The following is a 72,089-nucleotide window of genomic DNA, read 5'->3' as shown; positions in this document are numbered from 1 at the left end:
CCTCTCCTTTGCATATTAAGACAAGCCAAGAAGCAAGAGGGCACAGACATTTGCCTCTGCTCTCCAATGAATTTCCCACATTGGAAGCAAGGCAATGGCAACAATGGGTACATGTCTTCATGACACCTGAGCAAGCATTTTTCTGTTTTGTTCTTGCTCACACCATGCAAATATGAGCTGAGATCACCAGCTATTCTCCTATAATTTTGGCAGGAAAGCGGTAAAGGGGGAGTAACTGCTGCTCGCCTAGCAGTGAATTATGGGTTTTTGTCTCATAATTTATGCTATCCTGAGAGGAAACTCAAGAAAAATTAATTTACACAGCCTAAAAAAAAGACTGCTAAGGAGCCCCTGTCATGGGTCATGTACTGATTTCATTTACACGGGTGTAAATCCTACATACCATGACCAAAATCAGAGGCATTAGGAAAGGCTTATAAGTGAAAGAGGACTTTGATTCACAGCTCCTAAACACTAGCAGCAAACACCCTTGAAAGCCCAGGAGATTGTTATTTTCAGTATGGGAGCAAGGAAAAGGAATAGCACAAAGTGAACAGGTGAACCCCTGAAGGGAAATAAAAGGAACCATGTTCAATGAGAAGAATCAATGATGTATTAGAGTGACCTTTTGAGGCAGGAGACAAAACCACTTCTGTTGTGTTCCTTTCTTCGCTGGCCAGGGAACCTAGGAGATATCCAGAAGTATTCAGAGAATTCAGTGTTGACTAAGCCCCATGAGATGGGCCACAGTGCCAGCCTTCCTCTTGACTCACAGCAAAACATTTTCTGCCTGCTCTCAAGGGCACCTGAGGACCTTGCTCATAGATGCCACCTGGTTGCTGTGCCACAGGCAGCACACAGCAGGCACAGCATGCTGGCTCTTCTCACTTACAGGGTGTTGGGATAGAGACCTCTGGAGGGGTCCTGTCTTCTCTTGGGCTGTAAATCTTGCATTACCTTGGTGCAGAACAAGATGGGCTGAGTCGCCATTAAAAGGTATTTTTTCACCCCATTCAGTTTATTTTTCACCAGCCAGGTAAAAAATGCACCTCTCCTTCCTGGAGTCTTGAGCTGATTATTTCCTTCTGTCAGTGCCTTGTCTCCATTTTATCAGCAGAGCAAGAGACTTTGGTCCAGGCAGACATCATTTTGAGAAGACAGCCCCTAGCATTAGATGGTAACGACATTTCAAAAACTAATGGAGAATTTTGCTTCATTAAGTAGCCCATAAAACTGGGAATAATTGAGCACCAGGGGGAAGACACCATAATTAGTCAACATTATAAATGCCTGGTTTCACAAAGGAGCACATAAAGGTTTTAATACAGCTCTACCTGCTGATCTGCTGGCAGATATCCCTGGATGTGAACTACTCTCACTTGAACAGGATCTTCATTCCTTTCAATACCACAGTAGCAAAACTCTTTGAATTAGAAAAGTTCTATCCTGGGTCTCAGTGATAATGCTGAACTTATTAAACTGCAGTGTAAGAAAGCCTTAGCCAAGCTGCTGTTGTACTCTGCCAAGCTCCACCTCTACCAAGGTGCCTCTCAAGGTACAGAAACTTTTACAGAAAGCCATACTTTGGACCTCCTGCCTCAAGATACTCCAAAAAATCCAAAAATTTATACCATTCAATTTAATTCCCTTAGACTGAAAACTGAAACACTGCAAAATAGAATCAACCCACATCTAAGAATATTATGCAGATATATTTCAGCCTGCAAACTCTTTCAGTGGTCCTGTAGACAGCTCTGCTTGATGCTTTCAGCAACAATGCTAAGGGAGGGACATATATTTAGTTAGGAATAATCTTCTTTGCCTTTTGGTGTCAGACAAATGACAAAGCTTTGCTTTACTCTACTAATAATTTAATAATAAAAATGTATAAGTCCTAGTCTGCCCTACCAGAACAGATGTACACGTACGTAGTTCCATCGAATGCAACATAAAATAGCTTTTTTGAAACAACTGCAATATCTATTATACTTTTATGGCCCACACTCAGTACTTAAATAAACAAAGCAAAAAATAATTACTGTTCATAATTTATTCTCTATGTTTTCAAACTCTGTGGTAGTCTTGCTGGGCTACCACGTCTTTAGAATGATTCTTTTGTAAGCTGGAATGCTCTATCTGTTGGCACCCCTGCTTTCTTTCAAGCATCTAATGCAAAATAATAATGACCTTATGAACACAAATAACATTTACAGCATCAGAGAAATAGTTATAAAGCAGTTAAAGGAAAATACAGACATTTATTTTCCAGGCATGTTAGTGCTTTCTTATTCTTCTCTTCATTCTGTAAATTAACATTTTTTTTCAGATAAAAAAGACAAATTCATAAATTACTGCATTTGGCAGTGGAATGCAGCAATGGTGGCAAGGCACAGCTGGAGAGTTTGAAATGTGGCAGCTTTCTTCGAGGCCATCATTTTCCTGCTCCTTTGGGAATCACTGCTAAATGTGGCTACTGCTAATGTAATGAATATGAATCCATGTAAATCTCCGATGTGGAGCTGGGATCTGTCCCCTTGTGGGTAAAAAGGAATTTTTTTCTATGCAGATTTTTTGAGTGCCTATGTGTGCATAACTCTGACCTTACTTCAGCAGCTCACCTGCTCTTAGGTACCCAGGTACTGTCGACCTTCTCATTTTTCATTCTGCAGAAAACTAACAATATGCACTCCCTCGCTTTTGAGGATCCCTGGCAGAATAATACACCACCTGTTCAGCCCCCCTTCCCACTCCCCCCTCTTTACTAATTAAGCTCTGAAAGTGTTTCCAAACAAAATTGGATTTCTTTTCTTCTGCTCCCCTCTCCTTCATTCCCTGACTGCACCTTTGTAAACATTTTTGATTGGGCGTGAAAGGCACAGAAACAGCCACAAATAAGGGGACCTGTCACTTTTGCCAAAGCCATTAGTGCTGCATGGAGAAAACTGGCTGGGCTCATGCTGAGTGCCTGTGACATGCCCAGGGATGGAGAGAAGAAGATAGGGCCCTTAACCAGTGTCCAGAGGAGTCTCAGAAATTTGGGGGTGCACAGGATCTTCCTGGCTCCTTTTCTGCCCTGCAAGGGCTACTGGCTGACTGATTCATTTAAAAAGTAGAGCATTTAAATAGCTGACAGATATTTTCCAAGGAGGGGGTGGCTGAGCGAGGTGTGCATATTCTGAGTTTGTTTCCACCATGGAACAGGCAGTTGGAATTTTAATCTATGTAACTTTAGTCTCTGTGGTCGTACAGTGCCTCACACAATGGGTCTTTGTGCGCTGCCAGAGTACTACTGCAATACATACCATAAATAATAATTGTAATAACAGTTACAAAGCTAAGATTTTTTTAAAGGTCTCTAGGGCTGGAAGTCTTTTCTGGGCAATTGGCATTTTTGAAAATCAGGTCACCTAGTTAGGCTGCTTATTCTGAATGCAGAGTCTTATTTCACCATTCATTTTCTTTAAAACATAAGCCTCCAACTTGGCTCATGTAGATAAATATTAAGTGAGGGGGAAGCAAAGGAAACACTTGTCAAAATAAACCAAGAATAATTATTGGATTCCATTCACAAGTTTTTGGAGAGGAAAGATCAGGCCAACCATCAAATAACAGCTTCAGCCAAGATCTACAAGTAGAGGGCCATTGTTCTGCTTGACAGTTCTTCACTAGGTGATTAACAAGCCTGGCTGATGACCCTTTGGGCTCAGATATACAGTTGGGGTATCACACATCAGCTGAGCTATCAGCACACTTCCTATGTACATGGCCATGCAAATATAAAATTCTGTGACTTGGCTTCACCCTCTTCACTGGGACTAATCAAAGCCATGTTGACTTACATTTGCTGTCACTTAAACCATTCATATAGATACCACAAGCTCAATTGTGGCACTGAAAGACAACATTGGCAGCTATTTCAAGCAACAGATTGCTTGCAACTGGGATTCATAGAACCAAAAAGAGTTAGTCAGACAGTCTGGGTGCCATCCACCTTCTAAAATGCAAGTCTTGAGGTCAGAGGAATTGCACTTGAAAAGTGAGTATTTTTCTCTCTGGATCATGAAGGCAACCACCTCAGAAAGATAACTAGACTGGAAAAAAATATTTTTATCTGGTATGAGTCCTGTCCTCTGTGCCTGAGCTCTTAGACAACTACTCTGTCTTCTAACCTGAAATTTCCAGCATGGACTTCTGTATATGGGTTAATATACAGCATTAGAGCAGCACATAAAAAAGTGTCATGGATGTCCTTTGCTTCAGTCCAAAAAGAAAGCGCATACTGGGTTCAAACTCCTCCAAGGAACTCCACCTCTCTTTTTTCTGGACAGGACAGAATTTAACTACTGAGCAAAGAAGAGGTCATGCAAAGGCAGTCTATTACAGTCATCTCCTCTAACATATTTCACAAGAAATTTTATAGCCTAGCTCTGCTGCATTTCCAAACACACTAAATCACAATTCTGCCACATCGTGATTCAGAAACCAATGCAATCAATTTCAGCTAATTATGCATCCAGCTTGTAAAGGAGGTGTACAGAGCTCACGTCACCACGTATGGCTGAACCACTAGTGGAAAGCAGGGTTTTGGCAAGGATATTTTGTGTATGATAACATGGTTTTATATTGGCAGCTTTCCAGTTTTAAATCCATGAAAAAGTGCAAACAAAGTTTCAAAGCAGAATTTGGTTTTAATAATTGTGTACCTACTTCTGCTTCCACTGAAATTAATAGCAACCTGCCACTGACTTCAGTGGAAGAAGGTCTGAGGTCTTCATTCCATAGAAACTCCAGCAGTAAAATCCAAGAAATTAATTTTAGCTATTAGATTTTGGAAGGCTGACAACAGCTGCATGAAGAACTGAACCTGAATCTCCCAGGGAGACACGTAACACTTAAATCATGAAGCTATTCCCTTTGATATGCATGCTGTATTATAAAATTAATCTTTTGTAGCAATTAATTAGAGCAGTTATGAGGAAAGTCATGCAGTCTGAGACTCACATTTATTGCTCAGTGTGGCCTTGTTTGTTTAGTCAGATTCCCTTAAGCCATTAATAGAGCTTTATGTTAATTTCCTTAATGCTTCTGATCAGCATGTTCAGAGTTACAACTCCACTAGGGTTTCACAGATTATCCCAACATACAGTACGAGTAAACAATAGAAGCTACTTCCCTCCATGTGTCATTCTCCAAGGATACCCTAACGAGATTACATCTATGCCAATCCAAAATGTTAACATGAAGTAAATGGAACTCCTTGGGCTGTGACAACTTTCTGACACATTCAGCCCTGAAGAGGTTAAAAATAAAAAGCTGCCTGGGTTTCTCGTTGAAATTGTGAATAAGTAAAGGAAGCAAGTACATTCTTCAGCCAGATTTCTTTTCTCTGAAGGTATTTATCTGGAAATGCTTGAAAAGCTGGGTAAAGCACAATCCCAATTTTCTTGAAAGGAAGTGAGATAAGAGTAAATCTTGAAAATGCCAGACGTAAATGCCGAACTGGAATTTGTTCAAATGCCTTTCATGTCTAATGCATAAAGCCTGGTTATTCCATCAGTCGCTTTGAATCAACCCTAGGTACTTAAACATGTGAAAAACCCTAAGCTCATGTAGGAGATTTTATGTATGTAACTTAACAACTGGCCCAAATCTCTCACTGGTTTCAGATTTCAGTAGTGATATGGAAACAGCCAGGCACTTGTCTCAGGATGCCAGAGAATAATCACTACATTTGTTACACTTTCCTAAAGAAGTCATCTAATGGAAAAGTTACACCCTACTGTGCTAAAAATAAATCATTGCACCCCTTAAACACAATCAAACAAACAAAAATCCCCAGTCCAAAATGAGTGGCGACCTCTACAGTGGCTGCTTAATGCACTTGGTTATGTATGTTTTCTTCTTCAGACTCTAGAGCAGCCTCTCACAGCTGCAAGACTGGAGTAATGATTCTTGTGTCCTTCATTTGCAGCCATAACTTCTAAAAATGGCAGTCTGTGGCTGTTTCAAAAAGCAGGAAGCCCTTGGAGCAGCATGGGCATGGCTGTTTGAAGGCTGCAAATCTCACATACAGAGACCAGGTACTCCATCCCACAGGAGGCAGAAGCTGCTGGTATGGACAACAGATCAGACTGTGGCAGGCCAAGCCCTCTGAAGTACAGCACACACAGGGTCATGGATCCCAGCATGGACCGAGTGACCTTCTCACCTAAGGAGCCAGCCCCTAGATCTATTTGTCTCTCCCCTTCTCCTCAAAACCTGCAAGTCACCCACATCTGCACAATCTCATTGTCCTCTGACACAGATTTGTCACAGATAGTTACAGTGTGGGCATGTCAGCATTACTCGTGAAAAGAGTTTTTATCCTGAAATATCTCTTCTACACTGAGCATAGGACTAGCTCTTTTAACAGTTTTCTGTCTTGGCCCTGATCAGAAAAACCAATCATAAGTCTGTGTCTCCATTTATATGCTGCCTTCTCTTCCTATTTACAATGGTGAGTTGGATTTTTTTCATCAATGTAAAAATCTTTTTTTGCAGCCTCATTTAATTTTTCTTCCTTTTTTTCCTGCAAACCTGAGCTTCCTACTTAAGATCAAGCCTTATCCTCTGCAGATATCCACATTCACTGTATTTCAAAGGCACTGCCTTCCGATCAACTTTTAGAAATAGTCTGCACTAAAAAAAATAATTGTGGGATGCAGAAGCTACTATTGAGTAGTTCATTGAACTCTGAGATCTTTGATCTAGAGATGAACCTGAAGAAAAAAGATGAGGCATATATTCAGAAAGAAATGGATATGTTCATGTCAGTGGTATATCAGTTTCTAATCAATATTAAACCTCTAACTGCCAAGATCAATAACAGCTGCAAGGTCATAGCTGTCGCATAGTTTCTCAAACATATCAGCTAATAATGATTTTTGCTTTGTGCTTTTTATGACTGGTGGATGAGGAATCTCTACTTTCATCTTTAATATTTTCAATATTGAAATTCATATTATGCCCTCATGATCTGGTATCAGGACCTGAATAAGCTTACCCTCTAGCTTAACAGACGATAAACACTGCACAAAGATCCTCCACTCTTTCCAAAATGTACTTCTGGAATGTTGAGGTAATTTGGAGTCAGAGACTTTTCAGCACTGCTGTGGGCAATAGCTTTTGGGTTGTCTGCCAGCATCCAAAACAACGCTGCAACAGCTCAGCATGATACTCAAATGGGAATTGTTCTCTATTACATTGCTTGCTGTACCTTAGAGAATAGCTGGCAAATTGTCACTGCCCAGAGATCCTCAGGAATATGAGAGCTGCATGTTCTGATGGTATTTGATTGAATCACCTACTTGGGAATACTTTTCACCAGTGGTTTTTCATGAGGGGATGTTCACTCCCACCACCTCACAGACAAGGGAAGAAGTTGCATTTTCTGGTGAAGTTGTAGCTTTGTTATAGTTGCAAAGGTAAAGAAGTGAATAGGGTCTAAGCAAAAGCATAATATAATTTATGAGATTAGTAGTTGTGGTAGGGAAAAAAATCGACATATTTTTGGGTACATATTTTTTCAAATATGAAGTTTAACTGGATAATTGTAATTGTTAGACTGTCTGAGAGGAAAAACTTCATTGGAAAAAAGATGGATTACAAAGCATCAAGTTTTTAATCTGTAGAAAGCTGGACTATCTACCCAGGAAATTCTAAGTGCTCTTTAGGTATAATATTAATGGTCTGTTATTGTAATTATTAGTGTTCCTTTCCTTTTTAGCTCTAATATTTCTTGAAGTCTCAGTATAGGAACATGGAGTTCTCCACGTGCACCCTAAGGGAGAAGTGACAGGGGATTTTGTAGTGCCCCTGAACCAGAAAAGGAAATTAATTTTATGCATTTCTTTCCTGTCTCCTCTCTAATTCCAATAATAGTGTGGCTGTGTCAATTCACTGTGTACAGCTGACATTAACACAGGAGCCTGTGAAAAAGCCCCATACAGTAAGAGCTCTTTGCCAGAGCTCTTTATTCTGCTGTGTCCTAACATGAAGGAAGGGCAGATTTTGTTTCAATTAATCACACTAAAATGTGGATTTTTACAATGAGCATTTTTCTCTAGGGAATAATACTTTATTATGCACAGTGCTTAACTCATATACACATGGTAGGAGCTATGATGCTTGTTTCAATTGTTTCAATTAATAAATATATTACAGGATGATCAAATAACGAATGTGTTACAGACACAATCATCCCCAAAAGCAAGCAAGTTATTAAAAAATGAAGAGCTCAGTTTTTAATGCAATCCCCTCTCCTCCTCTCTTATCTGTGAGTTTGTGTGAAAACCAAAGGTTACAGGAATGTCTGTAAGACAATGTTTTTGTTCAGTTTCACAAGTGTTTTGCTTTGTTGGCATTCAGTGGTTTTTACAAGAGAAAATAATGAAAGCACATAAAACCTGTAACCATCCCCAGTGGGACAGAAGTCAAACAAGAGAAAGCTGATGGCTTTGAGCTGACTGAGCCACAATAGACAGGTCTTAACATAGCAAAGGATTCCACAGACTGTGTTAAGGACTGTCAAACCTACCTCACTAACACCAATTAACTGGGAGATATGGGGATCTTAGAGTTTGGATCAAAGCCTTTCTTGTCCAGATGAAAGATCACATCAGCTTTGAAAGAAAGCTAAAGATGTCTATGGGAAAAAAAAAAATCCCTCTTCCATTCAGCTTGTTTTTCAGTGCATTTTGAATTGCTTTGTCAAGAAGCAGAAAATAACATCCCAGCTGGAAAATGTGTCAGATGTTTCATTTAAAAACAACATGAAGTCAGGAAGGTGGTAACCAGCTTAGAGGGACTGTTTGATCCTTTCCCAAGACTATGTTGCTTTTGAGGAAAAGCAGTATTAAATCATTCTCTCTAATCAGTTCTTGATTTAAAAACAAGCAATCTTTAAAAAAAAACCACAAACAAAACCAACTAACTGTGCTCTCCTGCTTCATACAAGGATATCATGTCATCAGCACATAGTGCATGATACAGCAAACCACATGCAGGAATAGTGACCTCACTATGCTGTTACTTACTAAAAAGGTTACAGTGGTTATCAACCAAATTGGCTTAATAGTGTTCCATAAAAAGTTATGTGAACAGTAAATTCAAGTATATTTGATGCATTAGTGGAGCAGAAAAGCTTACTGGAAAACAGCATCTGACACCATGTTCATTGCCTCATTCATTTTAGAGAGTAGAGATGGGCTGATAGCTTTAGAGATTAATACACACAAGTGCTGCATTGCTAGCAAGGAGCAGACATTTTAGTGAACATAAAAGAAATGCAGTCAAACCTACTACAGACTGTTTTGGGGACAGAAAGTGCACAGTTAGTGTCACATTTTGCCAGGGTAGAGGTGAATGTAGACTCATCCTCTGCTTGTCACAATTTCTCTCATATGCTTGTGTTTTAACTCTGAGAACACAGCCAAGAGACATGCCAGCTCCTTTGTTATACAATTGGATCAGCAGGCTCAAGTTATTTCAGCATTTTCTGGGAAGGATTTTTAGGCAAGCTTCTATAGAGCATTTAAAAATGCAAGATGTCAAGATTAAACTGCTGGAGCAAACTGAATGGATCCAAGACCAGGCATTGACATAAGAAGGTTTTATAGCTTAGGAAAAGGTACCCAACAGCTGTAGTCTGCTAGAATAAATTCTGCTGTGCTGTACAACCTACATTATCTTCAGAAATAGTTTTGCCTGTGTCTTCTGACTCTGGACAATATTTAGACTTTCTGTAGAAATATATTTACCACAAAGATGGGTTTATACAAAGCTAAGAAAAAGAAGTACTCCAAGTTTTGGAGAAGTATGGATTGAATTCAGGGTCCTTTTCTCAGTTTCTTCTCTCTGAGAGGAACAGAAGGACAGAATTCCCTCTCAGACTTGGAATTCACCTGTGTGCAGCAATCTTGTTTAGACAGACATCAATATGTCAAAGGCACATGCTGAACGCTGAAGAATGGAAAGCACAAAATGTATCAAAACTACAAGACCTAGATGGCTCCTTTGACCTGTGTGAGAATTAAATACCTGGATCAGAACAAAATTCTGATTTGTGCAGAACAAAATTCTGATTTTCTACTAACTTTGAAAAGAAACAAGCTTTCAGGTACTGTGAGCACTTGCTTGTACAGTGTTAGTGCTGCTCATTTTTGCTTTGATTTAAAACCAGAAGAACAGAAGCAAAAATATTCCAGCCTTTTAAATACCAACAAAATGTGTGAATTGTCTTATAAATTAAAAAAAATCCATTAAAAAACAGTCTTGGAAATAATCATATAAATATTCTGCTGTAAACAAACTGAGGAAAATAAATTTATAAAATTAGGGGAGAAAGGCAGCAGAAAACAATAAGCATTCATTGCCTTCAGAAACCAAAGTGGATAAATAGGTTTAGTCATGTTTGTCCCAAGAGAGTCTCAAAGCATGCATTTTTTTTCAATGTAAAGTGCAAAGAATTGCATTGCATTTTGAATTCCATTTTAAAACTAATTAAAGGTTTGATTGTGCTACTTTTTCTGTGTTGGAATGCATTTCAATACATACTCAGCTTAAGGCATGTGCTCAAGGAGAACTATACAAGCACTCAACATCATTAGCTATGATTTCATGTGCTTTGCTGGATCTGGGCTGTAATGTATAGAGCAGAGTACTCATCTTGCAAGTGAGTTACAAAAAATAATGTAATCTAGGCAATTAATGAAATGGATTTACTCCAAATGTAGGTTGCTATATTTCAGAGCAGCCTCCTTCTCATTTAATATAAATATTGAGGCTATTTAAGTCAGACATGCAGTGTTGCATGGAAGATTTCAGATTTTGCTCACAGAGGCCCCAGAATAGCATCATAAAAATATATTTAGAGGCCAGCTTGACTAATGGGGATATTTAAAATCTGTTTTGATATTCTTTCCTGTCCATGCTATATTTTTATTTGCTACTATATTTTAGGTTAATGTCATTTGCAATAACAGTTTACTAAGTATTTTGATTGCAAACAAAGATCTGAAAAAGCAAAGTGACAATTTTGATTTCAGTTTACCAGGAAAGCTTCCTTTCCTCATATTTCCCAGTCATATGCCTAAAAATCTCTCTTAAATAAATATCTCATGCCCCCATGTGGTTAAATGGAAACACTACTGAATAAATCCTTCGGCATGGCTTTTCTCTTTCCCTCTGTTTGCAAAGAGCAGTGTGTGCCCTATGGAAGAAGGTGGCCAAACTGTGTAAGAGCATAATTTAGATATTATACCGATAATGAACATCTACAAATAAACAAAATATAGAAAATTCTGAGCTGTTTTAGGGACTACCATAGACTAACTAATGATAGACTGTATTAAAATCTTACTAAAAATGCCTCACCTGAAATTGCAGCATGTATTGCATTGACCAGTGCTTGGAGGGCACCACCTACAACCCACTTCTTAATGTCTAGGTATCTTAGGTTTTTTTATCTATAGTTCAATTAAAATATGCCCTGAAAATAACAGCTTCTGTTCTAAATCAGTAGACTCAGTGTCAAGGAGGTGGATGTGTGAACTTTTTCTCAAAGCAAATGTCCAATCTTAGGAGTCTTGGAAAAGCAGATATCAAAATAGATTTCTTAATATACTTCTTCACATCCCAGACCCAAGAGAAAGAATGATTATCATGTGTCACATCCAGCACTTTGTTGTTTACAACAAAAAGAAACAAAGGAGTCTCCACATGTAACTGGTCCTATGACACTACAATGGTAATTTTCTAGATTAGAATTAGTGGTAATTCTGTATTTGTAAGAAAACACCTTTTCAATAATTCATATTCATCTGAAATCACAGTCCTGCAGACATGTCTATTATACACCCATGATTCTGCATGTGGAGATAGGTTCGGTTCCTTTTGGCCACAGACATGCTTTTTGATGTGCCAGAGAATCACTGAAAGTTGTACTGAAAGATGTTATTAGAGACACCGAGTTTTTCTAAATGCCAAGGTAAGTACTTCCATCAAAATCAAAAGCTTCTGGGTATCCCCTACCTCTCTGTTCAAACACTTAACTCTCCTAAGCAGCTCCCCAGAACTGTTGCCAAGTTTGTGATGCCTTCTTCTCTATCCGTACTCAGGGTACAATGGGTAGATTGGCCAACTGTGCTGATTGTTAAATGCTTCTATTCATTTATGTGCTCTAAGTAATTGGCACCATTACCTGTGGAGCAGAATATGGCTGTGATGCTACAGCAGACAAGCATATGACACTTCAATTACCTGCCTACTGTGCCCATCCTCTTTTGCTGTGACTATCTCCCTTCTACACTCATAACTAATCAAATTAATGGTTACGTCCATCTGTTCTGGACCAAAACCCATGGCATGGTGCTAGGGTGGGATCAAGCCCAAGAACTGTTTCTTCCTCAGTCCTGGCATCCACCTGTGGCGATCCACACTGACCTCTCCTCAGCCTTCCATTATGGTGACATCCTGTGCAAGGGGTGGGATGAGCTTTAATTGAGAAATTAATATACAGCAGGAGGGCAAGAAAGAGAAAGGAAAATATGTGGAAGTAGGAGTCTTACAGCTGTTTGTCACACAGAGATGTGAAATTGGCAGTCATTATGCTCTCCTGCATCTAGACAAATAGTTGCTAAATTAAACAATTTTTAGAGATAGAGAGGCAGAAAAGGAGCTTCCTTCATCTGTCCAGCCTGTCAGCCTGCTCCTAAAGAACAATTTTAATTTTTGCTTCAAAAATAAATGCAAGAGTATAAGGGGCTATATGATAGGACTAGGTGACCATTACCAACTTCTCCAATGATGTACTGTCGTAAACAGGAAAATAAGAACCTCACTACTGTAAAAAATTACAGGGCTGTAATTCCACCAGGGGATTGTGGTGAAATCATAAACTATAAGAGCAGAGCTCAAGTGGCCTTATACAGTCACCACAATGCAGCAATGGAATTATAGCCCTATAACTCAAAATGTACTTAGTTCTTATACTCAAGAGCAAGGAACTAAGCTTTGGGTCAACATCCTGCACAGACTGTCCAGATTTGCTCTTCTCCTCCTGTGCTTTCTCCCTCTGATTCTTTTGCTGCCCTGGCACCACACACAGCTCTCATTCTTCCTAGCACTTCCTTTACAATGCAGCAACCACCACCACAACTCCTTTGCTTTCGAGACTAAAACTCCTTGGTTTTGTCTTTTTAGAAAATCTGTGCAAGGTTCAGGGAACTGAGTAGCAAAATGAACTGACTTGGCATTTGATAAGGATTTTGAGGAATTTTGATTTTTGAAATTTGAGCATTTGTGTATTCTATTAAAAGCTTCTGATGCCCAAGCTGATATGTCAAGAATTTAAGAGTGACACTTCCAGGCAATTGTCTCCCCACCCCAGAAATGCTGGACACCACTGATAACTCCTAGAAGGACCAATAAATGGCTTTTACTCGTAAAGGTTTAGACAATGCTCTCAGGCACATGGTGTGAATCTTAGTGCAACCTCCACAGGGCCAGGAGCTGGACTCCGTGATCCTGATGTGTCCCTTCCAACTCATCAGATTATTTAATGAATTATGGACCCCTGTGTAACAGTTTTAAAGCATTCTCCTTCAAAACAGAGTGAGGTTGAACACAGCTGTTTCAGTAGACACGGGCCCCAAACTAGCACAGCAATTAAACCTGAGTAATCCTGGTGTTTTCCTCTAGATCCTTTTATTTGAAAATGGCATGTCCCATCCTGTATTCAGGTTCTAGATTTGTCTTCTCAGTGCTTTTTTCCCCCTTATTTATTTCTTCAAGGGCTTTCCTCATTCAAATTCCCTGAGGTATCACAGATGAGCAGTAAAACATCCAGCACTGGCTTGCCCCTTACCATTCCCAGTCTTCCTCCAGAAACTTTCTGAGTCACATCATAAGGACCAGATCTTCACAAGAATCTGTCCTCTGTATTTCAGATGACACAATTAAAAAAAAATTGTTAAGAAGGAGAGAAAGTAGGGGAGAAAAGTGACTTTCTTCTTTTTTTTCACAGGACCATTAAGAATTTCAGTGCTAAAGCAGCCAAATTGTCCAGCAATAACAGTACAAGTGTCAAAGAAAGCTGCACAGAATCAGCAATAATTGGGCCACTGTCTGCACTGTTAATCTTGTCTCTTTTCCATCAAGTTGTACCTCCCTTCCCCAGCCCTATTTCAACCAGCTGAGAAGGCCCTGACCCTCTTCCTGGGAGGTGGCTCTGGCAGGAAGCTTGCTCCAATAAGCTGGACCTGCTTCTCCAGCTTTGTCAGAAGAGTGCTTGTAGTCTTTTTCTTACTCCACAAAACCAAAACATAGGTGTTCTCTCTTAATATTTTTCCTCTCCTAAATTGTTTACATTTTTCCCTAGAGTGAAAAATCAGTCCCTGCAACCTCCAATTCAACTAATATATAATTTAATCTTCAAACTCCTATGTTTATATACAAGACACAGGGGAACTATTAAAAGAGTATAATATTTCTGAGGAAAAAACATTCTGAAAAAGGGGAGAACAAGGAATGAAGGTATTTGTGTCTATTACTAGCACATGTTCCAAACTGAAAAGTGAAGGGAAAACATGGAATAATGAATCTATTAGGAGTCCCTTGGTTAATAGTTAACTTGAATAAAATCTACTAATGATTTTTTAAAGTCCTGAAGGAGTTTTTAAGGCATAATTTAATGTTATATTTTTTGCACATGCGCTTTCCATTGCTGCTTGTGGACTCTATCTTTAATCAGATTTCTTGTTCTTGTAAGACTTTATGAAGTCTTTCTTGATTTGCAGCCAACCAAAGCACTTTTAATAATGTATGGTAAAAGGGTTAAATTTTTAATAGACAAGAATGGGCAAGAGTGCTACAAGCTAGAGTAGATTGGTAAGTATAGTATTACACTCTGCAGAGTAGTTAGTAAAAAGGAGGATATTTATACCTCAAATGTTATTGAAAACATGTTTATTTTATTACTAATGCAAATGTATAATTGAAGAACCTGTCTAATCTGGAATTATTGTTCATACCTTATTTACCCAGAAGACAAAGTAATTTTCAGCTTGTTACCATAACAGCTCAAGCATCTCATTGTCTCTCATGCTGTCCTGCTGCTCCAAAAGCTCAAGGAAAAAAAAAATTAAAATGTAAAATTACACATCTATAGTCTGTATTCATGGAATCAAGGGGGGAAATATCCTCTAACAGTCGTGATTAATTCATAGGGGTTAACCTAAAAATGAGATTACTTGTACCTTAATTTTTTTTGTATTCATTTGTCCTTAGTTTACTATCACCCAGCTAAAGGAAAGCTCAGAAATACATGTAGGGGGAAATGTGGTTTAAAACTAAAGGTCTGATTATGCAATTCAGAGAGGGCTGTTTCATAAATGTTATTTTTCCATAGCAAGCTACAGTACACAAAGAATGGGGCTTTCACAGTGGAGTAAGTTCTATTCTTTCACAGTAGAGTAGGTTCTCCTACTCTGCAAAACCCCAAAAGCTGAGCTAATGCCTCATTAATAAAGACTAAAATTATCACTGTGTCCACAGTAAATTTATAGATGTTGAGGCTTTATACCTGTGGTATTTCAGTAGAGCAATTCCTGATTTGGTATTGGTTTTCTAATGAAATGTGGCAAGTCTGTTTGTCTGTGCATAAGTGCGTGTCTGTCAGTCACCCTTGATGACTTTTAAGTCTAACAGTCAAGTTCAGTCAAATTTGGCAGGGAAAAGTTTCTCTGAAATAACAGACATTGCAAGAGAGGATAGAGACACTGCTCACAGGGACATCCTACAATAAGGTTAATCCTTACTGGACCTCAGAGATTACCCACTGTCATTTAATATTCAATCAATAAGTTATGGGAAAGCAAGCTTCACTGGTTCCCCTGATCACTGAAATATTTATTATCAGTATGAGAGGGACACCAGGCCCACATCTGCATACAGAGTCAGGGTACTGAGTGAAGTGGAGGTATATCTGTCTGCTTGGAGTCCATCATATTCCAAGCAAACACTCCTTGCATTGCTCACCAGAACTGAAGCACAACACAGCAAAACAAATACAACCCCCTGCATGCCATAGGAATAGGTGAAAAATTAATAGAATTGCTTGCCAATGAAAAGAGTTACAAATTTTTAAATCTTCTTACTTCAAAATGAGCCATCGTATAGGTCATATAATACATAATGGCAAAATGAATATATTATGAATGATTTATCATTATGGAAATGCACAGATGCTTATTGGTGTCATGAGTCATATAACATGCAATTTTCACGCAATATGTTGTTAATAATGGATAAGAATTTATTAGTATATTCTCATATGAAGAAAGAGCAATATTAAAACTTGTTCTTTCACTGGAATCAAATAACTGTGCATGGAGTTGCTTGTGAAATTGAGCTACTTTTGCCATTACTACTAATTACATATTAATGTCAACATTTTTAAGTAGATATCCATTAACTTGTCACAGATCAGAACCATGTTACTCTTATACCACTATGTCAAAATGCTCCTACCTATGTGCCAAAATGTGCCTACCTACATTAAATGAAGGGAAAACCAGAAGCAAACACTACCATGCCCGGGTCTCTAGTATGCACCATTGGGAAAACACTTAAATTGTCATTGCCTGTGAGGCCTGTTTCACATGTAGATGGCACAGCTCATTCCTACTGAACTGGGGCATTTTAAAAACAGAAGTCCAGTTATGTTAAAGTCCTCTGAATAGCTTGGCTGACAATTGATGTAAGATGGCAAGAAAAAACAAGCATGGGACCAGAGGCTAAGAACTCAAAATTTATTTTCAACAATACCAAAAGCTGTTTCCCCTCCATGTACCTTGATCCCTTTGTGGATAAAGCAGAAGCAATTAAAGAATAAACATCCCACTTCTACAACACACCAACAAATGTGTCTTCCCTCTGCCAATAAATAATTTTAATTGATCATGACAGGATGCCTCAGCTGCCTCAGCTGGAAGTCAGCTGGGCCAGCTAATGCTGCTGCTGAAGTCATGATCACATTGATGAAGAGCACTCATGTTTTCCATTCTGGTACTTGAGCAGTAGAGTCTGACAAGTTCTTCCTCAGGAAGGTAATGAACAATCACTGTAATTTCTTGACTTGAAATTTCCAAGGAGTTCCTGCTGTAGAGCCATCAGAGGCAAATTAAATCATTAGAAAGTAAAAAGACACACAACTCCCTGACTGCCTGGCCTACAAAATACCTGAAAACTTCACTTTATGTTGATTAGAAAATCAACATACAGAGACAAGCTGAATGTCAAGAAAGCCTGATTTGGTGTGGGCAACAGCAATACATTTTTTTTTCTGTCCAGGAAAAGCACCATTTGTACTCATACCAAACAATGTAAGAGAGAATGTTTGGACCTAGCAAATACTATTTAATTTAGAAGGCAAATATTTTCACAGAGTTAATTGCAAGATCACTGATCAAGTTCATAAAGCAGTAGCTAGATAAAAGAAAGGCCCAGCAGTAAATGACCATATTAGATAGATATTAGAGTATGGATTGCATTCTTTATTGTTATTGCATGTCTTTATTGTTACCATAAAGTAAAGGAACTTGGAAAATCTCTCTACTCCCACAGATTGAAGCCCACTGACATAAGGCTCCAGAGAGTCAAGAATTCACATTCAGCCCTTGATGAAAAGAGACAATTGCTGCCCTATTGTGGTAGTGGTCCCCCAGCCAGAGAATAAAGAGCCTTGACTCCATGATTGCAGAAGGCTTGATCAAATGCTTTTTTAAGCTATACTGTATTATACTAAAAACTGTACTAATACTACACTATACTTATACTATACTATACTAAAGAAAAATTCATGACCCTTACAGACAATCACGACACAGCTTTGACCTAACTGGTCAATCAGTCAAAATCACCATTACCAGTGTCCAATTAAGAAATCTCTTTTGGTAAACAATCTCCACAACACATTCCACATGTGCCAAACAACAGATGCAGCAAGTGAAGATAAGAATTGTGTTTCTTCTTTGTCTGATCTTTCTCGCAGACTTTCTCCAGGAAAATCCTGGGAGAGAATTAATTCTCTCCCTGTTCAAAGAATATGTGAGTACCACACTGCCCCTGCCCTGCCAGAGCACTAAGAGGACATGGGCTCCTTCTAGAGGTCTTCTACATTATCGTTTTAGTCTCTCTGTTTTCCAAAGAATTTGGCTCAGATTTGCAAATACCAAAATTTTGGTATCCTCAGAATACCATTTCTCTGCCATGAATATTATTTAAAAACAGAAGACAAGTAACCTACTCTGAGAAGATGGCTCATACCAAGGCATTCTGAGGACAAATGCATCATCATGCATTCTTACTTCCTGCATACATGGTTTATGTGTGCTCATACAAGCTCTCTTCACGAATCACTACTGGTTTCTTTTCCCTCCCTATCTACCACATCCCACTCTAAAGCAACTTGTAGAAGAGTCACAGAGAATGCAAGGGGAACCACTGTCCCTTAAGACTACACAGAACTGTGCTTATTCCCATCACATGAGCCAGAAAAGTGATCTTGCATCCCAGAAAGCCAACCATAAGCGGGGTTACATCAAAAGAAGTGTGGCCAAGAGGTGAGAGAGGTGGCTCTGCCCCTCTACTCCACTCTCATGAGATTCCACCTGAATTACAGCATCCAGCTCTGGGCCCACTGACATAATAAGGACATGGGCCTGTTGGAGTGGGTCCAGAGGAGAGCAATGAAGATGATCAGAAGGCTGGAGAGCCTTTCCTATGAAGGCAGCTGAGACAGTTGGGGTTGTTCAGCATGGAGAAGGGAAGGCTTCAGGGAGATCTTAACCATCTTTCAGTACATAAAGAGAGCCTACAAGAAAGCTGGAGGGAGACTTTTACAAGGGCCTGTAGTGAAAGGACAAGGGGGAGTATCTTTAAACTTAAAGAGAGTGGATTTGGATTAGATATGGGGAAGAAATTACCCCAGAAAGCCAACCATAAGCGGGGTTACATCAAAAGAAGTGTGGCCAAGAGGTGAGAGAGGTGGCTCTGCCCCTCTACTCCACTCTCATGAGATTCCACCTGAATTACAGCATCCAGCTCTGGGCCCACTGACATAATAAGGACATGGGCCTGTTGGAGTGGGTCCAGAGGAGAGCAATGAAGATGATCAGAAGGCTGGAGAGCCTTTCCTATGAAGGCAGCTGAGACAGTTGGGGTTGTTCAGCATGGAGAAGGGAAGGCTTCAGGGAGATCTTAACCATCTTTCAGTACATAAAGAGAGCCTACAAGAAAGCTGGAGGGAGACTTTTACAAGGGCCTGTAGTGAAAGGACAAGGGGGAGTATCTTTAAACTTAAAGAGAGTGGATTTGGATTAGATATGGGGAAGAAATTACTCACTGTGAGGGTGGTGAGACACTGGAACATGTTGCCAAGAAAAGCTGTGCATGTCCCATCCCTGGAAGGGGATGGCCAGCTTGGATGGGGCTCAAAGCAACCTGATCTAGGGGAAAGTGCCCCCAACTATGGCATAGGGGATTGGAACTAGATGATCTCTAAGGTCCCTTTCAACTCAAAACCATCTAGGGTTCTATGGTCTTTGAACCCAACCTTTTCTGCTGTCAGCCAGGGCCAAAAGGATTGCACATCCCAAAAAAACAAGAAGTACAAAAACATAAATGTAAAAATGTAAATGTAAATGTAACTGTGCAACAGCAAAGCAAAGTGACATACAAAAGCCAGTAAAATTAAAATACACTCTTTTCTCACAGGAGCTCCTAATTATCTTACTGATACCATTCTCATCTATTTTAGCAATTAGATGGTCTCTGTCACATAAAAAATGAGCAGAATCTCTGACACCCTCTCCACCTGCAGAAGTTCATCTAAGCAAAACTCCCTTTTTCACTTCCAGTTCTGTCAATGGGATTTCCTTCTGAAGGCTGATTATGACTTTCAGAATCTCAGTTTCAGAGAATCTAAAGTAGAAATGACTGCAGCCATGCACCCATCAAAACAGCCAACTTAATTAAAAAATGAGATTAGTTGCAAATCCTTCAGCTTCACTGTGCAGCAAAGACAGTAACATACTGTCAAGAGATAAACAGTCCATACTATCCATTCTGCCCACAGCATAAAACATCTTCTCTTGGAACAGCACTTCTAGTGCTGTAATGGAATGGACATTTTACAACTGTGGTGTTGAATTGCAAAATAACATGCCTGGAGTCCAGTTTTCAGTGTGAGCACTTAATGCGAGCAATCAAATTTCCTCTATATGGGGCTGATTTTAAGTACTAATTTAAATCAGTTCAAGAATTTAGGAATAACAAATGAAAGAACAACACAATATGCTTTTTTTGTCTAATATTAGCCTGGCTCACCAGCCTATCTAGCAACCAGTTCAATGTGTGCTTTAAGGGTAGGTTTATTCTGCATCCTGAATCTCCTTCTGAGACAGACATGTCTGCATGGGCAGTCCAGTGCTTTCACTGTGTTCAGCTAAGTGGCAGATTAAAAATGGAAAATGGAAAATTTGGCCTGAAAAATATAGATGTAAAATAACCTTTGGAATTTCTAAAAATTTACGTTATGGGCAGGGTTTTAAAAGCATGTACCTAACCCATTCTGAATGCAACGAAAATGTCAAATTTAGAGCATAGATATTATGTACGTCAATAGATTATATTAATGCATAACATCTCTTAGGATCTGATCAACAACCCCAATACACAGCACCAGATTATAATGGGACAAATGTTCCTAGGTGTACATAAGTATAAACAAGCATTCTGTGGTCCAAAAGGACTGTTTAAGCAGAAGAATGCTTACATGGGGAAAGCTTCCTTTCATAGTCCTTCTGAGGACACCGATACAAAAGAAAGAAACAAGGTGATTTTTTCTACTAGTGATGGAGCATTGTGGCTATTGTACATCTCTACTGTTGTGGCTCTCAAAATTAGCTAATTATGACATACTTCACTAGAAGAAAATATTAGTAAAGTCAGCGAGTCCCTAACAAGGAGTTATGTTGCCTAAGAAGCTTCACAAAAGAAATTCCCAACATTCTTCCAATAGATTCAAATTATTTCCCTAATTAATACTGGGAGTTGGAGCTTTAGAGACTGATGTCATGGTGAAAGCATTTTGTTTTGTTTTCTGATTATATAAAAAGATGGCAGTTTTATTTTCTGTACAGATTCTGAGCTCTCTAAGTAAGCCTAACTTGAGAAAAATGGAAGTAATTTCAACCAAGAAGTTTATTCTGTTTGCTTTAGCTACAGTTGTCTTTCTCACATCAAACAGCATGTGTCTAAATGAACCAATGAAGTCCAGGCTGCAGAGCAGAGAAGACAATGATGATAAATATTATGAGGTAAGATCTGTATTGCTATGACTTTGTTTGGGGGAAATGTGGGTCAGATCCTGAGCACACTGGATGTTTCGGCACAGACTGTCCTAAACCCTTTCCACAACATTCAGCATTACAGCACTAGCAGTATGAAAAAAGCTTATCAAAAGAATTTTCAAGAAATTCCTTTGCTCAAACACACATACTGTGTAAATCAACTCATGTTTCAATTTTCTTGCAGTACAGCTTTGTGATTAGGCTGCAACTTTTTCTGAAATGTTTCTTACTTACACAGTGAATCCTCAATTAACATTCCTGTCAGGTGTTTTATGCACTAACAGATAGATTATTAATCCAAAATTAATAAAGGCGTGCTTGTAATACTCAAAAAATAATGATAAACAGAGAACATTTTAAATCTAATATACTTAACGGTCTTAAAATTTTACTCCGGAAATTGCCTATAAAAATTTATTTGCAGGGTTGCACATTTATTATGTCTCAATAGGTGCCAAATGAAATTTGCACACTTCATCTGCATTATTTTTCATGTCTTCCCTACAAATACTCCCTAGGAAATGGGAGACAACCTCTCTTTTTGACTTATCATCATTGGTATAATAAACAGCCTTCAAAACAAAATACAAATTCAATTATGCTAGTCAAATCCTCTGGACTTTTAGCTCACTATCTTTTATATACTTCCAGAAGTAGTGTGCAAGTGCAATCAGAGGGATGGTTTATTTAAAGTTTAAATCATGAAGTATGATCTAGAATGGCTCACTTCTGTTCTCTGCCAGTAACTGGAGAAGCTCACAGGGAAGACAAATAGGGATAAGGAAGTGAAATTATGATTAGCAGCATTTGTGTCTTTGACTGAAATTTAAATCCATACTTGTACATATTTGCTGTTAAGTCCTGGAAACTTATTTTTGTCACAAAAGTAAGTTATTTTTAATATGCTGAGGGAAGAACACTGCTCTATAAGAAGGGTCATACTGATAAAGCTCTTTTTCAGGCAACAGCTGCCCTATACATCATGAGACAGGTAATATACTAGGCTCAGCTCCTCACTGAATGACAGCATAGATACAGAAAGCATATTTTGTGCTGGCTACACAAAAATTATGAGCCCAGGAGCTTGTGGGCTGGTGAAGGACCAAAGCCATTTAAAGCTCAGGGCATCTTCTATGCTGCCAGGCCAGAACAGGCATGATGTGATCTTGACCTAAAATCTTTCCATTCACTTCCCTACCTGATAACCTGGATGGATACTGGGTCCAAAGCACCCACCCAATGCTGAGGAAGAAATTAACTATACCTTCAGGTAGCGTGGTCCATCCTCCTGTTCATCCAGACCAGATGAGTAAGAGTCTGGGTCTGTGTGAAGTCACAAAATATGTTCAGCATCTTCCACTCCACAGAACTTCAGGTGGTGGTACAAGCAAATGTGGACCTGACAGCAACTGCTGTCCTATCTTAACTGACTACACAGGTACTGACACCTGTGCCCAGAAATATTTCCAACTGACACCATTTGAGCTGAACCATTTGCTGACACTGATATGGAAATATGCCCTTGTGGTCAGAGCTCTGAAAAGGTAAGCAGGACAATGTCAGCATATGAAGTAATCCACATGAAGGAGCTCACATTACAACAGAGTTTAGCAAATAGAACTAAAAAACATTAAATATTAAAAAAAATATAAGAGCATTACCCAGCAGCTTTCTAAGGAGTTATGAAATTTAATACTTTGTGTCATTGGTAGCCGGAGTAATGTCCTATAAAATGATCATGTCCTTTCTAAAAATATTTTTCTTTAGATTAAAGATAATATTTTTGAAGAAAAGCAGAGGAGTCTCAATTTTGAAGAAATGGAAGACTGGGGATCAAAAGATATCATTAAAATGAACACTTTTACAGCAAGCAAGATGCCAAATTCAGTTGCTAATTTACCTCTTAGATTTGGAAGAAATTATCCAGAAGAAAGAAGCATTAAACCGTTTTCTAATTTGCCCCTGAGATTTGGAAGAGCTTTTGGAGAGAACATACTTAATCATGCTCCAAAGGTATCACACAGGCTTGGGAGATCTCCACTTGTTAAAGGTTCCAGTCAATCACTTCTAAATTTGCCACAGAGATTTGGGAAGTCACTGGCTGTCAATCTGCCTCGAGACATTGAGGAATCCGAACCAGGTAACGCTACACAAGTGTTCAACCCACATATTAACATGCATATTAAATCATAGGTTAGCAATGATTAAATACAGCTAGAATTCCTCTAGGAATATTTCTGAGCATTTCAATATGAGTTCAATTTGCCAAAAGAAAGATTGCAGTTCATCAAATCAAAAAGCCTCATCAAAAGTAGTAGAGAAACTTTTTATAAAATCTTTTTTAATGAGAAGGTGCCAAATAGCCAAATCTGAAAATGTTCATATGACAGGATTAGATTTGATGCTTTTTTAGATCAGGTTGCATTTTGAAAAGTCATAGCTTTGGTGAAGAAGGTTCAGAATCATTAAAATATCCCATTTCAGCCTATAAAACTTAACTGAAATTACTCTTCCATTTTCTAAATTTATGCAAATTAGAGTTAAAAAAAGACTAAATTCCAAGCTGAACCACAGCATTCTGAAAATTATTTTTTCTCATCCAATCCTATTTTTTTTCATATTTTCTTACTGAGACAATGTTTGAGATTTTGATTTTTCATTCCATGTTATCATGGGAAAACTTTTTGTAACATCTCAGAATTTTTTTCAGCACAGAAAAACTATTTCCTATTACTAAGACTAATTTAAACCAGCTCTTCAACAACAGTCCTTCTTATCATAACTGCTGCTTTACTGGAACTGCCCATTTGTCTTGTAACCAAGTTTCAGTTGGCTACCCCTGACCTCCATCTGACACATGCATAAAGTAGAAGTTCAGGCCAGAAAAGATAACAGATATATTAGAAGCCAAGGTTCTCTCTCATTTAATTTGATTCCTTTCATTTCTTTCTCACTGTCTCACCTAATTATAACAGCTTTTGTTTTATTTGTCTGGTATTTTTAGGGATATGAGCTCTAACAGTTACATTAATACTGGAATGAAATTATGAAGACAGAATCTGAAAGACTTGGAAAAGCTGCAATGTGTTTTCAAAACTAAAGGTCATGAAAAGGAAATGTGTGAATTGAAATGCAAACCTGCCTTCACGTATGCATAATGTATTTTTTTCTGTACAAACCCTTGACATATAAGGCAATTATAATCGTAGTGATTGTTGTGGTATTTTGCTTCAGTGGTGGTCTAGTATAAATTCTATTTATTTTTGCGCTACTTATGTCCTATTGGTTATAAAACTGAATTTCAGAACAATGGCTGTATAATTTACAGCATTTAAAGCAGAATTTTAAAAAGCATAAAATTAATAAAGGTGCATGGTTCAAATAAAAAGAAGCCTATGATGTGAATAATAACAATGAGAAGAAGAATCAAAACTGCTGATAGCCTTTGTGTCATGAGCAGCTAGAGAAAATCAAACATTGAGTAAAAACTTTTCCTGTTTTTACAGGAAAAGCTTTTATGGGTCATCTTAGATATAAATCTGAAAGAGAACTTGTCTCTCTGGCAGCTGCCTCCTACACCTCTTCAGCTCACCAGCTAGTCCAGCTTTAAACTGACATTAGAATCACACACACAAACAGGCGCCTTCATCAGCAGCCCTTGCTTGGATGCTCAGTCTGTTCAATAGCTTGGAGCAGACAATCTGTCTCTCTCCAGCTCCTAGCCCTCAGACCTCCAGGTCCCTTTGACTCCTCAGTTGCTGGCAATCAGACCACTCACTCTACTGTCCAGCTAGCCTGGCTTGAGATGTGCTATCAGATAACATGCACCCATGTTCACAGTGTCCCTGCACAGTGTCCATGCAGTGTCTGGCTGAACCTCCTCAAGGCATTGAGTGGCTCTGTTCGAGTCCCATCAAGAAGTGGTCTGGGAGTTCTGCTCTTTGCTCCTGTCCTGTTGCCTCCTCTTCCTCAAGTTTGGGTATCTGAGAGTTTATTACTTCTTCCTGTCTCTTGTCTTATTCTTTATGCTGAAAAACCAATAACCAGGTCTCCTTACTTACAAGAACCTGGGAAAAAACCCTATCAAACTGATCAGCTCACTTCATAGCTGGGAGAGAGGTTGACGTGCCATTCCTCCAAAAAAGTTAATGAGGCTACAGGAAACACAACCTGTGTCTGCTGAATCTAATTCAGTCCAAAGGAATCAGACTATAGTCCTGAGAATATCTATTCTCTCTACTCACTCATAACAGAAATAACAAAGAAATAGGAAATTCTAAACAGGTAAAAACAGTGAGCTTACACTTTCTGAATGTAAGAGTCCCAAACCAATATTTGGGTTTTTCCCTGAGCCTCAGAAAAACACTTTACCTAACAAGTGCTGTTGAAAGACCTGCTTTGCAGTATAACACTTGGGTACATCAGCCAAGTCCATGCTGAAGGACACTGGTCAACAAATTGTGTGCGGGGAAAGTCAAAGATCCAGGCTATGAAGTAGAAGTCTTGCCATTGCCTACCACCAGAACAGGTGTCATTTATTCCTCAGTCAGGAAAACCAGAATCTTTAAGTGATTTACAGTCAAATGGACAGCAGAAGGAAATGCCCTGAACTTTGAGCTGTGTTTCTGGTCCTGCAAACCTCACTGCACATCATGTGAACCAAAAGGAAACAAGATTTGTGAGAATCCCTGAGCAGCAATAGAAGCTGCCTTTTTAAGGCACCTATCACCTAGCAACAGAGAAAGGGTACACATCTATTGGCATTAATGATAGCTGCTGTGGGAGGAAAGCAGAAGCCCAAACACTGGCCCAGCAGCAGGTTACAATTAAGTTGTCCTTTTATAGCAAGCTTCATAGCATGGATACAGGAGGTGGCTATTGATTTATTTTCCCTTAGCAGAGGAACTGCTAGCTGAAAAGTACATAAAGCAGAAATTATGCTGTGCTGTGCAAAATTTCTGTTTGGCTTGAGAGCACATGAGCCAGGAAAACAATCACTGGATAGTGCAACAGGAGGAGAAGGGGCACAACAGGCAACATACATCGCTCTAGCTATCACTCACTGGATTATTTATTATCCACACACAGATATTATTCATGAATTGGGAAAAAGCAAGGAAAGGACACAAGTAAATCAATTGACAGACTACTGGGACTTCCTGGCATGAATTCTTGTAGGGTTCAGGAGCTCCCAGCCTTCCTTGCCGTACAAGTAATATTTATGCCTATTATTAAAGTCTCCATGAAAAAAACACCAGGCCTATTTTAGGTTCTGACTTAAGCTTATAGAGAAGACAGCTGACAATGTACTGATTAATTTATAAATCCAAAGGCTCATCATGGGATTGATCTCCATGTATCATTTAGACAGATTTAGTTGAGTGTAAAGTGACACTTTTGGTTTACCCTCAGAAGGAGCCAGACTTGGGAATCGTGTTTGAAATCTGTCAGTCTTAGATTCCTTTCAATTGCTTTTGCAACTGCCTTTTACATTTGCTTTAAAATATGAAAATGGGGCTGTCCTTAGAAACAACAGCCCACTAGAAATTTCCAAACTTTAAGCAAGACATTTTAAAAATTTCCCCAAGTTTAAGAGCACCTGTTAGCAGGAATTGGAAATGCTTTCATCAGCGCCACCCACAAAAGTACATCTGCCACAGATACATTGACACGCATAGATATCTGATTTGCATTTGTGCTGCTCTCCTGATGACATAATGTAGAAGGGCCTCAGCTAGTGCCACTCAGGTCTTTTGTAGCACAGAGCTTGGATGAGAAAAATTTGTTCTACTAGGAAAGAAAAGGGAGGCTTACAGTATCTTTACATGTATTTTATCTCATGAAAAATGGATAGGGCAAAATACAATTTTCATCTCTTCATATCTGTGCACAATGTATCCTATGCAGTGATTAGCCAGAAAGTCAGTCCTATGGCTTTACTCAGAACAGTATCTAATTAAAATTTTAGTGAAAATCAATAAAACATGGGTTTCTCTTACAGTTGTCATACAAATTATCCACTTAGATCCCTAGAGTTAACTGGTAGAAGAAATATTCTAGATTGGTTTTCAGAAAACTCAGACTCCTCTGTAGGCTGCCATTGTACTTGAAATACTGAAAAAAAAAAAAAAAAGTATATGGTTATGACAGATTTCTAAACCCAGAACTTATTAAATGCTATTTAAGTTCATTCCACCCTTTTATTATCATCCTGCAACATGCTGATGGAGCATAAAGTGAAATGAAAAGCAGAAGGGTACTTCCATTGTTTGCAGGTCTTAAAAAAGGAGTCAGGTGATTAAGACAGACATAAGTCAGAAAAACCTTGCACAGGAAAATTCATTTTGCTACATCCCAAATTTTCAGAGGCACCCAAGTAATGCTTTGTCTCGCACAGCAATACTTCAGCAGATAATTATTTCTTTTAAAGTCATGCTTTCAACAGGAGGTTGGCCATGCTTTCAACAGGAGGTTTGACCACATGTTCTTCTTTGTCCTCATATGTATTTGGTACTTCAGCCACACTGAAAGAAATGTTTAAATAATAGAAACAGGAGCTAAACTTCACATGCTGCATTCTGTAGCACAAATGCAGAGACATGCAGCAATGCAATATGAGTGTTGTAGGGCACACAGAGCCATGCAGCTGTCTTTGCAAATATCACATTTATGCATATACAGGTAACAAGTAATAGATGAAAAGTGGTTCAAAACCAGAAGCAACAATTAGGAATGCTGTAAACCAAAACTTTGCTTGGGTTTTGATCCTTAGTTTCTAAAGCCACCCCACCTCACATGAAAGAAAACATTAAATCAGTTTGCATTGCTGAGGTTCAAAGTACATAATAAATCTCTGAGGAGCTTTATATCAAAGTTATCTGGTGAAAACAGATTTACAGTTTGTGGAGATGCTTGTGGTGGGCTGTTCCAGGGTGGACAAAAGGAGCCTACCAAAATCACCACATCATTCCATCTTCAGCTGGGCAGTTAAGAAAAAATACAACAAAAGTCTCATGGGTGAAGATAAGGAAGATCACTCCCAAATTCTCTACCTTCACCTCCTCCATCCTTGCAGTGCAGGGAATGGCGATTTGGGATTGGGGTCAGTTAATCAAGTGATGTTTCTGCCATCCCTTCCCCCTCAGGGGGAGGACTCCTCATGCTATTCTTCTGCTCCAATGTGGAGTCCCTCTTCCTGGAGACACTCCTCTATGGGCTTCTCCAGTATGAGTCCTTTCCATAGGCTGCACATCTTCACAAAGTGCCACCATGAGTCCCTCCCATGAGGTGCTGTCCTTCAGGAACAGACTGTCCAGTGTGGGTCCCCTGCAGGGTCACAAGTCCTGCCAGCAAACCCACTCCAGCACAGGCATCCCACACAGGTCATCACCTCTATGTGGCATCCCCTTGCTCTGGCATGGGGTCCTCCATGGGGTGTAGGGGGACAGCCTGCCTCACCTGGGTCTGCAGGATACAGGGGGATCTCTGCTCCAAAACCTGGAGCACTTCCTATTTGCATGAAATAGTGAAGGAGAACAGAGGGGAACTTTTAAAGATCATCTACTTCTCTTAGCTGCTAAACTCTGCAGGTACTTAAAATGCATCCACATCTTGGGGCAATAAAAGTGTTTGGAATTTATGCTATGGCCAATATGGAGAAATTTATTTGTAAAAGAATGGAGACAAACTTTCTTTGAACTCTGCTGTTGAAGAGAGCGGCTCAAGAAAAACATAAAAGCACATGTTTGGTGCTGAGCATGTCTTTGAGTGAAGTTACCATTTTGACTAAGTACCTACTTGCCTTTAGAGACCACCATCAATTCTGAGAAGTGCAGTCTGCCTATCCCTAAAAACACATTTCAAACGAAATTGTACAGCCCAATTCAGCAGCTGACTTATTTTGGCAGCTATGAAAGAAAAGTCAGAAGTTTAATTTAGATTCCTGTGAAGAAATTAAATACCAGTGTAGGTACTGCAGAGCAGCCTATAGTGTAGTTATACTGGGATCACATATGGCTGGTGGACTCTTGAAAGAAGTGTGAACCCAGGTGCTTCTGAATTGCTCTTGATGTGTCAGTCTGTGGTAAGAGCAGGGGAGGGGAAAACAGCAGACTGTTTTCAGAAGGTTCTTCCTGTGTCTGCTCAGCCACCATGGCATGTTTCTGGAAGTTCTGTATTTCAAGACATTTTCTACCAAATATGTTCTTGCACATATTTATACTGCATATGATTTTATGGATCCAGGGGAGCCTGGAGGATTTCAGAGCCCACACCCATCTCAAATGTGTAACTAGTGAAAAATTCTTTCTGGGTCTTATTTCCCTCTGCTGCTAAGTGCAGATAGTGCACAGTTTGGCACTAGCACAACATGTGCAGTAGTGATTTTCTTAGTTAACCCAGAAATCACCAAGATGAGGATACAGTAACTTGGGCTGACTGAAAAGGAGCACATAGGAAAAAAGTTTGCAGGTAATGTATAAAGTAATGGGGTTTTTGTTCCCCATTTTCCAACATGTAACAAAAAAATTCCCATTTGTTAGTATTATTTGACAGTGAATAATCTATTCTTTTTTTATATAATACTTTTCTCTTGAATCACTATTGCATTATATGCTCTTACATGCATGCTACAAAATTTCTTGTTCAGATTCTGTCTTGTAGCATGCAAGTCACAGCTTCATATTCTGGGTTATGGCATAAACTAGAAGAATTTTATGTAATTAATTTGATAATCTAAATAATCAACTATTATATTCAAATGAAAGATATACATAAATACATTTTGTACAAGAAAATTGACTCGGAGATACAAAACTTACGTCTGTTCTCTAAAGTAAAAGCAATTTGCAATTATCGAAATGAGATTCAATTCTGGAATTCTCGTCGATGCAAAACTGCAAAATGGTCCGTGGCCACGAGAGGGCAGAAATAACATTCCTTGTAAAGCCTGATTTTGGGGAGAATCGTGTATTCCGTTATAGAACCTGGGATGTGAATTAGCACGGCAAACTCCTGGAGGAGTTAGGAAAATGGAAACTACAGCATTAGCTTTACAAAATCTATCTCATGAGCTTTAAACCTTAACAAGTCTGGTCATCTCAACTTTCTGACTTTTAATAACCATTCCCAGAACAAATAATTATTTTTTAAAAAGAAATTATAGTGGCATTTGACATAAAGCCTGAAGAGAGGATTTGTTGCAGTGTGTATTAATCTGCCTATAAATGCTTTCTAACTTTTGCCTTTTAACACCAGCTTAAGGATAAGAATATGTATAATTTCTCACTTCAATAAACAGCTTGCTTTGGCTCTTTTTGGATCTGAGTGCATCTTTAGCCCTCACAATATTATGGCTATCAAAATCAGTGACAAATCCAGAGAATGATGTCTCTAACTTATTCACTGAAATGCTCAAATCCCTCCATTTTTTCCACCAAAATTATGGGGGAAAACAAAAATAATTAGACACATTACTTTTCTCCCTATTTAGCTCAACTGGCCTCATCTTTTCTTGATCCACTACTATGTAGGTAACATAGCTTTCTTCACTTAGAAATGATGTTTCAATGTTTGGTTTCCACCAGCCCTGTCCCATTTCACCATCTGAAGCATACTGAGTTTCAGCATGTAGAGACTATTGACTTACCTCAGCAAGTCTTCATCTTTTCTGTATTAGTCAAGGGGAAGGTTATAAGATCCCTGTCCTGAGATCATATATGTACCACATCTAAACACAAGTTAGTATTTTACCTGCCTGTGAGAACCATCAAGTGATTTTTAGTCCCTGGGAGCAGAATATTTTGGTTAAGAAGGTGGATTATGCTTTCCATTCCTTGTTGTAGAGCTCCTTCCTCTCTTTGCCCCAGGAAAAGTGGGGTACTTTCCACTTTCCACATTCTGCATGTGGAACAACCTTGGACAGGCCTTGAGTGTGGGATTATAAGAGCAAGCGATCAGCAGGGCAGTGGAGTAAGAGAGGAAAGCAGTGGCCAAGCTCTCAAGAAAAAAACATAGATAGGTAGAAACAGAAGCACTACAAGGAGAACTCACTGCAGGACATTTTTAATACGCTTAGCTAGATAGCTGGAGTAGTAAAGTTGTCAGGCTTGTAACTGTCATTTTTAGGACTGGGTTGAAGTCACCATTTCTTAGGTTTCCTGAATAGCCTAGAAAGAATTCTTGAATGACCATATTTCTTAATACCACCACTTCTGCTTTTGACTTCTGACCTTCACAGCATTTTAGAAGCAGAACTGGTTGTGACAAGTTTATTCTCTATATTCTCCATGACACAAGATGGGACAAAAAGGACAAGAGTGTTTTACTTAGCAGTCTTTGAAAAGCCTTTAAAATACACATGCATGAGTCTGTGGGCCCTACTGGGGTGAGTGCTGAAGGACCTGGCTGATATCCTGAGGCACTCTAAACCATTAACAATCATGGCAACTGGGAGACATGTCTGAGGACTGGAAGAAAGCAAATGCCATTTGTATCTTTGAAAAGGGCAGGAAGAAGGAGCCATGGAACTATAGGCTGGTCAGACTTATTTCCAGCCCTAGGAAGATACAGAGCCACTCATCCTGGAAACCAGTTCCAGGCACAATATGAAGATGACCAGGAGCATGAACTCACCAAAGGAGAGTAATGGTTGTTGAACCTGATGATATTCTATGATGGTATTCTACGACAGACATGGTCAGGACAATGGACATTGTCTACCTTGACTTAAGTCATGCTTTTGACACTGTTCCCCATAAGACCCACACATAGAGGATATGATGAATTATGGCCTGAATGAGAACGAAAACTGGCTGAATTGCTGGGCCCAGAGGATGATGATTAGTGCTACAAAGTCTAGTTGGAAGCCAATAATAAGCAAGGTACCCCAGGAACAATACCAGGGACAGACCTGCTCAATATTGTCATGATTATCTGGGTGGTGGGTCAGGGTGTATCCTCAGCAAGTTAGCTGATGGTGGAAAATTGTGAGAGTCATGATGTCAACCAAAGGGATCTGAACAGGTTAGAGAAATGGACCAACATGCAATTCAACAACTCATGCGGTTCAACAAAGGCAAATGTAAAGTCTTGCATGTAAAAAGGAACAGCCCCATGCTGCGAGGAGGACCAGCTGCAGCTGGCCAGCTGGAAAGCAGCTTTGCAGGATGGACTAGGGGTGCTGGTGGACACCAAGTTGGACAGGAGCCAACAAACTGCCTTTACTAGAAGGAAAGCAAACGGTATCTGGGGCTGCATGAGGAGTGGACAGCAGTTTGAGGAAAGTGGTCCTTCCACTCTACTCAGCGCTGGTGGGACCACATCTGGAGTACGGTGTCCAGTTCAGAACTCCCCAGAACAAAGAAGATGGTGGTACTGGAGCAAGTCTCATGAAAGGCCATTAAGCTAATGAAGGGTCTAGAACATTTCTCGTATGATGAAAGGCAGCCTGGAGAAGAAAAGCCTTAGGGAGAATCTCATCAATGTGTACAAACACCTGAAAGGAGGTTGCAAAAGAAGATGGAGCCAGGCTCTTTTCATTTATGCCCGGTAAGAAGACCAGAGGTGATGGGCACCAACTGAAACCCAGGATGGTCCATCTGAACATAAGGAAGCACTTAGCCTGTGAGGGTGACTGAGCCCAGAGAGGGTGTGATATCTCCTTGGAAACATGGTCATAGGCAGCCTGATTTAGGTGGCCTTGCCTGGGTAGGGGTTGCACCAGGTGACCATCAGAAGTCCCCTCCCACCTCAAGCATTCTGTGATTTTTTGATGTCCATCTTTCCCTGACACTATTGCTCCATCAGCACAAGACATCCACGGCAGCCTGGTAAGGGAGCTATACAGAGATGTATCAAGGACCTTCATTCTCCCAAATAGTTTTTTGTCCAAAGAAATTCAGTCATGTGGAGATACAGGTGGCAGTGAAACACACAACTAAGGTACTGATAGATTTACATGTGGGGGGTGACCTTTTTGTGTGAAGATTCAGAGTGTAGAACTGATGTCCTAAGCCTTTTTATTCCAGTCAGCAACACCCTCTATAATAACAACTGAGATAGCTTATTCCCATTGTATCCTAAAACCACAATTCTAATTCTTTCATAGTATATTTCTGGAAGGAAATTACAGACAATTTTTAACAGTTGAGTAATTAATGAAATAAAGGAAAATATTCTGCTGAGCCTTTCCAAACATTCAGCTCTAGAGAAAGATGGATCATGAAAAAGACATATTGAAATAATTTTTTTTCAGAATATATTAAACGTGTGAACTCTGGAAATCACTGATACAGCTGTATCACTGGCACATGGCACCAGCATTAAAGCTTAGTTCACTTTAATATGATGGACAAGCCATCCAGGTTAAAAACAAATCAGTGGTTCAAAATCATAATAAACCAATTACTGGCTCAACTGGTTATTAATAACAAAATAGTGCATTTGATAGGTATTCAGAAAAACTATTTATGTACTGTCACCTGCCAAAAGACATGCTTCCAGCTTTTTTCACACTGCTTTTCCAAGAAAAGTAAGACCTCCAGCTAGTTTTGCTCTCACTGGTGGGGAAAAAAAAAAAAAAAAAAAAAACCAAAACAACAGAAAAAAACACTCTTTTCAAATGCATCCATTTATTTTGATGCCAATTCAAGCCAAACAAAAAACATATTGAGAGAAAAGAGAAGGTCAGCAGAAGAAAGTAAAACAGATCAAAATCTATCGCCATGTCTGTCAAACACAGGAAGGCAAAAACATCCAGCAAGCCAACTTAACCAGAATCCAAACTCCACCAGTGGTGGCCAGCTCCAACTGTTTTGAAGGATGATGTGAACATCCCACAAGATCTTAGCAAAGAATATTGGTATCTCTGAGAATAGGAATAAAAATTGGCACTTCATGGAAGTCTTGCTGCTGTGCTGCCTGCCTTACTTGAAATCCACTAGGCTCAGCGAATTTCTCAAGAATTGAACCGACATCCACATAACTTCACTCAATTCTTCTCAATCAAATTTTCTGTAACAAACTGTCTTGGTTTGTGGCTGTATTTATTGCTTTATTCAGGAGAGGTAAAACTGCACATGGCCTATGTGTGTCTTGGATCCCAGCTCCCAGGTGTGCTCTAATATCCTTCCACCCCATTGAACAGTTAAACCCCTGGTGGCATCACCAGCTGCCTCATCTTATGTGCTGCTCCCCAACACCCTCTTGCTGTGATGTCAAATACTACCAGAACACAGACCAAAGCATAGTTATGGTGCACTGAATAAGAAGTTAAGCTTAGTTCAGAGTTCAGCCCTACACAGCTGCTTATTAACACTTTTCTTCCAAAGAGACAGACAATAATGGTTGAGAAGAGAGGGGCTGATCTCCAGATATTGTCTCCTATGTAGGAATAATATTTCTTTAGGTTCTGTAAGCACAATATTTGTTACATTTAAAAATCAACTTTTACTTAGGTATCATTTCCAAAATAATAATGTATAATTTTCCTACACCTTCTTACTTCCTCCCACTGGGAGCTTTTCCTCAGCAAAGCCTCCCAGTGAGATAATTCGTTGTCTTGATAATGGATTTCTGAAAGTTCTGGGGCTGAAATGTGTATGATGGTGGCTCCTGCTTTAGAGAGATATCATCCTGGAAACTACTGATTTCCTTTGCGGGTGATTTCCCCTGGATCAATAAGGACTTGTGACTTTGGTCACTGAGCTAAAATCTCCTTGGATTCTTCTGCCAAGGAACTGGGCCAGTTTGCCAGGGAACATAGCTACACAGACAGTGTGGGCTCCTCTGTGACTGTGTTCAGAGAGCACTGTTCCTAGGGATGTCCTGACCCTTGGTCTGCATCCTGCTCCTAATGGGAGGTGCCAGTGACTACAAGCTTGAGGTCCCCAAGCCAGCCACCTAGAAGTGCTGTGCAAGGAACTAATTTTCTAGAGCTGAAGGCAAGTTTTAGGATTTGAATGGTGGGTTTGGACTAGTGCAGCTGCAGACATAGGACACATATGTTCAGAACCCTTTTGATGAGGGAAGGTGGATTATTGTGAATCAGTGGTCCTGGTGCTGGTGTGCTGGTTAAGACTGCAGATAGGTTTAAGTCTGCATGTATGGCGTGGATTTGAAGCTGAGTGCAGTCAATCATGATCCGGTGCTATGGATGATAGCTGAATGCTAGGAGACTGATGAAATAATATTGATGGCATAGATCCCTGCCTCAGTGGGCAGCTGCTGTCATGGAATTGCAAAGAGAACCCATGAAATGTGGGAGCTCCCTATATGTGCAATAGGCAGGGGCAAAAAATCTACTGTCACAGGCTCCACCTGTAATTCTGGCAGCCGGAAATAAATTTCTGAGCCAGGCTAATAAAGCTGGATAGAAAGGAAATTCCACTGGGGTCGGAACAATGTGGACTCAGAAGTGCATTGCAGAGAAATTTCTAGCAGAACCACAGCAGTTCTGATAGAAGGAAAGTCTGATTTTTGTTTCTTGCCCACTTGCAGATTATGGATCAACAACTCAGAACATTTTTCTCATTACAAGCCAATTGTACTTTAATGTGAGTCATCAGTGTAAGATTCCCACAGTGTTCATATAGATACCATAGCAGACCTACCCAGTACTCTATAAACTTCCAGCATGATAGAATTAGTTTAGGTTTTTTCACTTGAATATGCTATATCAACTTATTTTCTTCAAAAATATATGGCTGAACTCCCAGACATCCTAGAAGAATAACATGTTTCAAATATTTTCAAATTAGTTCCCTATTTTAATAAGGCAAAGCAAAACCTTTTGCATTTTACTAACATATGCCAGAGAAGAAGGGGACTTGTTTAAAATATCCTTTTTGTCAAAACTTTGCCAAAGTCAGAACAGCAAATGTACCAGTCAGATGAATATAAATTGCTCCTTTCTCCTTGAGACTCTTCTTAGACTCTTCTTCCCATTGTAAGGTCCATATCCAAAAGCTAGCAGATCACTAAGTACATAGCAACACAAAAGCCTTAAAAGCACAACTCAAATGTAAGGATGCAAAACAAAGGCCTCTCAGTCTTCTTCACCTGAGGAGCCATTGTTTTTTAGTCAAAAGGAGTCTTGTCACAGTGTGTGGCAAGCAGAGTGAATTCAGTGTTTCCCTTTGTGAACTTATCTAGCCATTATTACACACTGTGCTTGTCATGGAACAAAGGTTCCTGAGGGCTTCCCCAGGACTGTCCCAGAAGAAGCAGGCAGAGATACAAGGGAGTGCTCTGCTGGCTCTTGGTGGATGGGAAAGGAAGCAGTAGTGCTTCTTTGTCTACTTTGTCTAAGAATCTGATGATGGCTTTTTGAGCAGACTCTGTGTCTTTGAACCAAAGCTTCATCTGATAGAAAGTAAAAGTCCTGGTGCTTTTGTCTTGCACAAGAGAGCAGCTCAAAGCAGAGGCAACTTATTTAGATATAAATGCCTGCATGAAGTTCTAGAGAGCTCAGTGGTTTACACTGACCTAGTACAGCTCCTCTCCTCACAAACAGCTGATCAACCACCGTTGAAATACAAATTTGTTCAAGTGAAAGGAGGACTGAATCATTTCCCCTAAGCACGGATGTAGAGAGAAAAACCATGGCAGTTAAGGAAAAAGGTATTTTCTATTAAAAGTATCATGGGTTTAAAGTCCTTTTCAGAGTGGGACTGGAGCTTCACAGTGAAACTGAATTCACCAAGGAGACTTTCTGTGCAGAAGTCCTTTTCTGTGCAAGTCCAAACTTTCCGCTCTTACTTGAAAGCTTATTTCCAGCTTCTGTTCAGCAGTAATACAAAGCAATAGTATCACACCCCTTTAATCTGCTTCTTTTAATTTTGTTTTTATGTTTTTTTTATTTTGTCACCTGGTAAAAATAACCAGTAGCAGTAGTAAAAGCAACCACTGTTTCCTGTAGACACTTGTCAGAATTAGGCAGAATTCATCTGTTTTCTCCTTTGTATTCAGATGCAGTAACAAATTCTCTGGTATCTGGTATTTTATTCTGCATCTTCCCCTAAAAGTTGAAATATGAAACATGATAACCTGCTACTGCATAACCTGCCCCAACACTGCCAAGCAAATGAGGAACCTGAAGTCCTATCAAGAACCTTCAATTTGAATGTAGTACTAACTCCATTTCAAATTCCTTGCTGTCCGACTGTCTCAAAAGACAGGTAAGAGCAGAACTGGTAAAGGAAAATTATTCCATTAGAAGTATTTGATATCAATTTACTGTTACTGAAAGCATTTTCTTGTGGTTATGTTTTTTTCTGATGAGACACTTTTTTTTTTTTTCTTTAATGAAACAGAGTATCTTCTACTTTGCGCAATAGTCTGTCAGTCCCCCAGGAAATATGTTCATTACAGCTGAAAAGAGGACTGCTAAAATAAATTACACAGTGGCTTTAGCATTCAAAATCTCCTGAAATAATTTTTATAAAGAATAAAATGAACACATATATTGCATTTATTTCTAATTTGGAAAAGATGGGCATATTTCACATAAAATCACCAACATTTATCACGGTATCTACTCCTGTTTTAAACCTCTTTTTTTTTCCTAGATTACAGTTTGACCTAGAATTACTAAAATAAACTTTTAAATTAAAATTTAAAATTAAATGAAGCTTGCATTTAGCTTTCATAATCATCAGTATGTAATCAAGAAGTTTCAGGAATCAATGTGTTTTTACTGTCTTTTACAGGCTCAATTATACTAATAGCTGGGGGGCAGGATATGGCAGAATTCCTGCAATTTTTAAAGGTCTGTAAAGCTGAACTTCCATGCTGCTTGGCACTCATGACTTTTTTTTTAACCTAAATTTGTATTTTTTCCATACATAATGCATTCCAGAGTGGACCTCAAGTCCTCCAGTGTTCTTTCATATGAGATTTTGTCTCTATTATTAGCAAAATTAGGTCCTAGTTTCCATCTTTCTGGCAGGCTTCAGGTTTACTACACTTGATAAATTCTTTCATTATTTGTAATGTCTCCTATCCAACATCTGAATTTCAGACAGAATACTTTGATATTATTGAATTATCATGCCTGTCAAACTGTGTATTGATGCCTCCCACTTACATATCTGCCCTGAGGCAAGTTTTTGTGGTATTCCTTGCATTGCAGGATTTTGGTGAATTTCCATCTGCACTCTTTTAACTATTAATAGGCTTGGAAGTTTACTGAATTATAGACCTGATTTATGTTTTAATGAATATCCAGGAAAGAATCATGTTAGTTACACAGGATATCCAGAAAAAGGAAAAATTAAGCAATGCAACAGCAAGGCACCTTTCAGATGACAACTATGTTGGACTCAATTCTGAAACACAAACATTAAATACACATAGCAAGGTTGCAATGTTCTTTTCTCTGTGACCATGAAAATCTGTATTGTAACACAGGTCATAAGCTACATTTTTCTGCTACTGTAAACACACCACATGAACTCCCCAAACCATACATGGAAAGAAGGCAGCTGCATGTTTTACAATATCATATGTTTTTAAAATGTTACATTTTTTCCTAGTCACATAAATCCAGATAAATAAATAAATAAATAGAACAGTTGTTCTCAGCTTTAAAAATAATTAATCCATTAATTTTATTACATTATTTTCTTGGACTGGAGCATTTGCTACCAATATTTGCATAGCTAGACTGTGCCCCTGAATAACCAGAAGCATGCATATGTATTTGAATAATGCTAGGTTCTATATATGTACAAAGAAGGTATCCTGTGTATTTTACCCTATCATTAGATAGTCAAATTCAGAATTGATATACTAAGATTATGTGTATAGTTATTTACATGTTTATTGGGAAACACTTAATAAAAACAAATTCAGACCATCCCAAGCCAAAAAAAAATTCAATTAATTCCAAATCTGTATGTTGCTCAGTGACTATGTCACTGGCATGTATTGTGGACTACAGGAGAAGATGCGTAGAGTGAAACAGCGAGTGCTGAGGATCTGAGGTGCCAAAAAAATATATTTCAGATGCTCTTTACTTTGGATTAATGGTCTATTTGTGGCTGTGGTACCCTCCTGGTATATTTCTGGAACACAGCTTTCAGATAATTACATCCATAAGGAACCCAGTTCACGTACTCCAAGACCAAGGTACTGCAAAAAAGAGACCTTTGGGAGATTCATGTCAAAAGCAGAGTTCTGAATTAAAATGCCAGTATGAATAAGAATTCTCCTTCCAAGACCTGCTGGAAGCTGTTGGTAGCACATACCCTCAGATGTGTTGGCTTCATGCACTGATCAAAACAATGACTGGAGGCCTTCACAAACTCATAATTTAAGACACTGTATTCTTACACTCTGGTTTGAGATCCACATGACATACGAAACAAACCTGAAGGAAAAAATGCAACTTTTTAATAATAAAGAAGCAAACTAATATTCTGATCCCATAACATTATATTTTTGCTGGTGTGGGTTTTTCTCAAAAGAAAAGAGCCAGAAATCTGGAAGTTGTCTGTCAGAATTCAGAATAAATCTACTATTGTGGAAGTTAGAAACCCTAATAGTGTCTATTAAATCTTTGTGTGTAGTGCTGAGGCTCTTAAGGATTGTTCATGATAGACACTTTAAAAATATGTTCACCTTAGCCCTTTTTTGAAAATCTCTGGGCTGAGACATTTTTTAATGTGTTTTGAGATCTCAAATGTCACTGGATTAACATCGGCTATAAATGTTTCTTTGGGAGAAGGAGACTTGTAAATATTTTAAGTTTAACACAGTCCTATTTGAACAGAATAGATGATCAGACCTTTGTATGCAATGCTTCTCTTTTATGTCTAAGGTAAAGTGGTTGTTCTGCAGCTTGGCAGCCTATAGAGAGCAGCCAACAGGAAGGTTTATTAATGTTTCCAGTGAGAACTGGCCTAATGAATACAAACATCACAGCCACACAGGTGACTTGGCATCTACCTGACTACTTTCAGACTGGGGGCAAAATTTTAGACAGAACTTGTAAGTGAATGCTTGAGTTCCTTCAGAAATTGAGAAACAGAAACGTTTTCTGATACTCTATAGCACATCAGATTCTTATTTTGGTTCATCATACACATCAAACTGCTCAATGTCAAATGTCACCAATATATGGAAATGTACAGAGTATCCTCAGCCTCTAGCACATCCATGTGAGTGCCTAACACAGCATTCCTTCAGTCTGAACTACAGCTACTAAACAGTAACATTCCTCACCGCTCTCTAGAGATGGAGAGGGGAAGTTTTCAAAGGGATAAATAACAAATTCTGAAATCAGTGGGAATTAGATGCTAAAGCTTCCATCTGTGCTATTTGCTGTCCATATGCTACTGAGAGTGCAGGTATGTATGTGGTGGCAGCTGATACTCAATAACACTGCAAGATGCACGTGCTGCACACATCTATCGCCTTGTTTCTTCCCCTCACTGATCAAAACATCATTGACTTGACCCAACCTTCATTAAACAATTGCCAGTTGCTGTTGTACTAACTTCTCCTAGTGACGGTTCACCCTGATGGCATTAGCCAGAATAAGCTGAGCAAGTCACAGTCATGAAAACAGAGCCAAGTTGTCATTGTTTAAAAGACTTCACGTGACCATCACTGCTGCTGCTATCAAAAGACATTTTGGTTTTGGAGTTTTTTTTTCTTTCAGCTATAAAGAGCTCAGGAAATTCCTCCACTGCTGCAAGCTCCCCTGAAGAGCACAGAAGAAGCATGGAGGACTTGCTCTAGGTGTACTGCCAGAAGACAACTGAGCAAGGGAAAAGGATCTCCATATACATTTGTTAATGGATGTACACCTTATGGTAGTGGAGAAGACCCTCAGCCAGTGTAGGCTAGACATATACTTCTCACAGTCAAAATGTTTAAGTGAAGTGCTTTCACCAGAGAAGCACCAGGCAGCAAAATTGTCAGATGGCAATTTAGACTGAGATGTACAAATATCTGCATGGGGACTTTAAGCTTTTATTTTTTTCACAATGCCCTAAATATTAATGTGGAAATATATTAGTACTCACAAATCTCTACACAATATTTAGCTGAAACACTTGAAGTTCCAAATTTCTGTATTTATTTTTTGCCCATCATTTGATAACTGTTTACTGTTGGCTGTTGTCGCAAACATCCTTCCTGAACTTAAAGATTTCACTTTTGGCCTAATTTACCGCATCCCCAAATACCATAGTCATAAACATGAAAAGTCAGTGCTCAGCTTTTTCAGAAAGCTGTTGTAAAAGAAGAGACATGTCTAGGAACAACAGCTGAGGAGCTGTTGGGGAATGCTTTTGGAATTAGGGCTCCTTTTCCTAGCCTCTAACCACAGCCAATTTGTTCTTTAAAATATACTGAAGTTGGTGCCACTTCCACTCAAACCAGTTCAAACCAGTTCAAACCAGTTCCAAGAATTATTTTTCTTCATGACAGCATAAAAAAAAAAAAAAAACAACAACAAAACCCACTAAACAAAAAACTGGCTAACTGAAAGATAGGGGATTCAGGATTCAGATCACCGTTACTGACTTACAGGAAAGCTTTGAAAGCAGAGCACGCTGCTTAAGGCTGACTCAGAAAAGTCCAAAGATAGCCTTCAGTCCTGCAGCCTTTCCTGGACAACAGGAATGGAAGATGCAGACCAGAATGTCAAAGAGTTAAAACATGACTCATAGACTGGAAACTTCCCTTCCTGTCCTTGTTCTCCTCTTTGTTATCATGAGCTAACTGTTACGTGAAATGATCACAGAATATCTCAATTTGGAAGGGACCCATACAGATCACCAAGTCCAACTCCCTGCTCCTCACATGACTATCTAACACTAAACCATGACCAAGAACATTGTCCAGATGCTCCTTGAACTCTGACAGACTTGGTGCAATGATCACTCCCCTGGGGTCTCTGTTCCATTGACTGGTCACCCACACAGTGGAGAACCTTTCCCAAATATCCATCCTGAACTTTCCCTGATGGACCTTCATGCCATTCTCTCACATCCTATCATTTCTGGCCACCAGAGAGAGGAGATCAGCACCTCTCCCTCCACTGCCTCCCTTGAGGAAGGTGTAGACTTTGTGGAGGTCACCCCTCTGCCTTCTCTTCTCCCAGCTGAACAAACCGAGTCACCTCAGCTGCTCCTTGAACATCTTGCCCTTGAGACCTTTCATCACCATGGTCCCCTCCTCCGGACACACTCTAGCAGTTTGATGTGCTTCTTCCACTAAGGCACCCAAATCAGCTCAGAGTGCTCGAGGTGAGGCTGCACCAGCGCAGAGCAGAACAGGACAATCACCTTCCAGTCACCTCCCAGTCACCTCCCAGTCACTTGGCTCACTGCACTCTGCTGATGCACCCCAGGGTACAGCTGGCCCTTTTGGCTGCCAGAGCACACTGTTGGACTCATCTACAGCCTGCCATCAACACAAACACCAGATCTCTTTCCCCAGGGCTGCTCTCCAGCCTCTCATCACCCAATCTGTACATATAACCAGGGTTACCCCGTCCCAGGGGACAGTCCAGCACTTGCCTTTGTTAAATGATGCTGATGGGACTTCCATCCCAGAACCATGGCAAGGTGCTGGGATGCCACAGTGATAGGACAGATGCAAGAATGCCTAATGAGCTTGAAACAAGAATTTTCATTGCTCTTGTGTTTGTCTTTTCTGAATATGCAATCCCTTGGATTATTAGATGTTCAAGGCACACTAGCGTAGAGCCCCTAACCAATCAAAGTGAATCCCATTCTGGAGAAAAGAAGAGGTCTAGAAACAAACCTTTCCTATTACACAAGGTAGAAATTGCCTAAGTTGCATGTAGTCTATGTCTCTACATTCCTACACTCACACTGCAAGTCAGGAGAGATTTTGGCCAACTCAGGCATAATATCTCATGAGAAAGTAGATGAGTCATAGCAACTACATGTCCCATCTCAGAAAACCAATGTAGCAGTCAGAAAGGAAGAAGAGGTTAGCAAGCTACTTCATGCACCTATGTTAATGACATCCATTTGCTGTTGGTTCTGGACAGCTCTCACAGTAAAATGTTACTGCAGGAGAGTTGCTCAAAGCATACCCACAATCCTGAAGGTGCTACTCAGGGGCCAAGGAGTGTAGCCTTTCCTCCATGCTAAGTTTCTGTAAAACACAGAAAACAGGCAAGCAACAGAGCCACAATAACCCAAATAGCATCAGTTTCACTGATCTCCAAATGTACCAGGCTAGAGATTAATTAAAAGCCTGGTCTAGTGCTAATAATTACAGAGTAAAAAGCTGAAGTGGGCAAGATTCAAATGAAATATTTTAGCATTTGTGCCTCTGATAGTACTGGCACAAATTTCAGTGGGGAAAGTATAAGAAGCCTAAATATGCTTATAATAGAATTTGTGAATAAAATTTCATGAAGTATCCACAGTGAGAATTAATTAAAATGTAAGGCTTTTTCTAATCCCAGGAAAATCTTACTGATTATGGCTGATCTTTCCACCTGCACTGCCATAATTTTCACACTCTCATTTGCTCTCTGTTGTTGGTTTTGGTTTTTGCTGTGGAGCTGTTTTCAGATTCTTGTCAGTGAAAACCACCACGCAGTTTCACTGGATTCTGTGAGCACCTTGGCAGAAGGAGCTGAAAACGGTCCCCAGAGTGTAGAAATAACTCATTTTAGGGTAAAAAGTTGGAGCCTTTACTTATATGAGGCATTCCCATAGCTCCTGTTGGAAGTGTAAGGAAGTGTGAGAGCCAGGCTTTCACAAGGGGAAATGCTCAGCATTCTCAGGAACTTAAAGTCAGGCATGGGTGCTTCTCAAAATCAGCCCTGCATGATTTAGATTTTGAAACACAGGATAATTTCTACACTGGCAGCATCTATGAGTTTTGATATTAGCAGTCCCCTGAGAAATCAAGACAAAACCATACCAATTTATTTGGATTTTTATAAGGAAATAGAGCATAAGCTTTATAAATTTATGTGTTTCTTCTGCACAGAGGCCTTCCTACTGAACAATATTATGATGTCACTCAGGTGGCAAAAAAAGAAAAAGTGATGTGTGTATGAATGATGAACTTTAAGTTTAAATTTTCAGTTAACCAGACTGTGAAGTTAGAGAATACAGCAGCAAATTGAATATTCACTCTACTCTGATGATATGAAGTGCAACTATGATATGAAATCAAAGGGCCATGTTCTGTAAAAAGGGAATAGCTAGTAACAAAGGACAGCAAACACAGAAATTCAGAATACAGCATTGTGCTGCTTCAGTTCAAGTAGCTCTTCAACAAGGATCTCTGATTTTGCTTTATAGGTTGTTTATATTTATCAACTAGTAATACTAAAAAAAAAATATTAGCCTTTCTGCTTGTTAGAATCCAGATCAAACTGAAGTAACTGAAGTAATCATGACACCATATGTATTTCAGTCCATTTTTCTCATACATATTTATACATATGTATTTTTGGAGGAGACTTGTCAGGGACTGTTTTCCTCATTGGTGCTGTTCAAGAGGTACTTGAGTCAATTTGGATGCTGTGGGACTTCTGCAATCCAACATTTTGCCACTTGATGGCACCAGCAAAACACTTGATCAACTACCAGGATTTTAGATTAAGGTAGTTTGAAGCATAGATGTAAATTCATCAAAAAGAGAAAACAAACAACCTCTTATATCAGCATTGATAAGAATATTAGAAACCTGAGAATAATTCTGTGATGATTTTCACAGTTAACTTTACAGGGCTGTGAGGTGCATTCCTCATGACATTTGCTCACCAGAATGGGTTATCCAGGTACACAGGCTGAGGAAGAGGTCACAGCACCTTTCTAGGGATTTTCTTCCTTAACAGGAAGCAACCAGGGCCTGCTGTGACTGTGCCCTTGTATCACCTATATAAGGAGGAAGGAGATTTTACAGGAGTAGGTCAAATTCTGTCCTCATACACGCTGAAAAGTACATAACCTTGGACTCTGAATATTTGACCAACAGATCATTAAAATGCTTTCTCTGTTATTATGCACTCACATCTTAACCTGAAATATGCTGGGTCTCTAAAAACATTTTCATTTTTCCTAGTTTAAGCATTTTCTTTCCCTATTTTCTTGGTCTTTAAAAGACCTTTAAACTGAAGGAAAGAATATATCCTTTTAAACAAAAAGTGAAACACACACAAAAAGTCTTCCACATTAGTAGTCCAAGGTCTTTCAGAGCAAATATTCTTCCTGCCATCAGGAACTATGAAATGGTGACAGCCACATGGAACCTTTCCTGAAAAATACACTCTGAGTGGTGCTAAGCAGACCTACTTGGGAGCTATTAACACTCAGTTTATTTACCTTATAGCCTGTGAGGGCTCCTTTGAGCCATTACTGTCTTTTGTGGGAAAAGAATTACAAGGTATTTGCAATAACTCTTTACACTTTCATGGGCCAACAATGCCTTTGCCTGAAGGATGAGCACTATCTATCCTTGTGCAGTTTTGCACACTGGAATCAGTCACTGACTGGCTGCAGATGTGCTTTGCTGAGTGCACTGGCAGGGTGTCACACACACATGACCTCCAGTCAAAGGTACTGGAGAAAAGTAGTTGCCTCCTTGCTTCTATAGGTGTAATGGGTCCTCAGGTTCACATCAAACAAGACCACAAAAATTGGGAAAGGTGTTGAAAAACACCTTTCAGCCACTGCCAAGAGCCTTAGTTATACACATACACATCAGGCTAGAGCACTGGCAGCTGTCCTTCCATGGATAAGCCACACCAATAAGGTTTCCAGTAGGTTTAGTGACCGCATACAATGAATGAAAATTGGTTTTTTTGGGGCTTTTTTGTTTGTTTTGTTTTGGAGTTTTTTTGCCTTGTGGGTTTTAATACAGTTTTGCTGTTTATCATGCCACAAAGTATTTACATTCCTCTGGCTGTCTCCCAGCTCCTTGACCCATGGTGGTTCCCAGACCTGCAGATTCCTGACCAAGCAGGATTTAAGGTTAGACAAGTAAGTGACTGCCTCCCTTTGCAAGAATAAAAGGCTGTAGAGAAAGTCAATTTACACATTTGAAACAATTTATTCTCTAGATGTAATTTCCTTTCTGCTAAAATTGGCAAGAGTGGTACATCTGACTCTCTTAATAATTTACAGGATACATGGGAAAGTAACAGGAAAGAGAAGAAAAATGTTCTGTGGCCTGATCTAGAAAAGAAGGTGAAGGTCATGAGGCTCCCCATGCTGCATCCCTTCCAGACCAAAACCACACTTGAGAAAAGAAACAGATCTTTAGAGGCCCCTATCTTGTGTCAGAGAGTAGGAAAGTGGCACTAAGTGGGAGACCCTCATGAAGGTCACACAGTTTCCAATGTGTCTCTTATTATTATCACTGAACAAGTGCATCTCTCCACTTAATGCTCTGCCATCATGAGGGAAGCTGCAGAACTACTGCACAGAAGCCAGAGTGTCCATAAGGATATTCCTCTCATGTGAAACTTGATTTATGACTATTTTATCAAAAAGTGTTTGAAGAGAGCCCACAGTGCACTCATTGCTAGGGAAATGGGATGGTGTTCATCTGCACAACTCCCTGGATTTGTTCTGGGCCTTTCCAAACTGGGAGCATAAATCCCTCCACCATGAGCCTTGATTTCTTTTCAGTACATGACCTCCATATGCTCTATGGTCTGATCATAAAGGGGCAGATGATATAATACTGAGAAACTGTTTCTTGTGTGATACTGGCAGACTCCACCAAAAGTCTAATAGAACTCCAGTGAAAACAGTACCAAATTTTAAAAACTGCTGTTATCTTACTTTCCAGAAAAAGCTCTACCTTTCCTCTTTCTCTTTGGCCTTCCATTCTGGGTGGCTTCAGGCTTGATTAAACAGTAAGAGTTTTAAAAATATAACAAATATTCAGAACTACCATCTACCCTTAAAAATGCAAAACTTTGCTGGCTGTTCCAACCTGAGCTCAGAAACCTCTAAACCACAGCAGTCATGAAAATGCACATTCATCCTTATTTTATTGCTGTCTTAAGTTTAGATGTTAAAATGAAAATTGATATACAATGATAGTTAAGTAGTTCTGCCATGCCAGAGCTCAAAGCAGATTGACTGTCCTTATTTACATGTATGTGCATCAGCAATATGTCCAATTATTGCAGTGAAAAATGTAGCAAGTCACACTAACACAAAAAAAATGGAAATTGAAAATACTTCTTAGTATTTCTTTTCAATTCACATTATGTTACAATAATACAGCTGTAACAGAATGTGAATTGAATAAATAAGATGTATTCTGCCTATGTACAGCACTGGTAGGTATACATCAGTTCTAACAGTAAAAATAAATAGAAAATCAACTAGAATTATCCATGGAACCAACTTTCAGAGATTGCTAGTCTGCAAGTATGACATTTCTATAAAGGCTTCTCATTATTAACACAGATGTGAACTTTGAATCAGAGTCCCAGTTTGTTATAAATGCAACAATATACAAATTCTTGCCTGAATTCAACACTTTAAGTCCTGTTATTTTTGTAGCATCACACATTAAAAGTAGATCTTTTGTTCAGCTCAGCTGAAGCATGAGTTATGCTGGCACAGCAATTTGTGAGATATCACACCTCATGTTGATTGCAGTGAGTCCCATAACATCACAGCATAGATTTTACAATTAAGTGCATGACTTCTGTATTTCATATCAGAATGTGTGAGTAAAATTGATCTGGCAGTTGAAGTTTACTTTAAAACACCCTTGTTAGTATGGAAAGAAATAAGCACTGTATTTAAACTCTTTTTTGTAAAGGGACTTTTTTACTCTTCGTAACTCTGCAACACCTATCTTTATAGAGACCAATTCAATGATGGAGTAGCCCAGCTGCACCCTGAGTCACAGATGACTTGGACAGAGTTTGGGTACAGCTCCCATGTCACAGCCATGTCATTAACCAGGCTACTGAACAAACCCCAGCCATGGGAGCAAGAGAGCTCCCACAGGAACTGCTAAGGCTGAAATGATGGAATCCCTGCAGGGCCTATTAATATCCCAACAGTTCTATGTCCTCAAGCTGAGCAAGGGGAGGAACCCTGAGAAGTTACCATCACCTCCTGCTTGGAAATTAATCTGGGACATCCCTCTTCTCACTGAGGAAAATAAGGGATTTTAGCAATATGCAGGTTTTGGTATACAGCTTTTGAAGAAACAAGAAACATTGTGTGACAATGTACAAATAATAAAGCTTTAAAAAGGGCTGTCATCTGGAAACATCTCCTACCCATTTACAATATAGACCCTTTGAAGCAAGGCCTGGTAGAGTAGCCTTTCTTATGAAATACACAAAATTTTGGATCTCTAGGTGAACTACTTAGATTAGCACAGTAATACTTCAGGTGTTTATTTTTTATTATACCAAAAAGAATCATTAAGCAAATAATTACTTTTTCAACCGTAGATATTTTTCTGACTTGGTAAAATTGCCAAGAGACTCCTAGCTAGGCTTAGTGATTAAATTCTTGCCCTTTAAAGTTAGTGTTTTATTTTGCTTGCCTTGAAATAAATGTCTCCAAGGTAAAATATAAATTATGTATTAGCATGGTATGAAGAGGTAATTTCTCCGCAAGTATAAACAGGGTATGTTTTTTGTTTTGCATTACTGATAAAAGGATTTTTTTTAATTTATTTTTTGTACTAATAATACATACCATTGTAAACTAATATAGAGCTTATTACACAAAAGTCTAAGGAGATAGATTTTTTTTCCCTCACTCTGTTTTAAAAAGACATTCCACACATCACATGATGTCTCTTCAGTCTTTGGCACCTGGCAACACAAAACATTCCTCCCGTAATGAGTGTTATCAGTAAGAACACTGCCTGCACTGCTTACACATTGATTTGTCCCTAATGTATATTGACTGCACTGATTCAGATAAAGTGTGGGAAATGCAAATGAGAGTGGGTCACTTCACCTAAGCTATTACATTTCTTCCCTAATATAGTCATGATATTATGACTTCCCAAACCACCAGACACTTTGCCTAGGTACATTTCACCTGTATCCTACCTTTCCTTAATTAAATAAAAGGGCAACTTGTTCTTCTCACAATCATAATTGCACAGTGCAGGTTCCTTGGCAATAAGCAGCAGCAACACTATGAGGCACAAAAATCTTTCTATTGAACGAAGAATCCAATGATTAGGTTTAGAAGATTAGCAGTGTTTACTTAGCACACACACTCTCCTAACAAATACTGATCTTGCTGACTTGCCTACGGGCTAATTGAGTTTTCTCGGCTGTGTTGTTCATGGCCTCTTTACCTAACGTGAATTAAAGTGTCTGAGAGCAACTATAAAGAACAACTTCTCTGTCAAAAAGCAGATTTATGAGAGAGAAGCCTCAGAAAAGCCCAGCTTGGTAAGATCTCGTTATGTCATGACACAGCTCCAGGAACCAAATTAATCTGGCTCCTGTACAAGACTGTGACTTTGCTTTACACAGCAGCTGGAGGAAGGTGTTTGCTCTCAGCAAGTTGCTGGATGCAGTGGTGCTAAAGGTAAATGAATCCCAACAGGGATTCATTTAACAGGCTAGTCTTTCTTACTGGAATAAACCGCTGCTTTCGTTTTCCTCAGATTTCATTATTCTCTCGATTTTATTAAGTCATAAATTACTCTATCATTAAAAATTTATAGCTGAAAAAAACAGCCACAGGAACATGGGCACTTCATGAAATGCCAGTTCTCAGTATCCCATAAAATCTCCAGTTTAGCTTTATCCTCCTTCCTTACAGAAATAAATGTCATCTTAGAGACAAATTTTGATTACACAAGCACAAACTCAGTTACTATTAATTGGAGCTGTGCAAGAATTTTAAATTCCCTTAAGCCACATAAAAGTAAATGAGAATCAGTATGATTGATCATGTAAAAAAGCTGCAAGGGCAGCATCATTGGGAATTCTTGCAGGGTGCAAGCAAAAGGGGATTAAAAAACTAAGATATCACCTTTTTGATTCTCACATTTCTCCCTGTTCTTGCAAAGTGTTACATTTAATCTAAAACTCAGTGAAATGTGAAATAAGGAAATTTTCTTTCTGTCCTTCTTCCTGACAACTTAAACCAACCCAAGATCATTGTGCCTGCCATTTTCCTCCTCTCACCCCTACCCTACACACATTTCTAGGTACACCATGTTCCCAAACTTGAGATCACCTGACGGTTGAGACACTGGGATCAATTCAAGCAGTCATCAACCTTTCCATCCCACTATCTCTAGCAAGACTTTTGACATGGCTGTTCTGAGGAAGACCAGAGGTAAGAGAGAACTCCACTGGTTCACCCTTTATTCTTGAAACTTACCTAAAAACACTATGGCAGCTGTGACTCTTTTCTGCTGAAGTTTAACAGAATCAGACTACACCAGTGATCAAGGTAAGCACTTTAGCTTAAAATAAAGCTGTATGTGCTGATAGTTGCAGTCTCATGGAGGATGTCTCAGCACTGAGAATAAAAGCAATTTGTGGCCCCCTTGTAGCCTCAGAAGCCAACAGAGCTATTAGCACAAATGCCATTCCCCACAAAAGCATGATGGATCACTTAGTGTGTCTGGTATCTTCTGCCAGACAACTAATTCTCCACAGTTCAAAACAGGAAAAGAAAAATAATAAAAAAAATCATCAGTGGGATCCAAAAGTAGCATTTTTGAGCCAAAGTCATGCCTGCCACCTGCACAGGGATCAACAGACATACCCATGGAATAAGAGCTGAATGATTTAAAACATTTTATCACTACACAAATAGTAGAACAAGATTCTGAGAGAAAAAACAATTCTTCCTATCCCTTATGAAGTCTGAGATGAAACCCTAGACATTCATTATTTGCAGAACACTATGTAAGCCATCATGAGTCTTTGTTTTTAACCCCAGCAGCATCTTACCCTGAGAGTGTTTTACATCAAATATTGGAGGAAAAGGGCATGAAATTATTGTTCTTAACTGACAGATACTTTGTTTCAGAAGACTTCAAAGACCACCTGCGTGAACTGATGAGAAGCACTTGGCAGCTACTGACCGCACAGGGTTAGGGGGAATTTGGGACAGGAAAAAGCCAGCACCTCTGTGTGCCATGGCAGTTCTTGTCAGGAAAGGTTTGGCAGTAACTGCTTGAAAGAGACAAAGCACATGCTGGTGTGGATAAGAAGCTTTTCAGCCAAGTAAAAGCTGATAATGTTAAGTGGGAGGTCAATTTGCATTAATTAGCTGCCATTCCCAGTCATCAGTACAATACTGTACTGTTATTTTTATAATTAGGTACATGAGTATTTTAGTGAAGTATTTGTCCATCCAAAACCAAAATCCTTCCACTGATTATGTAATGCTAGGAGTAGTCACTGGTCAATTTAAGAAACACTAATCATGTGTGGAGGTGGACTTACAAAGCCTATTTTTGCACAACAGGAGGATCATCAGAGACCAAAACCTATTTCAATCTAGCAATGTTTAACAGGTTCAGAATTATCAGCTAAAGGGACAGTCACTATGGGCACTCAGGAAATACTTTAATTTCATTTGCTGTTCCCTCCATATGTTTTGACTTTCTTGGAGATTGGGACACTCCAGCTCCCATGGCTGAAGGAGAATCCCTGGTTAAATACAGATAACCCAGACTACAGTCGGGTAACTTTTACTAATAGAAAGATATGCTTAAAAGCTTTGTGTCTTTTCCACATCTCTCCTTTACAAAACTCACAATGTCTGTTATGTAATTAATGCTGGCAGCATCATTGTGAGGTAAATAAGGAAACGAGGCAGAAAGACTGGAGACAGAAAAAGTGGTGACTGGGTTTGAAACTAATTCCACTGCACTTTCATTTTTAAAAGACATCTAGAAAAACTTAGCTATTCCTGATGATGACATTAGGAGCTCAGAACGAGCTTCACAATTCATTAAGCTATAGAGTCTGCTGTTCCTGTTTGTAAAAATCGTGCACAGAAAACAAAATAAGAACCTTCCCTGCTGGTGTGTGAATCAACCCAGAGCTCCTGCAATTGGCAATGGGAAGATGGCCTTCTGCAAAGGCAGTATTTTCTGGTACAAAATTGAGCTCTCAGCTGCTTGTCACCACCTCTTTGCCTGAGACAAGTAGATTTCCAGATCTAGTGGTGCAGATGACCACGTAGAATACCTCCACTAAGACTTTATCACACATCACTGGGTTAACTGATGCTGATAAAACAACTGATCTGGTCTAATCCTGCTGATTTTGTACCAAAAGAGTGAAGATGACTAGTTTCCAAAGGCAAAAGAGACATTAGCAGCAGCTCACAGAAAGCACCTCTCCTACCATCAGACCTGTCTTTATAGTGAGCATTCATCTACAGCTAAAAATGCAGATCTGTCTGTCATTCTGATCAATGCAGACACACTGCATACAGATGTGACAATGGAAACAATAAGAGGCACTTCATTTTAAGGCAGTTTATAACTGTGACTACTACAAAAGAAAGCTGACATAGCTTTTTCCAACCATATGTGACTACCATGAGAACTGGATTCCAAGTTATTTGACCCAAGTTCAGCATAAGTACATACCTGTTGAATCTTCCACTTGACTACTAACACTGCAACAAATATATTTTCCCACCACACTAAAATTTTATTAGCATTTGCTAAACAGATAACTGAGGGAGAGCAGGGTGACCACATGTTATTTCAAGTCTTTAAAATAGTCTTCCCCCATATGGCACACATATTTGTTTTATACCTTACCTTATCCTTCAGCTTTCTTCAGTTTCTTCTTATCCTTCAGCTTTCCAAGTTTGTTGAAGAAAATGGTCAAATATATTTTTGAAATCCACCAAAGACAGTCGTACCCAACTCCATTTTAAAGAGCTCAAATACAACTCTGTTTTAAGGAGCTCAAATATAACTTTTCTCCAAGAATAACCAATATGCTACAAAACACTGAAAGGGCTCTGGATATCACAACACACAGTCAGGTCTTCACAGGTAAGCAATTTTTATTAAATTAATTTAGTTGGGATAGCAATGTGAGACCACAAATTGTTAGCCCCTGAATTACTCAAAAACACTGATTTTTTGTCATTTAGTAACAAAGGACACATAAACTGTAAATTATTTGAGGTTTTTCAGGGGGATTGTGGATTAGTCCTGATTTTCCTAACCCATAAAAATGTGTGACAATAAAACATGTCTCTGTTTAGGAAGAGTTCCAATATATTGCCTTACATAAACGCAGTTTGTAGATTGACTGGAGAACAAGGTGAAGACACAGAACTAATAAATACTGGATTTGCTAAGAATCTCACACTTCCACCACAAGTAATACTGGCAAGAGTATTATCAGAATCAGCTGGCAGAATTAAGCCTTCTCTTGACAATACTTAAGCACAGGGCAGAGCTCACTCTAAAGCAGAGGCAAAAGTTCAGAATACTAAATCAGTCCTGCCACAGCAGGTTGACAGAATGGATTAATGGCTTCTTTGGGGTTTGCAGAAGGGGCAGTTACTGTGATTATCTGCTTACTTTTTATCTTACCATTTTAAGTTGGCACCAACACACAATAGAAATTCAAAAGACCTTTAGCCTTGAGCAGCATGTGTAACAGTGTCCATAAAATGAATTGGCAGCTGTCATGTGAATGGGGACAATCAGCACAGTCTGACTGAACTCACCAATTATACTGTCCTTATTGCACTATGTGTTTGATAAGTGACTTATTACCATTGCAGACTACTGCTTCCTTACTAACCACACCAAAGTTTGGCAGAGTTTCTATGATTTATACTCCTCCATTTGCATGAGTGATTTGCCTTTCTTCCTCCAGGGTGCATCAATAACACTAGCAAATTCTATTTTAATGCCCAGATTTCCTCTGAAGGATGTATAAAACTATATTGAAAAACATGTTCAAAGACAACTTTGTTGTCTTCAACACTTTTTATATTCTCTGCAACCTGTATAAAACTGAAAAGATATTATCTGCATTAAATGCTACTCATGCAAGCAGAGCATAATGTGGCATATAAGCAGAGCAAATCAGATTGAGAGTTGTGTTTTGCTAATGCATCATTACTTGTGATGGCTTTATATACACAGCTCTGATTGATTGCAACTCTAAGCAATTGTAACTGACTAAGCAATTCTGCAGGTAAAACAGAAGGAACACATTCCTGCTCTGCTGGCTTTATAGCACTTTGTCCTAGCGTGACTAAACCAGAACACACTTCCAGATTCAAACTGCATGGATTTCAAAAAGCAGGACAACTAAGTAAGATGCTGTCATTTTCTTAGTAGTAGTCCCAAATGGCCCTGGATAAGAACACCCCAAATTGTCCTGCTTTTCTTCTATTGGATTAAAACAAATCCAAGTAACAAAATCCCTTCTGATTTACATTTTACATTTTCTGACATATTTACAAATTTCTGATAATTGAATCTCTGTATCTGAAATGGAATAACATTTTTTTTCAGTGTAATGAAGAAAAAAAAATTTGTTTGCTTTATGATTATGAGCACTTCAAAGAGCACTTTCACCAGTTTGTCTCCAGAAATGAAAATCCAGACCAGCACCTTACATAATTCAAAACTGAGCAGTTTTATTGCCCTCTGGCTTCCAAAGTGAGATTGGCAGAGGCCTATCCTGGGCCATGGTGATTTACCTGAACTTACAGCATACATATGCTGAATATCAAACACTGAGAATGTTCAGCACAGTAACTGCTGAAGTTTATTCTTTGGCTAAGGGACTCACATGTACTTTACGTTTGAACGGTTCCTTTGCCTCTGCACCAGCATCTAAAGCCTCAACAATGCAAAAGATTCATAAAGGTTAACAGTATGTGAGCAGTGGATCAAACCGTGGCTGAGAAAGCTAAAACAGTCACATGCAAGTGAGAATCCTAAAAACCACATGCAACTGTTCCTAAAATAAGTTAAAAACACATTAATTCAAGTCACCGTTTATACCATCACTCATATGAGAAGACAGATGCTTACAGAAGAAAGAAAAAAGCACAAGACATCTATACCCATTTAAATCTTATGCACCAGAGTGGAACAGAATATTTAATTCTCCAAAGCATAAAGAGTGACCCTGAGCACCCTATATGACTGGGGCAGTAGTGAAGGTCTGGGCTGTTTCTCTTAACTGAGTGATCTCTAACTGTGCCTTTTCAGGGCAGTCAGGGTCAATGCTAAAATAAGCAGTCCCTGCTAAGAGACATAGATGGCAGTATAAATCCTGCTACTTTCTTCATACAGAAACATTTCTGCTGGTCTGTCACAAGTGACACCTCCTGAAGGGTGCACTGCATGCTTACTTCAAGGTGAACATCCCCATGAATCAATTCTGCAAAAACAGTACTCCTTCAGATGCCTTCACCAGTACTCAGCATTCCCACTGTTGTCACCAGCTACTAAGGCACAATGCTGAGTGAAATAAAAAGAGCAGCCAGCCTAGGTCAGCAGTGCAAAGTGACAGAAAGCACAGACCAAAATGGGATGTGAGCCAAGAGCAGGACACTCTGTCTTAGACATGCTACCAGAAAGTTCCTTATCTTGATTCAAGCCCCACAATAAACAACCTTCTGAAAATCACTGACATGTTGAAAAAAAGCACACCTGTAGCGGGGGCATCTTTCGGGAAGGCCCAAATTTGAACCCCTTCCAAAATTTGCACTTTCCTACGAAGACTTCAAGCCCAGATATTTGGATCATACAATATTGGAAAACCCAGTAAGCCTAAGTAAGCCAAGCTTCCACTGGATGTCAAGCATGAAGGAAGTGGAATTTTGTTGCACAGACTTTGCCATCAAGAAACAAGTCTGCCTGCATAGAAACCAGAGGATGGGCCAAGAGAGATAACACTGCCTGAATGGATCCCCAGCTGTGAAGTTCCTCAGCTCCAGACAGTTCCTACGGAGCTGCAACATTCCTTCTCTATGACAGCAGCACAAAAACATTTATATAATTCTGTAAAAGGAGAGGAAAAAAATCCTCACAGATAACACTACTGAAAGAGACACAAGAACTATGGTTTCAATGATTTTTTTATTTCTTTAACTGACACATTTTTTAAAAAATGGAGTAACAAATAAGAAGAACTTCAACATAAATTGTCTGGCCTTTCCCAGAGAACCATAATAAATACAAACAGTAAAGAGAAGAGCAATTAGAGTAGCCCAGGACATGTGCAGACTATTTGAGACCACTAGAAGAGCTTGAGCTAGAGTCTGTGAAAACATGACTATTCTAGATAAACACATTAGTGGGGTAAACACTGGTTTGGAAAGGGTTGGTTCATTAAAGGCCAAATGGATTAATAAATGAGCATTGCAGTCTGATTGAGAATAAACTTAGGGTGGGTATGACAAGATGATTTTTAATGTTCACAGCAGGGAGCTTCAGGAATAGCTGAGGAGAGGATCAGAAAAGAGGCTTGCCTCCATTTATTAAAGGAACCATGATGCAGTTGCCAACAACAGCTGGGCACCAGCGTTACTGCCCCAATAAGGCCCTTTGCAGGCCCTCCCAAACACCAAACTTCCATGTTAAAAGGATCTTCTACTACTCTGGAGGGGGTCAAATGCCAACGAAGACAGCACTGCTGCGCACACACAGGGACAAACATGACTTTTATGAGCCACTGGTGTCTCTTTGTGCACAGCACATGCCCAAAGTCTCCATGCTCTAAGACTGACTAGCCTCTCCAAACACACATTCCTGTGTCAGACTATTGTGGCTTGTGTTTCAGACTCTTCTCTCTCCTTTTCCACTCATTGTCTGAGACAGGAATGTTTCAGAGAACTCGAAGGAAAGGACATATAAACTGAAGGGAAGTCTGGTAGAGGGAGAATGGGATTTAATAGTCCCTCCAGGGATTTGAAGAACCTTTAGGACGAAGCAGGAAAGCTACCAAAAACATATAATCTCTTATTAGGAGTCAGGCCTAAATGGCTGAAAGTGATAAATATAGTAGCCAGAGATTAATAATGAGCATTAACTTGGGAGTTATAAAAAAAAATTAATACTAAGAGATAAGGAAAGAACAGCCCTGCTGTCATGTTGTGGTCACAGAGCTGTCCTGGATTCCTGAGAAGTGTGAACAAAAATCAACTAAACAAAACAGTCCCCAAATACAATATATGTAAATATCTTGAATATTTTTTGTGAAGATTTTTGAAAATAAGAAAGCAGCAAAGGAAACTTTTGTGGAAAGCTATCTCATAACAGCATGCAAGAATACACTTAAATTGCTGTCTTCTGTGTGCTGACAGATTTATGATGCTACTAAACAGATTTCAGGAACATAATATTGGAACAGCTGTTTGAGGAACAGCTCATATTGATTCAATACATATCTTAAGAAGCTGCAGCCAAGTGGGGATTAAAGAAGCAGAAACAACACACAGACATTCATTAGGGGTTCTTTTAACTCTTAAATAAAAGAGATTATTCAGTCATTCCCTAGAGAGAAGTGGAAGAGGGAGGAAAATACCATTGTGTTTTTCATTGAGAATTTTTTTCATTGCATTCTTCTAAGCTGTCCCATTAAGGAATCAGATCTATTTCCCTCACCAGAGTTCAGGAGACTGGCAGGATCATACCCTGAATACAAGGCTCAGACAGAACCCTGTTTCCAGCTAGTCCTTATCAACTGAATTTTCCCTTACAAAAAAGAGATACTAGCAAAGAATCATGGCACAAATCACTTATGACTTTATTCATGTGTGAGATCTTCAGAAGGTTAGCCAGGACAGAGTGCCCCAGCAGTGCACTATTTTCTGGGCAAGTATTCTGAGTACAAAGGACTCCAAGGCTACCAAAAGGATACAACTAAAATGACATGACAGGAGTCAGAGACCTTATTGTCTGTTAGGACAGGATACTCACCTTCTATCTCACTTTCACACATTTCAGAAACAATGAGACTTTGAGTTGTTAAAACAGAGGTGATTTATGCATTTATTAGGACACAAGGAGAGTACAGGAGAGCATCTAGAGGACAGTACAAAAATAACTGAGCACCATAATAACAGCTTAAATTTAAAAGTGAAGTATGAAGAAACTTACTGCAAAGAACTGCTGATGACAACTCAGCCATAAATGGGTTTTTAGATGGTTGTTACCTGCTGGAGCAATTATTTTAAAACAAATGCAGACCCCTGGCTTTTGCTCTGCCTCTAGTACAATTCAGGACAGCAGAAAAGACAAATATTGTGTTATTTGGATATCTTGCATTTAGTTTTGTTCAGCACACTTCCTAAGTAACAAAAAGCAAAAAAGTCTGGGAATATGATGAAGGCAAAAAGATTGACATAATTTTTTAAAGCCCTAGAGACATGTCCTAACAGCATAAGAAAAACATCTTCCACACTAGCAGTTTGGATTAAGTGTTCTCAGAGCTCTGAAAGTCCATGCCTTAGGATTATAAACTCATCCTGGGTAGTTTTTTGTGACTGCAAAACAGCCAGCATTCATCATTGTCAGAAACAGCACTAAACCCCCAATCTGGTCTGATAGAACACTTGACAGATACCTGAAGAAGTCTGATGTAAAAAGAAGCAATGAAGCTGGGCTGTTAAAATCTGATTCTAAAACTACCAGCCAGGTGATTACTTGGTGACCAAACTCATGAAAACTTGACACAACAGGCAGCAAAACAAGCATAAGATCCTTACAGGGAGGAAACCCACCTGTCCACTGACACAAACACCCCACGTGTTCCACCACATGCAGGAGTGACTTCCTTCTCAATGAAGAAGACTATAAAGAAGACAATCCATGAACGTGTTGTCTCGGGACTTGGTCAGGCTTCACATTCAACAGTTCCTCCATGTGCTGTACACAGAGGCCTCGTAGCTCTGCAGAGAACTGGGTTTACACTTACAAAAATTAAGCCTGCCAAAGCACACCAGTTCCACTTCTGTCAGAGAGTGGAGAGAAATTTGCTAGTTTATGGCCTTATCTCTATTTACGTTATAAAAGGCTTCTCCTTTGAAAATTCTAAGGTGAGCAAAGCTTTTATTTTTAAGATTCTCATGTGACTCTTGGGACCATACTAATGCTCATATTTCAAGCAAGCTCCTCCTGTCTGGCCTATACCTTAGACACAAGAACTGCATAGGCTTTAGTAGATTACATTAAATTAGCACATCATCATTACATAAGGAGACACAACCATACAAATCTCCTTACAAAAGGACTCTTAATTTTAAGCTTTTCTTGGGGCTAAGTTGATGCTTTGGAGACTAGTTTCAGAATGTCTGAATTTAGGCTTGTGCAGAGATACTTCCCACTCTACAGCTTGGATTATTCAGAACACTACATCCCAGATGATCATGGATACACAAAGCAAATGTGTTTTTAATGTAACTAATTGTCATCCCCTCCAAATAGGATATTCCAGTAATTCTCCCATCTGTTTGATTCATTACCAAAAAAAAAAAAAAAAAAGGAAAATGGGGTAGTTTTGACCAACTACTTGCCATCCAAAAGTTAAAATTGAGGCCAGTAGAAATTACTGTTATTGTAGCACGTTTCTTGTCAAATGCAATCAGACTTTCAGACAATGTTCAAGGACATTTATTACACCTCTATTATTTTAAGCTTTCCAGGAAACTGTGGCAGACTCCATAATAGCATGAGACTAACTCTAAAGTTAAAAACATAATGGACTTGATAAAAGAATCTCCTTTTATTTGCCTTTCATTTGTTGAAGACCTAAAGTTAATTTTTAAGTTCTTTTCCAAAGAAAGAGTTATGTCTTTAAGAAAAGCTGAACTTCTGGAAATTTGCTGGGTCTTGAATCTTTCAAATGTGCATGACCTTCTTCGTTAACTTAATTCATTTTGTCCTTGAACTAAAAAAGTTTGGTTTTTTGGGTTTTTTTTTTTTGTTTTTTTTTGGGTTTTTTTTTTGTTTTTGTTTTTGTTTTTTGTTTTTTGTTTTTTTTTTTTCTAAATTGCTATCTTGAATCACCTCTCTTTTTAACCTACTTTCACTATGGAAACTGGATTATAAGGATTCAGAATGATTTTTCTGATAGTAAACCAGAAGCAGTCCCATCCTAGGACAAGTCTTGCATTCAGTCCTTTCTTGCTATTCCATGCTTCAGTGCAAATTACCCCAACTTCATGCAGGTATGTTATACTCACTACTCTGTACTCATTCAAACAAGATGTCTATGTTGTGTTACTTGTCTCAAACCACCATCTTATTACAGAGAAGTTGTATCCCACACATCTTGTTTTGAGGCCCAAGGTTATTTATCTGTGAGCCCACAGATAAGAAGGCATTTATCAGTCTGCAGGCAGCTACTGGGGCAAGTGCTCAAGCAGGGCAACCCTGTATCTCCACACAGTGAAGGCAGATACTGAGTCCATGTTCTCAGTTTGAGGTCTGTGCTTGTTTTAAGTGACAAAGAGTGACTCTGAACCCTGGATCTCCTTATCTACACAGTTCCCCACAGGCCAGATGAATGACAGACACTTCTACCTACCCCAGTCCTGGGGACACTTTATCACACAATAAATGGCTGCTGAATAAATCTTTATACCTGAGGCTTAGAACCACAGCATCAAGGGATGGTCAAAGTCCTTTGCTATTTTCACACCTGTTAAACTCATCAGTAAATTTATCACTCGGTAAGCCATGGCATTATAATGGTTGTGCAATTGATTCAGCTAGGAAAGCTTGGCACTCTTCCAGCTTCCCCACTTGCTTTCTACTCTGGCTGGATTGGCTGTCTCTCCCTCTGCCTCCTGAAATTTCTTTTACAGCTCATTGCGATGCTGAGCAGCATTGCCTCACCCTGTGCCTAAGTGGAACCTACAACATCCTGGCCAGGCAATTCTCATCACTTGGCACTTAAGAGACATTCTTATGTCCCTTAGTGCCAAGTAGTTGCTTTCACAGTTTCACAAAACCCACTTTCCAAAAACACAGGAACAGTGGAAAGAACTCCAAGTTCTGCCTTCCTCTGTCAAGATCAACTCTTTCAACTGCCACTCTATACATTGGCTGTGGAAAATATTTTTATGTCCCACTCCCAAATAATTGGTCTTTATAACACAGGAATGAGACAGTATATCAGAAGTTCTTTAAAATGTGGGAATAGTTTTTTCCTTTTCAATAATGGCAATTAAGCATTGAATGCAATCCAGATACTCAAGTCAATGTAACACTTGTCATTAAAAAAAAAAAACCACCACAACATTGTCAGAGACAACTGCACAAAGAATAACTACACTGCCACAAGAAATAACTAAAAGCAGTCCTTAAAATAAACCCGAGAAATGTTTGGTAAAATATTACACAAAAGTAGATGCTAGGCCAATATTTAGCTTTGTCTTAAGAAGGAATACAGTCACCTTTAGGAACTGCAGCATCTCAGAGACTGCCCTTGCAATTGTTTAAAGCAGTAGCAAAACTGGCTTCTCTGTCTTAGACTATATAAAACACAACAAGCAGTAGAGATTAGAGGCACACCATTTGTCAGGCATTTTTATTTCCTTTTGAGTCTCTAATGCTTTTCAACTTTGCTCCCTACCTGTTTGGGTGAACAGGTCTTCCCCCAGAACAGCCTGTAAAAGACATAATAAACATAAGGTCAGCAGTATATTCCAAGTGATAGGACTTGTACCATAAAAGTGTAGAAAAGTAACCCTGAACCCATACATTTGCCACTGCAGGATATTCCTTTCTGAAGGATACTAGCATAAAAAACTTTTCAAGCCCAGCCCAGAATAACTCTTTCATCTTTATAAACTGGACTTTGAAAAACTCAAGAAGAGGATATACCCTTCTCCCAAACAATTCCAAAGGCAAAGATAAAATCAGAAGAAAGAAACAAAAAAAACCCACAGGTTTTCTGAACTGCTTCAGTACAGTTTAGAAATCACAATGGTGAAAATCAGTCAGTACTGCTTTGTGATCAGGTAAGATTTATGACTCAGGTCATAACTCCAACAGTTTCTTAAACCAGCTCACACCACAAGGACTCCAGCACAAATCACACACTGCCCAGTGCTGGCACAGTTTACTGATAACCAGCAACAGCTCAGGGTTGTCCCACTTCCACATGGTAAGGTGATGAAAACAGGCCAAGGTACTCAAGCTGCTCAGGGATGAGGTGATGATTTCCACAGGAAATGGGTTCTAAGTTCTTTGTCAAAGACCAAACCAGAAGTTTAGCACAGAGTTGAGAAAAAAAAATCACACATTCTCCTGAGTTCCAGGTCATAACTGAAGGTCCATAAGGCAGGGCTACCTTTTTTCTTTTATTTGCAGTGTCCCTCATAAAGAGATCTGGATGCTTCCTTTGACATGTTTTGTTTATTATTGGACTTGACACATTTGGTTTATTTTTTCTTCATTTGGGACAGAATTACATAGAGTTACACACAGAATTCTGATTGCAAAATAACTGTAGTTCCAGTGTGTAATGGTCTGAGCTAGGAAAAAGTATTCCAGGTGTAACCACAGTGAATAACTGAAAGACTAAAACATGAGCCTTCTAGGCAAACCACACCAAGGAAAATAGTCTAATGAATGTTAATGTGTGTAAAGTATAGAGCACTGAAATTGCACCCCGAGTCATTTGAGTTTACTCCAGCAATTCAAACCCACAAAGCCAGGAAAGTCCTGCCGTTGTCTTCAGTGCTGCCTCTGGAAGTCCCACAGCATACTCTGCCCTACACAGGAAGCCAAATGCAGGATTTTACATACATTTCACACATATCTGCAACGTATGTTGCAGATGCCACATTTAGCAGAGAAGCCAAAAATTTCACTATTAGTCTGTTCTATCACAGAACACTGGGCACCTTGAACAACACCAGTTTTACTGTGGCCAGTGAACTGTCAATAAGACAACATAAATTTTTAAAAGTTTAAGAATGCATATTTTGTATATACCTTGTGATTAAGTGTTTAAAAATGCACAAAACCTGTGTCTTGTGATCTAAACATCATGAGCTTTGGAAGGTAATGCACTGTCTGAACTAGGGAGTGATAATTTCTGAATTATCTTGTGAATATCTACAAAATTCTGCCATCAGAGGAACCCTTGATATATTTTTACAGTCCTCACTCCTTTCTGCTTCATGTTGACTCTTCACATGAGCCTTGGCCCATGGGCAATTACAGGGGCACACCCACACCAGTTCCAGGACAACATAAAAGCACACACAGAAAATAAGTGTTTTTCCAATGTCAGACAGTGGAAAATTCTGACAGTTTTTATGCCCATAGTTAAAGCAAACAGTTTGACTCTTTTGAACGCTGGACATTATTACACTGGGCTTTTCCAACAGCTCTTCCTTGCCAAGGAGAGTGAGATGCCAGTCGTGTCAGGAATTCCCCATTCAAATTCTGCTTGGAAGGCCATAATGTGTGAATACTGACATGTCCTCTTTGAGCACTACCACACTGCTGGGCTGGTGTTTGGGATGCTCCCATCCCTTCGTGTGGCAGTCCCTTCCACAACCCTCCCGTCTTTGTCGGAGCAGTGTGGCTTTGGCGTCCCACACGGACGGAGGGTGCGGCCGCACGCCCGCTCCCCTCCAGCCCCTCGTGGGGCCATGCTGGCAGGCGGCCCTGGCCCCCTTCTCCAGGGGGGATTTCGCCTCACTTTGGCTACCGCAACACTTCCACATCATTACTCCCTTGGCTCCCCTGGAGAAGCTTTTAAAACTCATGGACAAGCTGGTGAAGGGTCTGGAGCACAAGCCCTGTGAGGAAAAGCTGAAGGAGCTGTGGGTGTTTAGCCTGGAGAAAAGGTGACTCAGGGGACACCTTATCCTCTCTACAAGTGCCTGAAAGGAGGCTGTAGCCACATGGCCACATGAGGGTTGGCCTCTTGTCCCAGACAACCAGCGACTGGAGGATACAGTCTTAAATTACGCCAGGGGAGGTTCAGGTTGTACATCAGGAAGAATTTTTCCCAGAAAGGGTGATTAGCCATTAGAATGGGCTGCAGAGGGAGGGGGTGAAGTCGCTGTCCTTGGAGGTGTTTAAGACGGGACACGGCACTTAGTGCGGTGGTGTAAATGACACGACGGTGTTCATTCCATGGAATGGACTCGGTGACCGGAGGTGTTTCCCGCCCTCACCGATGCTGTAATTCCGTCACGGCGCCCTTCGCTCCCGCCCTCACCTCACGGCCGCCACAGAGCGCGCGGGACGGCCGCGACTCGCGCTGCGTCACTGCCCAGGCCCCGCCCACCGCTCTCGTCACTGTCTGAGGGCGCCGCGCGACCCTTGCTTCCACTTGCGCTGTGCGCATGCGCCCGCAACGCCGGCGCCCCTCTGCTGCGCGCCCCCTCGGCAGCACAGTGACGTGTGACGTCACTCCGCCACTATTGGAGGGAAGAGGGGCAGGAAGGAAGGAAGTCGGGGGCCCGTCAGTCGCAACCTACCCCACTAGCCGCCGGCGGCGTGACGTCAGCTGATTGTAACCAATCAGCACTCCAGAGGCCGGCGCTTAATTGGTTGTCGCGGCGGAAAGGCGGGCGGCGGGCAGGGTTGGTTGCGGCGGTGCCGGGTTACATAGGGCGGGGTACAGCGTGTCCTTGGGCGCAGACGGAGCGGGGGGTGCCGGCAGCGCGGTCACCGTGTCTGAGGGCTCAGCGGGGCAGCCGGGCAGGCAGGTGCGGCAGGGCGGCCGGGCCCCGCGGGGTGGTGGCGGCTGGCAGGGACGTGGGGCGAGCGGGCGTCGCTCTCGGCCGTCCCGAGCGCCGTTCGCGCTGCCGGGGCCGCGGCCTGAGGCGGCGGCCGGGGTGCGGCGGAAGGTCACCGTGGGGCCGGGCGGCCCCGCCGCGGGCGGGGGCCTGAGGGGAGGCTCAGGGCCTGGCTGGGCGCGGGTAGAGCCGGAGCCGGGCGGTGCGGGCGCCCTTGGGCCCTCCCGCCGCCTCACGCGTGGCTGCCGGCGGGACACCGGGGGTCATCCCGGGTCACGGTGGCAGCCGGGTGCCCTCTGCCCTCCGGCCCTCCCCGGGTGCCTGGCTGGTGCGCTTTTTCAGCTGCAGAGGAAAAGACTGCCGAGAGTCCTCTGCTTTTACACGAGGTCATTCACGACTAGGAAACTCCAGTTACAGCTGTACAAGTTATATCAAATTTTTCTTCAGAAATTGTCGCCGTACCCTTTAAATGCTCTGGGGCAATTATTTTGTCCGAGGGAAGGTTTTCCCTGCCCTTCAAGCGTATGTATCACCTTTTGGGTTGTTTCATGCTTCCATATTAATCTTCAAGCCCAGGAGCTGTGACTTTTGGGTAGACAGTGTGCTGGAGCATTGCCAGATTCACGTGCTGCATGTGGTGGTTTTGTAAACCTGCAGGACGCTTTTTAGAGTTTCAGCTGTTGGTGACCTTGAGGTGGCAACACTGACCTCTGTGTGTGTTCTTGGTCTAGTACTGACAATGGGAGACGTCGAGAAAGGCAAGAAGATCTTTGTCCAGAAATGCTCCCAGTGCCACACAGTTGAAAAGGGAGGCAAGCATAAGACTGGACCCAACTTGAATGGCCTGTTCGGACGCAAGACTGGGCAAGCTGAAGGCTTCTCTTACACGGATGCTAATAAGAACAAAGGTAAACTTAAAGCTGCCCTTAGGGGACAAAAATACTCAGTTCTTGGTGATGATTTTAAAAATCTGCCAAAAATTGAGCAGAGGACAAGAGTATAAGGTTTGCTATTTTGAATTTATTAACTGGTGTTTTTTTATCTTCTTTTAGGTATCACCTGGGGTGAGGATACTCTGATGGAGTATTTGGAAAATCCAAAGAAGTATATTCCTGGAACAAAGATGATTTTTGCGGGTATTAAGAAGAAGGGCGAGAGAGCAGACTTAATAGCATACCTCAAAGTTGCCACTGCAAAGTAAAAGTTATCTGCTGCCTTATTTATTTCACAAAGGAGATGGCAATGGAAATGTCTGTGATGAGATTGGTTTTTAAACTTTCTATTTTTACATGTACTGTGTCTAACCTTAAAATCACCCATCAAATAACTTTGCTCACGATGGGTCACTGGAGTACACACTTGTTTGGCAGCCATTAACTTAACAAAGACTATGTAATTGGGTTCAGTCATCCTTGATCATAAAAATTAAAAGAAAATAAATAAACATTTCCTGCCTCTTCATTGTTTAAAAAAAAATGTAAATAATCAAATGAGTAATCAACAGCAGCATAATAGCTTTGACAGCTCAGCTCTTTAACATCAAAAAGCAGAGTCCTTTTTGGCATCTTCTGCCTTACATCTTCTGTTACATTAACAACAAAACAACAAAGGCTATTAAAAAAAAAAACCTAATCCCAGTATAATATTTTTCTAATTTAATCACTGCTAGGTGTTGCAATATGTATTAATCTGTCTAAAGCCTGTGATGAACAGGCATTTCATCTGATTTAAGTTCTATTTGTGAACTGCCAGTTGTGCCCAGCCACTTGCCTTTTATCTAGGGGAAGCATGTTACCTAATTCATTCAGACTTCGACAGCTGCATGCACCTACAGAGTACAACTCCCCTTCAGAAACATCTCCAGTTTTGACGTGTTATTGGTGCCCTTTGCTCAGTAAATCTACTGATCACAGCCATTCTTAGTGTAAGAGAAAGCATCCTGTTCTGGGAATACGACTGCTAGTGGCCAAGCTGAGAGTTACTTAATCTTCTTAATTCAGCAGAAACATTCACCTAAAATTCATTGTTACGGGAAGTTTCAGATGAAGGGGTGGAGGAATGAATGTGGTGGTAGGCTGAAAGACAAAATCAAGCAGTCTTCCTCTGTGCTGGCTGTAGCCACCATCATTACTTCTAAAGGTTCTGTTTCGCACATTGTAAAGCAGTATTTTTAATGTTTTACTTGCGTTTTTTTCATACTAAGTTGTTCAGAAGATTGTATTTACTGTGTACCAACAGTAAGGCATAATTTGGAGCAATCAATATTGTAAATTAAAAAATTAAAAGTCTTGCTTGCTGTATGTGTATGAAATTAAGTGAAAAACAGTGGGAATGCAGAGCAAAGTTGGATGCCCAGGTTTACATCCTTAGGAAACAAGACAAAGAAAAAGCTCCACGTGGAAAAAGGTAAATTCTAATTGAGTTGGTGGGGGAAGTATAAATGTGGCAGTTAGTATTTTGGACCAGAGCCAGCAAAGCTCTTCCAGGGATGTGCTGTTTACCAGCATTTTCTGCTGTGCTTCCAAAGTGAGTGGGAGAAAATTCAAGGTAACTGAAAAGTTGTAGCTGTGCTGTAGGATGGGGCTGCATTTGATTTATATGTAGTAGTGTACTTAATAATGGAATGGCAAAGTGCTTTACTCAGAGGAAATGAGTGAAAAGAACTGAGATTACTGACAGTGGTCTCAGTGTTTGCTATCATATGTGTTGTGATTATTTTTTCTTTCCAGACTAACCTGCAAACAGTATTTCTTGCAGTTATGGATACACTATAAAGCAAGAGCAGTTTTTTTTACTAAAATCTTGTTAACAGAAAATTTCTGTTCCAATTTCCATAAGGGATGTTTGTCACAGCACTTTTCTGGCTATGCAGAACTGAGGCTTTTTCCATGCCAAAGTCCTGATAGAGCAGGTGTAGATACAGAATGTAACTGCACCCAGCTCTGCAGTCTTCCGGGATGATGATGGTGAAGAGAGAGTTGTGACGATTTGTTCCGTTAGCACCTTTATGAAAGACGACTGTGACCTCCAAGCTGCTCTTCTTTACAACTCATTTCTTCTCTAGATCAATTAGAGAAGAGGATTTTTCAGCCAAGTGTGGTAATTTCTGCACAGATTACAATTTGCAACAAGTAAGTTACCTATCATGAGAAAAACTTAAGGAGGAAGCAGAATTATCCTTTGCCCAAAGTAAGCAGAGGACCCAATTAAGCTTAGCTCTTGTATCTGTGTATACAAAGACAAATATTACTTCTAAATAACACTGAAGACTGAGAAAATTTAATTCTAGATTCAGCGTGCATCCTTGGTAACATGTTAGGGAGAAGACCATTCAGACCTTTAAAATTTCATCTTTCTATGTATACAGCCCTAGACTGCAATGGCTTAAAAGTTTTGTAGTAGGTAATGAGCAGCCATTTGCCACTGGAGAAACACAATACTGTGGTGTCTTTGCTAATGGATAAGCAAAGAATATTGGAAGGAGGTTAGATTATCACTTGAGTAAGTGTTAATGCAAGGGCTTGCTTGGGTGTGTTCTTTGCAGGGTGGGAAGGAGGCATCATGGTCAGTTACACAATAAAGCTTTAGTTCTTCGTTTACATTACAGAGTAGAGGGGTGGGGTTTGCCTTTGTGTTATGAAGTGCCAAGTTTAGTGGTTTTCATTCTGATGGTGATACCAGTCTAGACACTTGGTTTACAGTTACCAGTTAGGGAATCAAAGCACCACTGTCAAACATTGCACCATCCTGTAGAAATTGTGTTCGGCTACTAGTTCACAGTTTTGCTTGGGCATGCCTTTGAAACTGATCTTGTGATATTTTCACATGTAGTTATGCAAATGAACAAAGATGATTAATGACTGGAAAAAAAGGTGAAATCCAAAAGCACGCCTTTTCATAGTATCATTTCCAAATAAGTAGGATACTTAAAAAGTTACAAAACTTACTAGTTGTACATCCAATTGAAATTTAGTGATACAGAAGCTGTCTTGTTTACTTAGAGTCTTAACAATTCAAGTGTAACCACTCTACAACCTGCTTGGGAAAGTTCCATTTGTTGCAGCCTGTAAAATTGTAAATCATTGCTTCAGATAAAGATCTTCATTTTGATAGATTTAGTCTTGTATGGGATTATGTAATGCTTTCCTTTTTTTGGTATAAAATATAGCATCAGTTTCTAAAAGAAATGTGGTACACTATCCTCCTATTCACAGCGGAGAACAAAACCAGCTAATAGGTAATAATTAGATATTCTAGTCTGTCACATATATCAAAGCCCATTGAAGTGCACACATTTACCTCTGTAGTAAGCCTTGTAAATTGCCTTTATCCAAAACACATCCTGAAATCTCATCTAGGGCTAAAGGCAACAGAAGTCTGTTTTACTACATACAGGATGAGATGAACCATTTCAAGCTGATGTTTGTCCTGAAACTAGGTTGCTCTGGGAGGTAAGCAGCCCAGAGCTAGCAGTAAGACACGTTAACCCTGGGAAAGAGTATGAAATCCTGCCCCTTCCCAGTGCTGCAGTTGGTGAGTCAGGACTCCAGGTAGTTGTTCCTCGACTCGTGATTTAGAGCTTGTGTGTGAGTACTTGCATGCTTTTTTCCAGGATTGTTCTTGTGATCTGAAATACAGAAAATGTGATGGTCACCTTTTGAATGACTGCTTTCAGTTTAGTGTCACAGGAGGTAAAAGAAGTGGGTGTTGTGTGCTTCTCTAACACCATTCAGATTCACATCCTCAGTTTCCAGAAGGCTGCAGTAACCAATAAACTGAACCTGTGTTCTGGGAAGAAGATGCCCTGCACCTCTGTTGAAGCTGTCATTATGCAAAACAAAAGCCAAAACGAAAATTAGCAAAAGAGGAACTAACTATAACACAGTGTTCAAAACACATACCTGCGAGCTGGGGGGGTGTGTTCTCTCCAGATTATTTATGATTAATTATGTTTAATTTTAAACAGCCTTGGATAAAAATAAACCTGTCAGTGGAGATCAGAAGTCATTACTCTGCTGGTTTTACATCTCATTAAAGCTATTCAATGCAGCTTGCTTATGCAATGTGAGCCACTGCATTTTTCCTTTCAGAATCACCCACTCTCCAGATCCATCTTCCCTTTATGTGTTAAAGCATATTTTTTGTGTGGAAGTCTGTGCTGTCCTTGTCTTACCTCACTATCAGTCTTCTGGTCATAAGCACTTAAATGAAAAGCTGTTAGCGGAAATACCAAGCTGTATTCTCACCCTTACAATAATTCACAGAAATTGACTTCTGATGGCCCCATTCAGTTGTGAGTGTCTGGTGACAATTTCTTTTTAAGATGTCTCATGGTTCTTAAGATATGGGACATTGCCTTTTATTGGTGTTTTTTCATTCTAAATTTTTAAGAGCTAACTAAAGCAGGTAGTTTTATGTGGCTTTTACCTGCACTATGCCTCAGGGGTTTTTTTAGTATGAGATACAGCATGATTATATGAGCATTCCCTGATGTGCAGTCCTTCCAGATAAGAAGACAAATGCACACACACTGCATTTTAAAAATATCATGGTTGTCACCTATGTGGCACCAGTACCCTCAATAATCTGGTGCTCTTACTGAGATTTTGTTGCAGGAGTGCTACATTGACTGTAACCAGCCTTTCCCTGGAAGTATGTCTCATATTTCTACTTCCACTGTTGATTTTTTTGTTTGGAAAACAGAGAGGAAAGGAAATCAGAATTCTCCATACCTTGCCATACTTCCTATAAGGCTCTGTCATTTTTTTTTTCCAGTTATTTAGTCAGTTTATTTGCTATTGATCACAGAATCACTGAATCATTTCAGTTGAAAAAGGCCTCCAAGATCATCAAGTACAACTGGTGACCAGCCACCACCTTGCCAGCTGGACCATGGCACTAAGTGCAAACAATGTCCAGTTGTTCTTGAACACCTCCAGGAATGGTGACCACCGCCTCCCTGAGCAGTCCATTCCAACGCTTAACAACCCTTTCCATGAAGAAATTCATCCTAATGTCCAAGCTGAACCTCCCCTGGAACAGTTTAAGGCTGTGTCCTCCTGTCGCTGGTTGCATGGGAGGAGAGGCTGACCCTCACTTGGCTACAACCTCCTTTCGGGCAGTTTTAGAGAGTGATACAGTCTCCCCTGAGCCTCCTTTTCTACACTCCCAACCCCAGGTCCCTCAGATTTCCTTGCAGGACTTGTTCTCCAGTCCCTTCGCCAACTCTGTTGCCCTTCTCTGGACTTGCTCCAGCACCTCCAGCACACTCCTGGGCCCAGGAGTGGACACAGGACTTGTGGTGCAGCTTCACCAGTGCCAAGTAGAGGGATAATCATTTCTCTGAATATTAGATATTAGGTCTCTATTCCTTCCAGTGGTTTTCTTACAGGAAAGGTAAGATTTTGATTCCATAGTGAATAATTTTTGATTCCATAGTGAATAATTTTAGTTCTAATTCTCATGTACAAATTGTCGCTGGTTAGTTTGCCCATCTGGTCTTAACTCTTTTTCATTTCACATGTTACGGTTACAATATGCACTTTTCATGTCTGACCTGCATGCAGTTTCTTGTTCTTTACTATTCTAATGTAGTCTTTATTTAGACATCTCTTAACTCTGCAGTGGACTCTAAAACATACATCTCTAATGTGGACTCTACCCTAAAGGTAAAGACTTGAAGGATCCTTCTACATTGTTTCAAATTTTTTTTGCTTTAAATTCACTGAAAAAGGGTCAGTTTCAACTGGATACCGAAGAAAATCCTTTCTTTTGATCCTCAGAAACATGCTTCCAAGTAATAATGATGGAAATGCTGAGAAATATCTTTTAACTTGCTGACTTGATTAGTTTCTTGCTTGCGCTCAATGAACAGGAGAGGGAGCCAATGTACAAAAAAGCTGCAGAGGAGTTGTATCACGCTCGTGAAGATAATTTTGAAAAACCTCAGCTTCAAAGA

General features: G+C 39.8%; 3 protein-coding genes across 3 annotated transcripts; all 3 read left to right on the top strand.

The window, feature by feature from the left end:
- The first annotated feature begins 21,241 nt into the window (after positions 1-21,241).
- NPVF (neuropeptide VF precursor) lies at positions 21,242-24,931 on the top strand. The gene is made up of 3 exons (XM_041466578.1): positions 21,242-21,416; positions 23,217-23,589; positions 24,454-24,931. Exons 1-3 carry the CDS (start codon positions 21,276-21,278, stop codon positions 24,459-24,461), a joined length of 522 nt encoding a protein of 173 aa, XP_041322512.1. The 5' UTR covers positions 21,242-21,275; the 3' UTR covers positions 24,462-24,931.
- Positions 24,932-37,478: 12,547 nt separating this feature from the next.
- CUNH7orf31 (chromosome unknown C7orf31 homolog) lies at positions 37,479-56,458 on the top strand. Its single transcript, XM_041466211.1, is given in 12 exon segments — positions 37,479-37,624; positions 41,110-41,224; positions 41,227-41,288; positions 44,433-44,478; positions 44,481-44,512; positions 49,443-49,472; positions 50,559-50,743; positions 53,322-53,438; positions 55,629-55,632; positions 55,713-55,872; positions 56,079-56,198; positions 56,201-56,458. Coding segments are annotated over 12 exon segments (1,275 nt in total).
- An 8,487-nt stretch (positions 56,459-64,945) lies between these two features.
- Positions 64,946-67,419, top strand: LOC121352975 (cytochrome c). The gene is made up of 3 exons (XM_041466449.1): positions 64,946-65,101; positions 65,863-66,039; positions 66,184-67,419. Exons 2-3 carry the CDS (start codon positions 65,871-65,873, stop codon positions 66,330-66,332), a joined length of 318 nt encoding a protein of 105 aa, XP_041322383.1. The 5' UTR covers positions 64,946-65,101; positions 65,863-65,870; the 3' UTR covers positions 66,333-67,419.
- The last annotated feature ends 4,670 nt before the right edge of the window (positions 67,420-72,089 follow it).

This window comes from Pyrgilauda ruficollis, unplaced genomic scaffold (assembly GCF_017590135.1).
Source record: "Pyrgilauda ruficollis isolate IOZ18807 unplaced genomic scaffold, ASM1759013v1 scaffold2, whole genome shotgun sequence".
Taxonomy (NCBI): domain Eukaryota; kingdom Metazoa; phylum Chordata; class Aves; order Passeriformes; family Passeridae; genus Pyrgilauda; species Pyrgilauda ruficollis.
The sequence above is the reverse complement of the archived record's forward strand: the minus strand, read 5'-3'. Positions and strand labels throughout refer to the sequence as shown.

What these genes read in the sequence shown, in the direction of transcription:
- NPVF (XM_041466578.1), top strand. Translation starts at nt 21,276, where the DNA reads ATGGAAGTAATTTCAACCAAGAAGTTTATTCTGTTTGCTTTAGCTACA. An exon ending in ATGATGATAAATATTATGAG is followed by an intron (nt 21,417 to 23,216) that starts GTAAGATCTGTA and finishes ATTTTTCTTTAG; the next exon opens with ATTAAAGATAATATTTTTGA.
- LOC121352975 (XM_041466449.1), top strand. Translation starts at nt 65,871, where the DNA reads ATGGGAGACGTCGAGAAAGGCAAGAAGATCTTTGTCCAGAAATGCTCC. An exon ending in GGATGCTAATAAGAACAAAG is followed by an intron (nt 66,040 to 66,183) that starts GTAAACTTAAAG and finishes ATCTTCTTTTAG; the next exon opens with GTATCACCTGGGGTGAGGAT.